The following is a 72,089-nucleotide window of genomic DNA, read 5'->3' on the forward strand; positions in this document are numbered from 1 at the left end:
CGAACAGAAGAAAAATACAGAGGATGGGACTCCTGCAACAGAGCTAATGGCTATTGACATAGACAATATGTCAGAAAGGGAATTCAGGCTAATAATTATCCAGGTAATAGCTAGGTTGGAGAAAGCCATGAAGGACCAAATGGAATTGATTAGGGCAGAACTGAAAGCCACCAAGGATGATGTTCACAATGTTAGGGCAGAACTGAAAGCCACCAGGGATGATGTTCACAATGCTCTCAATGAGTTCCAATCTAATCTAAATTCTCTCAAAGCTAGGGTAGCTGAGATAGAAGATAAAATTAGTGATCTGAAGGACAACAGATAGAGAGAAAGGATCAGGAGGAAGCCTGGAACACACAGCTTAGAAGCCACGAAAACAGGGAAATAAATAATGCCATGAAACGTACCAGCATCAAAATTATTGGAATCCCTGAGGGGAGGAGAAAGAAAGAAGTCTAGAAGATAGAGTGGAACAAGTTGTCCATGAAAATTTACCCAATCTCGTGAAAGGAACCAGTGTTCATGTACTAGAGGCAGAACGGTCTCCACCCAAGAATATAGATTCCAAAAAAACATCCAGGCACCTGATAGTAAAATTGAGAAATAATAATTGTAGATACAATCTCTTGAAAGCCACTAGGACAAAGAGGCTCCTTACGTACAGAGGAAAGCCCATCAGAATAATGTCAGACCTGTCCACAAACACCTGGCAAGCCATAAAGGGCAAGATATATTCAGGGCACTAAATGAGAAGAACATGCAGCCAAGAGTACTTTATCCAGCAAGACTGACATTCAAAATGGATGGAGAGATAAAGAGTTTCCAAGACCAGCAAGGCTTAAAAGACTATGTGACCACCAAGCAGACACTGCACGAAATATTAAGAGGGGTTCTATAAAAGAGGAAAAATCCTAAGAATAGCATTGAACAGAAATATAGAGACAATCTGCAGAAAGAAAGACTTCAAAGGTAACACGATGTCAATAAAAACATCTATCAATAATCACTCTCAATGTGAATGGCCTAAATGCACCCATAAAACGACACAGGGTTGCAGACTGGATAAAACGACAGGACCCATCTATATGTTGTCTATAAGAGACCCATTTTGAACCTAAAGATACACCCAGACTGCAAGTGAAGGGATGGAGAAACATCTTTCATGCCAATGGGCCTCAAAAGAAGGCTGGGGTAGCGATTCTCATATCAGATAAATCAGATTTTAAACTAAAGATTGTAGTCAGAGATACAGAAGGACACTACATCATTCTTAAAGGGACTATCAACCAAGATAATATAACAATTGTAAATATTTATGCCCCCAATATGGGAGCAGCCAATTACATAAGAAAACTACTAATCAAGATAAAGAGTCATATTGATATGAATACATTAATAGTAGGAGATCTTAACATGCCTCTCGCAGAAATAGAGAGATCATGGAAGCAGAAAATCAATAAAGGAACAAGAGCATTGAATGACACATTGGACCAGATAAACCTCATAGATATATACAGAACATTCCACCCTAAAACAACAGAATACTCATTCTTCTCAAGTGCACATGGAACCTTCTCAAGGAGAGACCACATATTGGGTAACAAATCAGGACTCAACTGATACCGAAAGATAATAATAATAGAGATTATTCCCTGCATATTCTCAGATCACAATGCTTTGAAACTGGAGCTCAATCACAAGGAAAAGTCCTGAAGGAACTCAAACACCTGGAAGCTAAATACAACCTTGCTTAAGAATGCTTGGATCAGGGCGCCTGGGTGGCTCAGTGGGTTAAGCCGCTACCTTCGGCTCAGGTCATGATCTTGGGGTCCTGGGATCGAGTCCCGCATCAGGCTCTCTGCTCAGCGGGGAGCCTGCTTCCCTCTCTCTCTCTGCCTGCCTCTCTGTCTACTTGTGATCTCTCTCTGTCAAATAAATAAAATCTTAAAAAAAAAAAAAAAGAATGCTTGGATCAACCAGGAGATCAAAGAAAAACTTAAACAATTTATGGAAACCAATGAGAATGAAGACACTTTGGTCCAAAACCTATGGTATACAACAAAGGCGGCCATAAGGGGGAAATACATACCCATCCAAGCCTTCCCTCAAAAAAAAAAATTGAAAAATCCAGAACACACCAGCTTTCTGTACACCTTAAAGAACTGGAGAATCAACAACAAATCAAACCGACTCCACACATAAGAAGGGAAATAATCAAGATTAGAGCAGAGATCAATGAGGTAGAAACCAGAGAAACAGTAGAACATATCAATGGAACTAGAAGGTGGTTTTTTGAAAGAATCAATAGGCTCAATAAACCATTGGCCACACTAATCCAAAAGAAAAGAGAGAAAGCCCAAATTCATAAAATTATGAATGAAAAGTGAGAGATCACAACTAACACCAAAGAAGTAGAAACAATCATCAAAAGTTATTAATCTAAGCAACCTAGATGAAATGGATGCATTCCTGGAAAACTATAAACTCCCATAATTGAACCAGGAAGAAATGGACAACCTGAATAGACTGATATCTAGTAACAAGATTGAAGCAGTCATCAAAAACCTCCCAAAAAACAAGAGCCCAGGGCCTGACGGATTCCCTGGGGGAATTCTACCGAACTTTCAAAGAAGAAATAACACCTATTCTTCTGAAGCTGTTTCAAAAAATTGAAGCAGAAGGAATACTTCCAGACTCTTTCTATGAAGCCAGCATTACCCTGATCCCCAAACCAGGCAAAGACCCTACCAAAAAGGAGAATTTCAGACCAATATTACTGATGAATATGGATGCCAAGATTCAAAACAAGATCCTAGCAAACAGGATCCAACAGCACATTAAAAAGGTTATCCATCATGACCAAGTGGTATTCATCCCTGCGTTACAAGGATGGTTCAACATTCACAAATCAATCAATGTGATAGAACAAATCAATAAGAGAAGTGAGAAAAACCACATGGTCCTCTCAATTGATGCAGAAAAAGCATTTGACAAAATCCATCATCCGTTCCTGATTAAAACGCTTCAAAGTATAGGGATAGAGGGAACATTTCTGAACTTCAGCAAATCTATCTATGAAAGACCCACAGCAAATATCATCCTCAATGGAGAAAAGCTTGCAGCCTTCCTGTTGAGATCAGGAACATGACAAGGATGCCCACTCTCACCACTCTTGTTCAACATAGTATGAACTAGTGGATGATACCACAAGGCCACAGTAGTGCTCTTTGGTGAGTTTTCAGTCTTGCCCTAAGAGTAGGCAGGTTTGAGCCGTGGTTCTCAGAGTCAGGTCCCTGGAACATCAGTATAAGCTTCTCACCACCTCCTTAGAAATGCACATTCTTGAACCCACTCCAGACCTACTGAACCAGGAGGCTTTGGGGTAGAGCCCAGCAGTCTGTGTTTCAGAGGGCTTACTGGTGATTGTGATGCCAGTGGAAGGTTGGACCTTCAAAGTTAGAGAGTCCTTCTCAGAAGGGCCTGGAGTCAGGAGCACAGGCTGCTGAGGAGTCGCTTTTACACCATTTGTGTGTTTAAAAGTTGTAGGATAAAATTGTCCCATTAGTTGTTGACACACAGCTGAGTCCCTCAGTCAGGCCCTCCCTCCTGACAGTGTGTTTCCTTCCCTGTCCTGCATCTCTCTGGCTTTCTCACTCCTATGTCTGTGTCTACAGAGGAGTTTATGGTGATTGGCCCCTCCGAACCCATTGTGGCAGTATTAGGTGCGAACATCACACTGCCATGTCGTGTGCACCTGGCTATGTGGAGAATATGGAGCTGCAGTGGTTCCACTCCAAGTTCTCAGAAGCAGAGCTCATCTATCAAAACCAGCGGGAGCAGAGAGAAGAGCAGTTGGCTGAGTACAGAGGGCGAACCTCACTGGTGAAGGATTTCCTTACCCAGGGGGAGGCTGCTGTGCGCATCCACAATGTCCAGGCTTTCGACAATGGGCTGTATACCTGCTTCTTCTGAATGGGAATCTACTATGAAGAGGCCGGTTTGGAACTGAAGGTGGCAGGTGTGTTGCTGATGTATATTTAGATACCTGCAGTATTGGAATTTGGAGCCACCTCAGGGTCTAAGTTAATAGCCCTCAATTTATAAAGAGGTAAAATAGGTCTTTCACTCTTCATTTATTCAGTTTAAATATATAGAACTCCTGGTACATGATAGCTATTGTTCTCTACACCTGGATATCTCAGTATAACAAATAAAGGTCCCTGCCCTGTAGAGTTTATATTATACAGATAATAAATAGCAAATAGATAGGTCATAGACAATGTTATATGGTGGTGAGTAGAGATTTAGCCACATAAATATATTAGGTGTGAGAGTTCCAAGCAGCAGAACAACCCACGTGAGACACCTGAAGGAGGAGTATGGCTGGTGAGTCTGGGCAGAGAGAGAGGCCACATGCTTGGTGTGGACATGAATAGGATGGTGGTGAGCAGTGACTTTTCAGAATATAAAGGTATTCCTGGTCCAGTTGCACAGAGAAGGGATTTATCAGGAGAAGCCCATGAGTAACGCACACTTGAGCAGACATTTGAGTGAAGCAGACAGTGTTCTGAAATGGCCTTCTGGTTGATGGATCTGTGTGGGGCATACACAGCATGGTGAGTGTGGGTCTGAGTAGTCAACCCAATTGTCCTGGGAATGGAGTGTGTACTCCCTGAAGGGTGCAGATGGTGGGGTTGGGGAGGAAGTGTATAGGAGTTTTGTTTGCATGGTAGTGGGGGTGGTAATACCAGACCATCAAAGGCTTCATGTGCTCTTATGCCATTTAGATGCAGGGCTGAGGGAATTTTCAACAGAGCAGTGGAGTGAGGTGTGTGAGGGCAGGTTTGCTTTGACAGCTGCAATGGAAGATGTATGGTTGGTGAACAAGATTAGGTGTAGTTATGGGGTGGAGAGGATGGCCTCCTGCATTCATGTAGGGGCAGTGTGGTGGGAAGGGAGCATTCCAGCATCAGAGAGTTTTGGAAAGTAGACCCAGCTGAGTGAGGAGATTTGGGGAGAAGGACAGTTTGGAGGTGTGGAGAGAAGGGACTTCAGGTACTCAAAGGGTTTTTTTTTTTTTTAATTGTTTAGTGGTAGAAATATTGCCTTTATGTGGAAGCTGCAGATTGCTGCCATATGCTGTGTCACACAGACATAGAAATCTCAGTGGCCTATAACAACAAACATGTATTTAATCTGGCATTCAGGGAGTTCAGCTCATCTGGGCTGTGTTTGGCTAATCTTAACAGGTCTTACTCATAAATCTATGGTCTTGTATGGGAAATATATTAAAACTATAATCTTTCAGCTCAGAATCTTGTCCCTAAGATAGTAGGAAGAAAGGTCTTTTTTATTATTAAATTAGCATTAACTACAGTATGCTGTTCATCACAGAGTCTATCAAGAAATGCAAAGACAGAGTTAGGAGTCAAGATGGCAGAGAAGTAGCAGGCTGAGACTACCTCAGCTAGCCAGAGATCAGCTAGATAGCTTATCTAAATATTGCAAACTTCTGGAAATCCATCAGCAGATCGAAAAGAAGAAGAACAGCAATTATGGAAACAGAAAAACAACCACTTTCTGAAACGTAGGACCGGCGGAGAAGTGAATCCAAAGCCACGGGAAGATAGACCCCAGGGGGAGGGGCCGGCTTCCGGCAAGCGGCTGAGCAACAGAGCACAAAATCAGGACTTTTAAAATTCTGTTCCGCTGAGGGACATCGCTCCAGAGGCTAAACTGGAGCGAAGCCCACCCGGGGTCAGCGTGGCCTCAGGTCCCGCAGGGTCACAGAAGGATTGGGGGTGTCTGAGTGTTGCAGAGCTTGCGGGTATTGGAACGGGAAATCCGGCTACAGAGACAGAGCCGACAGTAAGCTCACAGCTCGGTGTTACCTTGGACCAGTTGCAGGCTCGGTGAGCTCGGAGTGCGGCTGGAGGCCAGGCAGACGGGAGTAACTGGGCGCTGTTCTGTGAGGGCGCACTGAGGAGTGGGGCCCTGGGCTCTCGGCTCCTCGGAGCCGGAAACCAGGAGGCCGCCATTTGTATTCCCGCCCTCGGGAACTCTACGGAAAGCACTCAGGGAACAAAAGCTCCTGAAAGCAAACCCTAGTGGATTACTTAGCCTTGCCCTTGGTAAGGGTGGTGCAATTCCGCCTGGGGCAAAGACACTTGAGAATCACTACAACAGGCCCCTCCCCCAGAAGATCAACAAGAAATCCAGCTTAGACCAAGTTCAACTACCAAGGAGTGCGGTTTCAATACCAAGGAGAGCAGCAGAATTCCAGAGGAGGAGAAAGCAAAGCACGGAACTCATGGTTTTTTCCCTGTGATTTTTTTTAGTCTTGCAGTTAATTTAATTTTCTGCTTTTTCATTTTTTGTTTTTTTTCTCGCCTTCTGGTTAAATTTTTTCTTATCTTTTACCTTTTTCTTTTTTTAACGTTTTTTAACTAGTTTATCTAATATATATATTTTTTCTTTTTTATATTTTTATTTGTTTTCTTTTTTTAAATTCTTTTGTATTCTTTTTTATTCTTTTTTTTTCTTTTTTATTTTCTTTCTTCCTTTTTGAACCTCTTTTTATCCCCTTTCTCCCCACTCACGATTTGGGATCTCTTCTAATTTGGTTAAAGCATATTTCCCTGGGGTTGTTGCCACCCTTTTAGTATTTTACTTGCTCCTTCATATACTCTTATCTGGACAAAATGACAAGACAGAAAAATTCAACACAAAAAAAAGAACAAGAGGCAGTGCCAAAGGCTAGGGACCTAATCAATACAGACATTGGTAATATGTCAGATCTAGAGTTCAGAAGGACAATTCTCAAGGTTCTAGCCGGGCTCGAAAAAGGCATGGAAGATATTAGAGAAACGCTCTCAAGAGATATAAAAGCCCTTTATGGAGAAATAAAAGAACTAAAATCTAACCAAGTTGAAATCAAAAAAGCTATTAATGAGGTGCAATAAAAAATGGAGGATCTCACTGCTAGGATAAATGAGGCAGAAGAAAGAATTAGTGATATAGTGAGCACAAGAGGGACAAACAGCTACTGGACCACGAGGGGAGAATTCGAGAGATAAGTGACACCATAAGACAAAACAACATTAGAATAATTGGGATTCCAGAAGAAGAAGAAAGAGAGGGGGGAGCAGAAGGTATACTGGAGAGAATTATTGGGGAGAATTTCCCCAATATGGCAAAGGGAACGAGCATCAAAATTCAGGAGGTTCAGAGAACGCCCCTCAAAATCAATAAGAATAGGCCCACACCCCGTCACCTAATAGTAAAATTTACAAGTATCAGTGACAAAGAGAAAATCCTGAAAGCAGCTCGGGAAAAGAAGTCTGTAACATACAATGGTAAAAATATTAGATTGGCAGCTGACTTATCCACAGAGACCTGGCAGGCCAGAAAGAGCTGGCATGATATTTTCAGAGCACTAAACGAGAAAAACATGCAGCCAAGAATACTATATCCAGCTAGGCTATCATTGAAAATAGAAGGAGAGATTAAAAGCTTCCAGGACAAACAAAAACTGAAAGAATTTGCAAACTCGGGCGCCTGGGTGGCTCAGTGGGTTAAGCTGCTGCCTTCGGCTCAGGTCATGATCTCAGGGTCCTGGGATCGAGTCCCACATCGGGCTCTCTGCTCAGCAGGGAGCCTGCTTCCCTCTCTCTTCTCTCTGCCTGCCTCTCCATCTACTTGTGATTTCTCTCTGTCAAATAAATGAATAAAATCTTTAAAAAAAAAAAAAAAGAATTTGCAAACTCATTTGCAAATTGAGTTCCAAACTCAATTTATGAGGCTCAATTGTTCCAAACTCATTTTATGAGGCCAGCATCACCTTGATCCCAAAACCAGACAAGGATCCCATCAAAAAAGAGAGCTATAGACCAATATCCTTGATGAATACAGATGCGAAAATACTCAGCGAAATACTAGCCAATAGGATTCAACAGTACATTAAAAAGATTATTCACCACGACCAAGTGGGATTTATTCCAGGGCTGCAAGGTTGGTTGAACATCCGCAAATCAGTCAATGTGATACAACACATCAATAAAAGAAAGAACAAGAACCATATGATACTCTCAATACATGCTTTTTCAGCCTTTGACAAAGTACAGCATCCGTTCCTGATCAGAACTCTCCAAAGTGTAGGGATAGAGGGCACATACCTCAATATCATCAAAGCCATCTATGAAAAACCCACTGCAAATATCATTCTCAATGGAGAAAAACTAAAAGCTTTTCCGCTAAGGTCTGGAACACAGCAGGGATGTCCATTATCACCACTGCTATTCAACATAGTACTAGAGGTCCTAGCCTCAGCAATCAGACAACAAAAGGAAATTAAAGGCATCCATATTGGCAAAGAAGAAGTCAAATTATCACTCTTCACAGATGATATGATACTATATGTGGAAAACCCAAAAGACTCCACTCCAAAACTGCTAGAACTTTTATAGGAATTCAGTAAAGTGTCAGGATATAAAATCAATGCACAGAAATCAGTTGCATTTCTCTACACCAACAGCAAGACAGAAGAAAGAGAAATTAAGGAGTCCATCCCATTTACAATTGCACCCAAAACCATAAGATACCTAGGAATAAACCTAACCAAAGTGGCACAGAATCTATACTCAGAAAACTATAAAGTACTCATGAAAGAAATTGAGGACGACACAGAGAAATGGAAAAATGTTCCATGCTCCTGGATTGGAAGAATAAATATTGTGAAACTGTCTATGCTACCTAAAGCAATCTACACATTTAATGCAATTCCTATCAAAGTACCATCCATCTTTTTCAAAGAAATGGAACAAATAATTCCAAAATTTATATGGAACCAGAAAAGACCTCGAATAGCCAAAGGAATATTGAAAAAGAAAGCCAACGTTGGTGGCATCACAATTCCGGACTTCAAGCTCTATTACAAAGCTGTCATCATCAAGACAGCATGGTACTGGCACAAAAACAGACACATAGATCAATGGAACAGAATAGAGAGCCCAGAAATAGACCCTCAACTCTATGGCCAGCTAATCTTCGACAAAGCAGGAAAGAATGTCCAATGGAAAAAAGACAGCCTCTTCAATAAATGGTGCTGGGAAAATTGGACAGCCACATGCAGAAAAATGAAATTGGACCATTTCCTTCACCGCACACAAAAATAGACTCAAAATGGATGAAGGACCTCAATGTGAGAAAGGAATCCATCAAAATCCTTGAAGAGAACACAGGCAGCAACCTCTTCGACCTCTGCCGCAGCAACATCTTCCTAGGAACAACGCCAAAGCCAAGGGAAGCAAGGGCAAAAATGAACTATTGAGATTTCATCAAGATCAAAAGCTTTTGCACAGCAAAGGAAACAGTTAACAAAATCAAAAGACAACTGACAGAATGGGAGAAGATATTTGCAAACGACATATCAGATAAAGGACTAGTGTCCAGAATCTATAAAGAACTTAGCAAACTCAACAGCCAAAGAACAAATAATCCAATCAAGAATTGGGCAGAGGACATGAACAGACATTTCTGCAAAGAAGACATCCAGACGGCCAACAGACACATGAAAAAGTGCTCCATATCACTCGGCATCAGGGAAATACAAATCAAAACCACAATGAGATATCACCTCACACCAGTCAGAATGGCTAAAATCAACAAGTCAGGAAATGACAGATGCTGGCGAGGATGCGGAGAAAGGGGAATCCTCCTACACTGTTGGTGGGAATGCAAGCTGGAGCAGCCACTCTGGAAAACAGCATGGAGGTTCCTCAAAATGTTGAAAATAGAACTGCCCTATGACCCAGCAATTGCACTATTGGGTATTTACCCTAAAGATACAAACGTAGTGATCCAAAGGGGCACGTGCACCCGAATGTTTATAGCAGCAATGTCCACAATAGCCAAACTATGGAAAGAACCTAGATGTCCATCAACAGATGAATGGATCAAGAAGATGTGGTATATATACACAATGGAATACTATGCAGCCATCAAAAGAAATGAAATCTTGCCATTTGCGACAACATGGATGGAACTAGAGCGTATCATGCTTAGCGAAATAAGTCAAGCAGAGAAAGACAACTATCATATGATCTCCCTGATATGAGGAAGTGGTGATGCAACATGGGGGCTTAAGTCGGTAGGAGAAGAATAAATGAAACAAGATGGGATTGGGAGGGAGACAAACCATAAGTGACTCTTAATCTCACAAAACAAACTGAGGGTTGCTGGGGAGAGGGGATTTGGGAGAAGGGGGTGGGATTATGGACATTGGGGAGGGTATGTGCCTTTGGTGAGTGCTGTAAAGTGTGTAAACCTGGTGATTTACAGACCTGTACCCCTGGGGACAAAAATATATGTTTATAAAAAATAAAAAATTAAAAAAAAATAAATGCAAAGACAGAAGAAGCCTCATCTCTTCCATATGCAGACAGAACTCATCCCATACTTGTTCTCAGGATACAGTTATGAGCTCTCAAGTAGGTGGACTTGCCAGCACCATTTGTCCTAGATGGGCATCTTATATTTGCTTGGAAATTGGGTGAGCATATAAGTTAGCTCATTGGCTTTATTCTGAGGAAAACCAAATTCTCCTACCTTAAATATAATAATTAAAAAATTCCTTTGTAATTAACATAGAGTGTTATATTCATTTCAGGTGTTCAATATAGTGATTCAACACTTTCATATATACTCAGTAGAAATTTCAGTAGAAACTCTGCAGGCCAGAATGGAGTGGTGTGTTATATTCAATGTGCTAAAAGGAAAAAAAAAATGTGTGGCCAAGAATTCAGCAAGGGTATCATTTGGAAGATAAGGAGAGTTGGAATTTCCCAGACAAATAAAAGTTACAGTAGTGTATTTTTTTTTTTTTTTTTTTTTACCAATTCTCCCATCATGATGACAGGTAGTGATTTTTACACGTGAATCGTGTTGCCCACAGAGTTTAGGCTCCTACCCTGGCAGAGAATGGGAAGAGAGGGCTGCTGTCTTCCTTGGTGTGAGCAGTTCAAAAAGAGGGCATCCAGGTCCTTGCAAAACACATTCTTGGATCACAGAGCTGGCAAAAGGCCTATTTTTTTTTAAGTACTTATATACATTTCAAAGAGGAGAGAAAACACCCAAAACACAAGTTTCCTCAAGAAGAGGAAGGGGGGGTGCCTGGGTGTCTCAGTGGTTTGGGCTGCTGCCTTCGGCTCAGGTCATGATCTCAGGGTCCTGGGTTCGAGCCCCGCATCGGGCTCTCTGTTCCGCAGGAAGCATGCTTCTCTCTCTCTTTCTCTCTCTCTCTCTGCCTGCCTCTCTGCCTAATTGTGATCTCTGTCTGTCACATAAATAAATAAAATCTTTAAAAAAAAAAAAGAAGAGGATGGGAAGGGGCTCTTTTACGCTATTTTCAACAGGGACAATAAGCTTCTTACTTTTAATGTATTGTATCCTGCCAGTGAACCTAGGCTGGGTTTGCTCAGCTGGTGTTGCCCAGGTGGCTATTGATTGATCTGGGACAGCTTCAGCTGGAAAGCCTGCAATATCCTAAAGATGTCTGTCCTGTGGCAGAGGACAAGGCAATGGCGGAAGCAATTTCCAACCTCTGCTAGAGTCACATTCCCTGAACTCTCAGGGGCTGAATCAAGTTACAGGATGGAGCCCAGAAGCAGAGTGTGAAGGCATTAACAGTAGGTGGCAGAGGGCTGGCTGGAATGAAAAGAAGAATGAAAGATTGGGTGTATTTTCAACATTATCCTATCACAGATGGGGCCAAAATGAATTAGTTCAGGATTTGAGTCTGAAGCATCTGTGAGGAATTCTGGCACACCTAATCAGAGATGTGGATATTAGGGAGGAAGCTCAGGAGGTTTGTAGGTTGGTGAAAGTGATGACCGAGTGGCAGTGGGTGTGCCCGCAGATGCCCTGGGGAGTGTGTGAGTTGAGAAGAGCAGAGAAGGTTAGATCCTGGAACCAGATTCCTCCTTTTGTCCCTCTGGGTGATGAAATTCCCACCCTCATTGTTGGGGAGAAGAGCCTGCTCTCTGGGCCTGCCACAGGACCCCATGTTCCTTCCTTCTGTTCATGGCAGGACCCCTTACATTAATCCTTGTAGGACCACTCCCCCCCAAAGATACCCCAAAGTGCAATGCTGTGCATGAGTTGTGTACAGGAAGTTTCTGCTGGAATCCCTAGGCTTTGGGTGGCCTCCTTGTGCTCTCTAGCTTCTCTCTTCAGGTGTGGGCTCTGCCCCTCAAGTGCACATCACAGGGCCAGAGGAGGATGGGGTCTGAGTTGTGTGCATGGCCTTGGGGTGGTTCCCAAAGCCCCAAGTACAGTGGAGAGCTCTAAGTGGAGAGAAGTTCCTGATGTTCTCTGAGATCCAAGCCCAAGATGCTGAAGGGCTGTTCACCATAGAGGCCACTCTTGTGGTGAGGGACAGTTCTTCATGGAATGTGACCTGCTCAGTCCTCAACCTCATCCTGGGCCAGGAGAAGGCAATGGCCTTTTTCATCCCAGGTCAGTATTACTTCCCACTCCTAGAAGGGTGGGATGGTCTGGTTGGGGGTTCCTATGTGTGCTGGCCTGGGCCATCCTGAGCAGTGCCCTGATGGGGTGTCTGGCTGGGCACAGAACCCTTCTTCCCTCGGAGTTCTCCCTGGAGGCTGGGTTTCATGGTGATCCTGACTGTGCTGATGCTCCTACTCTTTGGGGTTGTCTTCTACATCATGAGAGAACATACTACAAAGCTCTAGGAGATTCAGGAATGGGGGAAACTGCACAGAGACAAGGAGGAGGACCAGCAGATAAAGGAAGAGGCACTGAAGGCCAGAGGTAAGTCAGGGCAGGGTCAAGGCAGACAAGTGTGGAAGCTGGTGCAGAGGAGAAGCAGACAGTAGGCCCTTTGCCAGGAGCAGGGGGCTGAGGAGGACCAGAGAGGACAGGTGCGGCTGTGGAGGCTCGAGGGGTCTGGAGTTAGATCTTCATGGAGACATATAGATGCTCTTGTGGGTTTTCCAGGTGCAGTCTTTGCTGCTCTTAGTGATGGGAATTTATGTGTATTTTTCACTTTTTTTTTTTTTTTTCAGATGAACTCCAGGCAGATCTTGGTACATCGTGTATTTTTCCCAGAAGTTTCTGTGTCACATTGTAGGACACATTCTGGTTCTCAGTTCACCTGTTTTCCTGTGTTGCCTTTCAGACAGGAGGAAATCTATTTACCTGGCCGGTAAGTGACTGTCCGTATATCCTTGGGTCTCTTGTCCCCTAAGCCATAGTGTCCCCTCTCTGTTTCATGCAGAGACATGAGGACCCATCCCTGGTGTATAAGTGGAAACTGGCGGGAGGCAGAACTTGCTCCATGGGCTTTTCCCATCTGGGCTATTGTTTCACACATGGTGTTTTGAAACCTGGAATGATGGTGGTCACTGGAGTCTGTCATGCATCTTGGGTTATCTACCTATCTCCTTTGTAGCTTTTCAGGCTTCAATGCAACTAGTTCTCAGTTATCCTGAATACTCTGGAATATTTTAGAGAAACTATATAAAGAAATGGGTCATTAAATTTAGGAGTGTGATCTCTCCACATAATACCATCGTGGGAGAGTCTTTTCTCCACAGTTCCTGGAGGTACTGATCACAAAGTGTTGGGTAGAGGACTGGGCAGAGCTTTGGTAGGAATGTCGTGGGATAAGTTGTCAGTGGTCCAGTGATGAGTTTTCTGAGAATGTTTGGCCACTTTTACACTAGAGCTTACCTAACAACCCGGTCTGTATTTCATCTCTCCTTTTGTGTTATTTCCCATATCTCTCTTTTCTGGAAATCATTGGATGTAATAATAACTTCTTACATTCATGGAATAATGTATACTTTATTCCATAAAACATTTTCATACATTGTATGGTTTTTGACCTTTAAAGCAAATTGAAAGCAGATGGAATAAAAATTTTGTGTTTTTTTTTTTTTTTTCAAGTGAAAATTTCTTTATTTGCTCCATGGACTTTCAATTTTCATGTGAAAATTTCTTTATGCAGTTGATATTGGGATTCATTTTAGAAAAATTGTGTGGATTAAATTTGTTAGTATTATTCACTTTCTTTTGGTAATCAAGAATGCTTGGACATAGTGTACTGTTCTTTGAAGGAATACTATTTTTAACTTTTTATTTATTATATAGATGGATGGTCCCATGTTAGGGGCATAGATACTTAAAACTGTTAGATCTTCTTCTTCTTTTTTTTTTTTTTAAGATTTTATGCATTTATTTGACAGAGAGAAATCACAAGTAGACGGAGAGGCAGGCAGAGAGAGAGAGAGAGAGGGAAGCAGGCTCCCCGCTGAGCAGAGAGCCCGATGCGGGACTCGATCCCAGGACCCTGAGATCATGACCTGAGCCAAAGGCAGCGGCTTAACCCACTGAGCCACCCAGGCGCCCCAAAACTGTTAGATCTTCTTGTTGGACAGATTCTTTGCGTATGATATAGTCTCCTTCCTCATCTCTTTTTATAGTCTTTGGCTTAAAATCTAATTGATCTGATGTAAGGATTGCCATGCCAGCTTTCTTCTGATGTCCATTAGCATGGTAAATTGTTTTCCACCCCCTTACTTTAAATCTGGAGCTGTCTTTGGGTCTAAAATGAGTTTCTTGTAGGCAACATATAGATGGGTTTTGTTTTTTTATCCATTCTGATACCCTGTGTCTTTTGATTGGGGCATTTAGCCCATTAACATTCAGGGTAACTATTGAGAGATATGAATTTAGTGCCATTGTATTGCCTGTAAAGTGACTGTTACTGTATATTGTCTCTGCTCCTTTCTGATCTACTACTTTTAGGCTCTCTCTTTGCTTAGAGGACCCCTTTCAATATTTTCTGTAGAGCTGGTTTGGTGTTTGCAAATTCTTTCAGTTTTTGTTTGTCTTGGAAGATTTTTATCTTTCCTTCTATTTTCAATGATAGCCTAGCTGGATATAGTATTCTTGGCTGCATGTTTTTCTTGTTTAGTGCTCTGAATATATCATGCCAGTTCTGTCTGGCCTGCAAGGCCTCTGTGGATAAGTCTGCTGGCAATCTAATATTTTAATCATTGTATGTTACAGACTTCTTTTCCTGGGCTGCTTTCAGGATTTTCTCTTTGTCGCTAAGACTTGTTAATTTTACTATTAGATGACGGGGTGTGGACCTATTCTTGTTGATTTTGAGGGGGGTTCTCTGCACCTCCTGGATTTGATGCTTGTTCCCTTTGTCATATTAGGGAAATTCTCTCCAATAATTCTCTTCAATATCTTCTAATCCCCTCTCTCTTCTTCTTCTGGAATCCCAATTATTTTAATGTTGTTTCATCTTATGGTGTCATTTATCTCTCGAATTCTCCCCTTGCAGTCCAGTAGCTGTTTGTCTCTCTTTTGCTCAGCTTCTTTATTCTCTGTCATTTGGTCTTCTATATTACTAATTCTTTCTTCTGCCTCATTTATCCTAGCAGTAAGTGCCTCCATTTTTTACTTTATTTCTTGTATTTTTTTTTAGTTTATTTATTTTCAGCATAACAGTATTCATTGTTTTTGCACCACACCCAGTGCTCCATGCAATCTGTGCCCTCTCTAATACCCACCACCTGGTTCCCCCAACCTCCTACCCCCTGCCCCTTCAAAACCCTCATATTGTTTTACAGAGTCCATAGTCTCTCATGATTCACCTCCCCTTCCAATTTCCTTCAGCTCTCTTCTCTTCTGCATCTCCCCATGGCCTCCATGTTATTTGTTATGCTCCACAAATAAGTGAAACCATATGATAATTGACTCTTTCTTCTTGACTTATTTCACTCAGCATAATCTCTTCCAGTCCCGTCCATGTTGCTACAAAAGTTGTGTATTCATCCTTTCTGATAGCAGCATAATACTCCATAGTGTGTATGGACCACATCTTTCTTATCCATTCATCCCTTGAAGGGCATCTTGGTCTTTCCACAGTTTGGTGACCGTGGCCATTGCTGCTATAAACACTGGGGTACAGATAGCCCTTCTTTTCATTCCATCTGTATCTTTGCGGTAAATACCCAGTATTGCAATGGCAGGGTCATAGGGAAGTTCTATTTTTAATTTCTTGAGGAATCCCCACACTGTTCTCCAAAGTGGCTGCACCAACTTGCATTCCCACCAATGGTGTAAGAGGGTTCCCCTTTTTCCACATCCCCTCCAACACATTTTGTGTCCTGTCTTGCTAATTTTGGCCATTCTAACTGGTGTAAGGTGCTATCTCAATATGGTTTTAATTTGAATCTCCCTAATGGCTAGTGATGATGAACATGAGCGGGACCAATTCAAGAGCCCCCATTTTTGACTGCAACTTATTAATAGCTTTTTTGATTTCAATTTGGTTAGATTTAGTTCTTTTATTTCTCCGGATAGGTATTTTATATCTCCAGAGAGGGTTTCTCTATTATCTTCCATGCCTTTTTTGAGCCCAGCTAGAACCTTGAGAATCGTCATTCTGAACTCTAGATCTGACGTATTACTAATGTCTGTACTGATTAGTCCCTAGCCTTTGGTACTGTCTCCTGTTTTTTTTTTTTTTTTTTTTTTTTTTTTTTTGTGGTATTTCCACCTTGTCATTTTTTCCAGATAAGAGTATATGAAGGAGCAAATAAAATACTAGAAGTCTGGCAAAGACCCAAGGAAAATGCACTTTAAGCAAATCAGAAGAGACTCTAAATCATGGGTGGGGGAGTGGGAGAAAGGGGATAAAAAGAAGTTCAGAAAAAAAAAATTGAAAAAAAGAAAACAAATAAAGAAAAAATACAAAAAAGAAAAAAAGATATATATATTAGACTGGGGACTAGAACAGGGTCACCCACTTAATTTTGGGAGTATTTTGGTCTCTTAGAAGAAACTACCTCCCAAAATTTTAAAGAATGAAAAACGTATATAAGGGTAAACATAGTGAAGGGATGGAATATGCCTATAAAGATGAAAAATAATTTTTTTTAAAATTTCTAAAAAAGGAGTTGATAAAGCAAGTTGTTTTGGGAGAATAAAGAAAAAGAAAGTGGAGAGAATTTGCTCAGGCTGGGGACTAGAACAAGCCCAGAGCTAGATTTAGGGTATATTTTGATCTACTAGAAGAAGTTGTACCACAAATTTCTTAGAAGAAAAAACCCTAGGTGTATACAAAAAATAAAGTTAAATACAATGAAGAATAAAATATGAGTATAATAATGAATGTTCAAAAAATATTATTTTCATTATTTTTTATGAAAGGTATTGTTAAGATAAACTATTTAAAAAACATTAAAAAAGAAAAGGGTAAAAGTTAAAAAAAAATAGTAGAAAAAAAAAATTAACTGCAAGCCTAAAGAATCATGGGTAGAAAGCCGTGAGTTCCGTGCTTTGCTTTCTCTTCCTCTGGAATTCTGTTGTTCTCCTTGGTAAGTGAACTTTGTCTTGGCTGGATTTCTTGTTTATATTCTGGGTGAGGGGCCTGTTGTAGTGATTCTCAAGTGTCTTTGCCCCAGGCAGAATTGCACCGCCCTTACCAAGGGCCAGGCTAAGTAAACCACTAGGGTTTGCTTTCAGGAGCTTTTGTTCCCTGAGCACTTTCTGTAGAGTTCTGGAGGACGGGAATCAAAATGGCGGCCTTGCAGTCTCTGGCCAGAGGAACCGAGGGCCCCACTCCTCAGTGTGCCCTCAGAGAAAAGCCCTCAATCACTCCCGTCTCCCTGGCCTCTGGCTGCACTCCGAGCTCACCCAGCCTGCGACTGGTTCAAGGTAACCCCGACCTGAGAGCTCACTCCTCAGCTCTGTCTCTGTAGCAGTCTTCCCTGCTCTAATACCTGCGAGCTCTGTGACACTCAGACACTCCTGATCCTTCTGTGACCTTGTGGGACCTGGGGCCACGCTGACCCCACAAGGGCTTCACCCCAGTTTAGCCTCTGGAGTGATGTCCTCTGTGGAGCAGACTTTTTAAAGTCCTAATTTAGTGCTCTGTTGTTCCACCCCTTGCTGGGAGCCGGCCCCTCCCACTGTGGTCTATCTTCCCATAGCTTTGGATTCACTTCTCCGCCTGTCCTACCTTTCAGACAGTGGTCAATTTTCTGATTCTAGAATTGCTGTTCTTCTTCTCTTCAATCTCCCATTGGATTTGTAGGTGTTCAGAATGGTTTGATAAGCTATCTAGCTGATCTCCAGCTACCTGATATAGTCTCAGCCTGCTATTTCTCTGCCATCTTGACTCCTCTCAACAGTTCTTTTGATTTTTAATTTAACTGTCATTTTAATGGTTTTGCTATTCAACTACATTTTCTTTTCTTTTTTTTTTTTTTAATTTCTTTCCAGTGTTCCAACATTCATTGTTTATGCACCACACCCAGTTCCATGCAATATGTGCCCTCCATAATACCCACCACAGGCTCACCCAACCTCCCACCCTCTCTCCTCCAAAACCCTCAGTTTGTTTCTCAGTGTTTTTATTTTTAATGTTGTGGTTTTTAAGACTCAGGACAATAACTTGGCAAAGGTCATACAGCAGCAACAGGCAGGCATGGAACTCAGCCTGCAATCTGGCTCTCTGACCTGCGGTCCAGGGAATTTCCCAAAACATCCTATTGTTTGCCTGTGTCAGGAGGGTATCTCCTCTCTAGCCTCTTTCCTTACTCTGTTGGTAGTGTCACCTGTAGCATAGAAAGGAGGCAAGTGCCAGTAGATCAATACTATGCAGACTTGTTCTGGCTCATGTCTCAGCAGCGTGTCTTCCCTTTCAGCCCTGAAGGTGGCAAAACTGTATGCAGGTAAGTGACTCAGTTTCCTGTGGGTTTACCTCCCCAGCCTCCACTATGCCACCTTCTCTGTCATTGGACTGCACACCAGGATGGGGTTTAGGTCCCTGATCTTCTTGTTATGTTAGTAGTGTCGTTCTAATTTTGTTCTGGAGTGTCTGTCCTATTGGAGGTAACAGCTTTACTATGCTGACTTTTTAGGGTCTTATGACAGATATACATTTGCTGTGATTAGTTAGCTTCCTTTCTTCTTCCCAAAGGGAAGTATGAAGGTTGGAGGAGTTTATACTTTGCATCACTGAGAGACAGGGTCCCTGTATTCTTCTCTTGCTCATTTCAGGACCTCACTTTATAGAGGGTAGCTTGATATGGTCCTTAGGCTAATTGGGTTTGAGGTTCCATCTAGGTTTTTGGAGAAATTGTTATTCCACTGCTGCCCCATTCGCATCTCCAGTTCCTTAATCTTACTCACATCTGTAAAGTCTCTCTGCCAAAACATATTCACATTTTCTGGGGCATAGGACACGGCCATACTTGGGGGCTGATCATGTGTGGTGTATCCTTGCTTTTGATCTCTCTAGGTGATTATAAAGAGAAGAGGATGACTAGACCCAATGTTTTTGGGTTTCCCCTTACACACAGGGATGTTTTTCCTTGCAATACTCCATGATAAAGGGAAGCAAATTCATTACTTTCTTGCTTTGAACTTCTCTCTCCCCTTCCTTGAATCTTCTCCATTATCTCTTGATGGGGCAAGATTTCTCTGGTGCCATGTCCTGAGCTCTCCTCACCCATAGCTGAGAGTCATTCTCCCAGTGCAGCTCCACCAAGTTGTATTGCTCTACCATGATTTTGAATCAGTTTGCAAGTTCAGTTCTGCCAGTTCGTTATAAGTAAATGGAGGCCTCAGAAATTTTGATCTCCTCAGTTCTTTCTCAAGAAAACTTAGTTTTCAGGATGGATGTGTGGCTAGGGATTGAGAAAGAATATTTTGATAATGAAGTCTGTGCAAAAAGTCTACTTTTTAGGACAGCATCCAGTCTCTCAATGGTGTTAAGCTTTATGGCTTGGGATTCATAGGAATACTGTAGCATGATGGCTGTGGGTGTATGAGAGAGAGTGTGTTAGCAGGTTTGTGTGTGAGAGAGAGAGAGAGAGAGAGAGAGAGAGAGAGAGACTGTGAGTGAAAAATAAATTCATCATGTGAATGCTTCCAAAACATTTTTTCCTATAACTCTTGGTTCAGTGTATTTCAGAGATAGGTACCAACACTGGTATGTACAGTCTCCTCAAGTCTCTGATTTGTTGTTCACATTTGTGCAATGTGGTTTTCTTGTAGATTGGCAGAAGGAGAAGTTCCAGGCCTGTGAGTTATTTCTGTTCTTTGGGTGCTCCTACTGCTATCCTATGGCTGCTGGCATCTCCTTCAGCTTGCTGTGGTGATACAGATGCTGGCATCATCAATGGTGGTGGGGTGGGATGGGGCATTGAAAGTCATGTAGCTGGGATTACTGGGTGTGACTGATATTGGATATAAGTGGGTATTCATTAGTGTTGGAGTCCAGTCTGGCACTCAAGTACCCTGTGACATGTCTACCACCCAGATCAGTCTCATGCTTATGTCTTCTGATTGGAGGGCTGTGTTCTTGAGTCAGAAGCCTCTCTTCTCAGGAGCTTTGGTCCTCCCTGCATGCAGCTGGGTGTCTGGGGGTGGGGTGGTCGTTGTGTGCCTTGTTATGTGGTAGGGTAAGTCTTTGAATGATTGGCAACTGTCTCTGCAGTGTCAGTCTGGATCCAGAGTCTGCCCATGAATGTCTTGCTGTCTCTGATGACAAGACTAGTGTGACCTTCAAGGACTCATCCAAGGAGACAGCAAATGGAAATGGAGTCTATAGCATCTTGGGTCATGAAGGCATCATATCAGGGTGCTCCTACTGGGAGTTGGAGATCAGGAATGCAGAAAGAAGTGAGTGGGCCCTGGGGGTCTGTAGGAGAGATGTGGAAAGGAAAGGCTGGCACCAGGAAGGGCCAGAAAAGGAGTTCTGGGTTGTGGGGATGTATGAAAAACATTCTGTTCCCTCCCTGCTAATGGAGAACACATTGTGCCAATTCCCCAGAGGGTAGGGGATTTCCTGGACCTGAAGGAAGGGGATGTCTCATTCTACAACATGACTGATGGTTCCCACATTTTCTCCTTCTCTCTTGCTTCCCCCTCTGGGACTCTTTTTTCATACTTCAGATTGAGGTCAGGAGAGGTGTCCCTGACCATCTGCTCTGGGGTGGGTGGGCCTGTGCAGACCCCTGTACCCATTAACAACCCTCCTTGTTCTTCAGAGGAGCCTGGGAGCCTCCCAGGGCAGGGGTTCAGTTCAGTCTGTGGTGTTGATGGTGATTTCCCAGGGGCTGAATCTCCATTACTCCCCTGTGGTCCTGAAGCTATGTCCCCATAATGCTCCAACACTGTCCCAGATTCCTCATGGTGGCTCCTCCTGGAGCTGCAGATTCCCAGGGGTACTAGCCTCTGAAGTTAGTCCTGAATGATTGGGTGTCTTGACCTTCTTTTCTGCGTATAGACTGCTGGGGTGAGGTTATGAGAATAGTTGGTTTATGCCTTAGGCTCAGGTAGTAGAAGATAAATGTTGACTTTTTCAGCTGTAATGGGGTTGGCTGAATTTTGCTATTGGAAGTCATGTTTCTTTTGATCATGAACATTATTTCATGGAGTCTTTGTATTGTTTTGATATGAAATGAGATGAGATATGAATTATTCTGAAGAATTAAATGGTGTTTATTTTATATAGTTTGAGTTGTGCAGATGAAACCAGAGGCTACAGGTAGGTTACCTGCTCTATTTAGGAAATGTGCACTCTGACTAAAAGACATTGTCCATCTGAACATTTCTGAAGAAATGTATGGCTAATGGACTTAAAGAAGAGTGGAGTGTAATATTCTATTATATGTGCTTCCTATTCTGGAATGGATGAGACATACTTATCTTAACGAACCTTAGTAAATATTTGTTTTTTTCTGAAATACTAGTGCTGTATTAATTCAGGGAATGGAAAATGAGAGTTTGTTTTTCCTTGTGAGTCAACAGCAGTTGGAAAGAACAGAACTGCTACCAGAATAAAGAGGTAAATGAAGATGAATGTTTTCAGACCCTGGGTGAATTGCAGAAAGCTTTGTCCATGAGCACAGTTCCAGGATCTATGTAGGGCTTCTCAGTACTTCTAGTCCAACTGAAAAGGTGGATGGAACCCACAGGAAACAGAAGGAAACCAGACTGTTGAGGACTCAGACCTTAATGAGTAAAGGTTTGTTGGCTCCTGAAGTAGAGAACACTGACCTGTTGTGGTTCTGGGAGAGATGAGGAAGACACAAAATTGGAAGTAGAAGAAGGCGGTCACAGATCTCAGTTCCTGTCTGTGACCAAAAACAGGAAAAGGATGGCGTCCCTTTGGATATTTTTCTATCTTGGCATGTAGATGTGTCCTTTGTATTAATTATCTATTTTCCTTCTCCCTTCTTACCAGTGTGATTTTAAGCAAGTTGTCCCTGGTAATATTTCAAATATAATGTCTGGGTAACAGAGGAGTCAAATGAGTGTGGCTGGACTTAAGGAATCAATATAACTGATACAATGCCTGAGACTGCCTGTTTGTTTCATTTTGGGGAAAGACTGAGAACTTTTTCACTTTTAAGTGTAGCCCTGTAAATGGGTAAATGTGGCATTGTTGTGTTGTTATATGGAAGTTCCAATGTGAGTAAATGGTGTATGTGGAAGCTGAGGAACTAATAGTGTGAAATCTGCCCCTTATTAATTGTCTTTTGATTCAGATCTACCATGTATGTGCCCTACTTGTTGATATTGGAGGTAATAAACGTTTCATTTTTGCCATGTGGCACATTTGGCACCGCCTTTGTCAGTTAGTGCACTGTTTGGGTTTGGCCAGCAAACTCTGAGATGGTGAACGAAAACATTACTCTAGACCTCTTCATAGGAGAAAGGAGTGGCCTGGGGATCAGACACTTTAGTGGCAAAAGACCTCGAGCCAAGCTTTATCTCCAGTTTCATTGGGGGTCATATCAATACACCAAGCACAAGCACAAAGCAAGGAGGAAAGTATAGTCTTAATGGTCAGGACAATAATATATGGGGCAGTGTGTGAGAAGGGCAAGGAGGCTAGGAGTTCATGAAGTACATGAGCACCACATGTGCCTGTTTCGTCTTGAAATTTATACATATACTCCCTAGATGAGAACCTTGAGCTGCACTAAGAATGTGGCTGCTTTCAGCTGAGAAATTTCAATGGAGGCATAATGTTCTCCTTTGTTTTTCAATTAGTCTTAACCAGGGAGGTGTATACAAGTCAGATTTTGTCTATGTAGACACTGAATTCCTACAGGGCACCAGAGGGAACACAGCAAGACGTAGCAGGAGTAAAACCTTTTTTTTTTTTTCTTTAAAGATTTTATTTATGTATTTGTCAGAGAGAGATTGAGTGAGCACAAGCAGGGAGAGTGGCAGGCAGAGAGAAGCGGACTCCCTGCTGAGCAGAGAACTCATTGCAGGACTCCATCCCAGGACTCTGGGATCATGACCTGAGCTGAAGAAAGACATTTAACTGAGTGAGCCACCAATGTGTTCCACTTTTGGTGTTGTTTACCCCTTAATGTTACGATGCTACTGACAATGACCTGGAGAAGACTTAGCTTCCCTTGCCTTTGGGTGAATGAATATAGCATTGTAGCAGGTTGTGTTCTAGAGAATCTTGCCAGTTCTCTAGTGAGAGTTTTCCTGCCCAACAGGCTTCATCTGCAGCTTATTGGTGAATTTCTTTCCCTGGACAAGGTGGGACAGCCTTGTCCAATAAACAGGGACAAGGACCCTTGGACAAGGCTGTCCCACCTTGTCCAATAAACAGAATGTCAGTCTTTTTCTTTCAAAGGTATTCCGTCTTTTGGATGCTCTACCTCAGCCCTAGATGTAATGTCTGCTTCCTATATCTTCTACTTCTGGTTTCCATAGAGCTTTGTTTTATTTCTTTCAAAATTAAATACCTCTTTCTTAATAATTCTTTATATCAGATTTTCCCTGTTAACCTGAGTGATGTGGTTTCTGCCTCCTGACTGGACACTGAGTGATACAAACATCTAAACTAATCTCTGTCTTGGAGGAGGACATTGTACTGCTCACAGTACATGGGAAAGGGTAGTGGAGGAATTTTTATATTTATCAAAATGTTTACCCCAACAATAAAGTCATAAATATACTCTTTGGGATCTTTGTATATATTTTAAATACTCTATGTGTTAATATATTATCTGACTTCATCTCCTCCTACAGTATACTTTGTGCCTTATGACACTGGATTACTTTTAGATGGGTTATGGGTATATTTCCTTTGAAATGGAGAGTAAAGGAAGATATGGATGTGATATGAATTATCCACATAAAAAAGAGAAATCTTTTGAAACTAGTGGACCAGCTGCCCATGTAATTCCAGAAAGAATGGTTAAAACCATCATTCCTGGGAGAAGTGAGGTTAGCATCTTCGCAGAAGGAGTCCTTCCATTTGTCTCCACCTTTCCGTTTACAACTAGTAGGATTCCAAAACCCAACAAAGGTTCCTCTGCACACAGCACACCAGATGCCAAAGAGATCCATCCACGTTTACATCTGAAGCAGTGTGGATTGTGCGTCATGGAGACCAGAGCCCAGGCAGCATGGTAGGGCCTGTTACCCTGGCTTTTACAGTAGTGGTAACACTCACTTGTGACTCCTGAGGCCAAGAAGGTGGGGGTGAAAAGGGGTGAATGAAAGGCCTACTTGGCCCTGTGGGCTATGGCAGGGTCCTCTGAGGTAGGACATCTGTGACCAGGAGGGAACAGTGCGGGGAAGGAAAAAGCAAGGCAGGGAGGCAGAGAAGAAGAAACGCTTTGTGTACTGTCTGCCCTGAGAGTTCAGCAAGAGAACTCTGAGCTTCGTGGGCCTCCCAAACTTGAAGGTCCTCCTCCTGGAGTGTGGGGCATGCCCCAAACCCAAGGGACTTAGTACATACTGGTCCCTCCAGAGTTGCCAGCCTCCTCTTTTTTTTTATTTTTATTTTTGTTTTGAGCATGGTCTATACAGCCTGTAGGGTTACTCTGGAAAGATAAACCAAAAACTTGTGCTCTTCTGCCACCTGCTGTAATACTAAGGAAGGGCCTCTAACCTCCCACCCATGAACTGGTAGAATCAAAGTTAATAAATTTCTACCTACATACAAAATGTGTCAGCTACTTTAAACTACTTGGCAGAGGAAAATCTCCTTAAAGAGCATGACAAATCATGGTAATATGGTTTTGCTAAAAGAAAATGACAGTTCTCCAGCCACCAAGCCTACATTTACAGAAGATTGTGATCTCCAAATTAAGTTATTCAAAATAACTGTCAGAACAGAATTCAACAGGATACAAGAGAATCAGGCAATTCAATGAACTCAGTAATAAAATGAATGGCTAGAAGGAATACTTTACCCAAGAGACTGAATTTTTAAAATAGCACCAAACAAAAAATTCTGGAGCCGAACTCAGTAAATGAGATGAATGCATTAGAAAGATTGGAAATAGAGCAGATGATGTGGAAGGGAGAATCCATGATTTGCAAGGTAGAATCTAGAAATGATTCAGATGGAAGTGAAGAGAACTAAGGTTTGTTTTTTTTTTTTTTTTTTTTTTTTTTTTTTTTTTTTTTTTTTTTTTAAAGTGAAGAAACCCTGGGGTGCCTGGTTGCTTTAGTTAGTGGAGCATCGGACTCTTGATCTTTGGGTTGTGACCTGGAGCCCTACGTTGCATGTAGAGATTACTTAAAAGGAAAACAAGCTTAGAAAATGAAGAAATATTGCAAGAACTACCAGTCTCTATTAGGAAAGCCAGTTAAGAATAGTGGGTATACCAAAAGGAGAAGAGGGGCAGAGTTGTTACGACAAAAGTATTGACTGAGAACTTCCCGATCCTGGAGAAAGAAGTGGACATAGAAGTCTGTGAAGTTAGTAGATAACCTTATTATCTCAATACAAAAATATCATCTCCAAGACACTTTCCGATGACTGTCTAATGTCAATAATAAGGAAGGAACTTGAAAAGACAGAAGAAAATAACCTAAAAAGGAACCCCCATAAGAGAGAACATCAGCAGATTTCTCAGCAGAAACTCTGTGGGCCGGGAGAGTGGAATAACATATTCATAGCATTGACAAATAAATATTGCCAGACAAGAAATCTGTATCCAGGATTTACCTTCCAGACATGAAGGAGAAATAAAGACTTTCCCAGAAAAACAAAATGTGAGGGAATTCCCCACCACTAGTCCTGCCTCCAAGACATATCGAGCAGAACTTTAATACTGTAATGAAAAGAAGAAGGTACAGAGACTCTGAGTAAGCTGGCAGACAGAGTCAGAAACTGTAACCTTATTCTAGAATAGGGCATTAAACACTTAATGATAACAGCAATGGCTAAAGTTATTAAAAATAACTAAAGCTAAGAAAAAAAAGCTAAAGTAAAATGAACAAGAGGCAACTGAGTAGACCTAAAAATATGTGGGAAAGAGATGACAAAATTTCAAACAACTGAGTCGAGACACCTGGTTCTTGGACTATTCTTGAAAGCTTATGCAGAACTATATTGTATTAGTTGCATTATTGCCTTAGCTGCAAGTCTTGTTTTATTCCCTACTAAGGACGTTTTTGCATCTCTTAATCTCATAATCTCATGCATGATCAATCATTTACTTTTCTTTTTACCCACTGATTATAGGAACCTAAGGGGAGTGGAAAGAAACATTTGTCTCAAAATTATCTGACATACCTCATCATTCCAGGTCCTGAATGGGGTGCCTTATTTTCCAGAAGAATATAGAGCTCCAGATTCTTTCAAGGACCACCCTCTCAAGGTTTCCAGAAACACCTCATCCTCCTCTCATACATTCACCTCCTTCCCCAAACAAGTAGTGGCTGTCCCTTCTCCTCCAGAGGGCAATGCAGCTTTGGGAATGATAGCCAGCCTTCTCACTGGGCTTTCCTTGTGTTAATGAAGATTTCTTTGCCTCAAAACCCAAGTCTCAGACATTAGCTTACTGGGCATTGGGTGCTCAGCTTGTCTGAGTTTGTAACACAATATATAGGTTAAAGAGGAAATCAAAAAAGAAATAAAAAAATGGCCTCAAACCATTGTTGAAAATGAAAATACAATATATCAAATTTTGTGGGTTGCAGTAAAAGCAGTTCAGAGAGGAAGTTGAGAGCAACAGAAAATGAGAACTATCTCAAATAAACAATCTACCTTTACCCTTCAATGACTAGAAAAAGAGGACCAAATTAAGCCCAAACTTAACAAAAGGAAAGAAATAATAAAAATCAGAGCAGAAGTAAATGAAATAGAGACTAGAAAAATGATAGAAGGATCAATGAAACTAAAAGCTGGTTCTATGGGGCGCCTGGGTGGCTCAGTGGGTTAAAGCCTTGGCCTTTGGCTCAGGTCATGATCCCAGGGTCCTGCAATTGAGCCCCACATCGGGCTCTCTGCTCAGCAGGGAGCCTGCTTCCTCCTCTATGCCTGCTTCTCTGCCTACTTGTTATCTCTGTCTGTCAAATAAATAAATAAAATCTTTTAAAAAAAAAAGCTGGTTCTAGAAGATGATGAACACAAACGGGCAAAAGTTAGCTAGTCTAAGAAAAAAAAAGGAGACATGGGACTCTATGGTGACTAATATAACATAATATAATAAAAAAAGAAGAAATAAAAGAGGGTTTTTACAATGGATAGGACAGGAATAGGTAGAATCATGAGAGACTATGAATAATTGCATACCAACAAATTATATATTTAAAGGAAATGGGTCAATTTCTAGAAGCACACAACTGACCAATACTGACTTAAGAAGATGTAGACAACCTGAACAGACCAGTATAGTCATCTGAGAGGCACAGGTGGAGGCTGAAGGACAGGAAGACAGGCGTGTAGGGGAGGCACAGATACCAGAGAGCCTGGGGTTGAGGGTCACATGGGGCCTACAGGCCCCCAAATTGCAAATGGCATACAAAGGAGCTCTCCTTATGGCCGTTCTCTGCCCACTGATAACCAGATTAGCTCTGACCTGGCTGAGTTCCAAGAGCCCCCTCAACTTGCCTCTGTATTCATTGTGGAGAACTGGGCTGCAGGAGCTTTGGAACAGTTACAGTGAGATTCCAGAAAAATGGTATCCCCACTCCACCACTATCTCTGACAGAAAGACAGCTCTCCCTGTGGTCCTGCCTATTTGTTTCGTCCCCCAGAGCCCAGCTGGTGGAGGATGTGCCCTGGGACAATGTCCCTGCAGAGAAGGGGCAGGTCTTTCTACTACCATCTGACTGAATAGGACAAGTACTACTAACTCTGCCTTCACATCAGTGTGAGGGAACCCCAGCCCTCAGGACACTTATCCAGGCCCCACCCCTTCTAGCATCCTGAATGGCAAAGTGCACTCCAAAGTCCCTGTTATAGAAGCAAACTTGTTAGCGGACAAAGATTTGCCATGGTATGCTTGGAAGCTGTCTTTATGTTCTTCCTGAGTCCTGTGAACTCCCTGCAATGACCACCTTTTTGATGTTAATCAGAGCACCATGTGCTCCCTGATCAGCCTGCCAATGTGCCTGTCCTTCCACCAGCCTTGAACACAGGAAGCTCCCTACTTGATCTCACCAACCTGCACTTTCCCCTGGCACTTCCCATTTCCCAGGGCCCTGAAGAGACAGCCTACCCCAGCCTGAGTGAGGGCATCAGTACCTCCAAATAAAGAGACACAGCATGATCTACCTCAGGATCAGTGGGAGCCAGTGCCTGGACCAAGGGTTGGACTTTACTCTCTGCTCAGCTACCCATCCTGTGGTCTTCCCTGAGCAATCCAAAACCCTAGGCTTCCTGAAGCAGTCCCCACCCCCACATTCAAGGCTCTGATAGCCAACCCTCACAGTTAGCTTTCTCCCTGGGCCACCCCTCACTCAGCGCTCTGGCTCTCTCATCCTCCAATCCTTCCACCTCTGCTTCCTCTCCTGTGCTGGGTAACCTGCTTACCCACCTGCTTCCACTGGAATCCCTTCCTGCCACCACCATGCGCCCCTCAGCCTCCTGAGTTTGTCCAAGGGCCCAGCTGACACCCAAGAGCAGCTGCCCAAATAGTTTGTGACAACAATGGCATTGCCTTGTCCTGCATCACTCCAGGTGTCCCCCTGGATACCAGCAAACTGTCCACTGACCAGAGGCTGCCTCCATACCCATACAGCCCCCCAATTTGGTTCTGCCCACTCAGCCACCTACCCCAAAGCCTCTACAGCATCCAGCAATGTCCTCTCAGGCCTGCTCAAAACAACCTTCAGGTGGGCAGCCCCTGGGAAGCCCACCACACTGTGGGACACTATACCTACCCAGCTCAATGGGCATGAGCAAGCATTTTACCATCAGCCAGTGAGGGACTTCAGCCTGGGAAACCTGTTTCCTCACAGCATGCTCTTTGATGACTGCTGCTCTGACTTGTTTGTCCCCTGGCATGCACACACTTTGTCACAGCAGCAGGAATGGTTTAGTATGGAAGCCCATCAACCAGCCTGATGTTGGACCCCCCCCCAGCTTTTCTGAGGGGCCTTTATTTTTAGGGGACAAGGGGCCAATTAGTGACCTATAGGACCCCCATGCCCTCAACCACCAGAACTTGATTCTCTGTTCCTGCCATGGCTCAGGGCCCAACATCATCCTCCCAGGAGAATCCTCCCCAGGTTATTGTAAGGAGATTGTGGCAGCCCTGGCTGGAGTGACTGCAGACACTGGCAAAGATGTGGAGAAAGGGGAACCCTCCTACACTGTTGTTGGGAATGCAAGCTGGTGCAACCACTCTGGAAAACAGCATGGAGATTCCTTAAAATGTTGAAAATAGGGCTACCTTATGACCCAGCAATTGCACTAATGGATATTTACCCTAAAGATACAAACATAGTGATCCAAAGGGGCATGTGCACCCGAATGTTTATAGCAGTAATGTCCCCAATAGCCAAACTATGGAAAGAACCTAGCTGGCCATCAACAGATGATGGATAAAGAATTATCCATTCTTTATTCTATGTGTGGTATATATACACAATGGAATACTATGCAGCCATCAAAAGAAATGAAATCTTGCCATTTTCGACAACGTGGATGGAACTAGAGGGTATCATGCTTAGCGAAATAAGTTAATCAGAGAAAGACAGCTATCATATGATCTACCTGATATGAGGAAGTGGAGATGCAACGTGGAGGGTTTGGGGAGTAGGAAAAGAATAAATGAAACAAGATGGGATCAGGAGGGAGACAAACCATAAGAGACTCTTACTGTCACAAAACAAATTGAGGGTGACCGGGGGAGGGGGATAGGAAGAGGGTGGTGTGGTTATGGACATTGGGGATGGTTTATGCTATGGTGAGTGCTGCGAAGTGTGTAAACCTGGTGATTCACAGACCTGTGCCCCTGGGGCTAATAATATATTTTATGTTTATAAAAAAAAATTAAAAAATTAAAAACAAAACAAAACAAAAAAATCCTAAAAACTCCCAAAAGAAAACCTTGTGGTCAAATGGCTTCACTAGTGAATTCTATGAACATGCAGTGGAAAATTAATACCAATACTCCTCAAAGTCTTCCATAATGTTAAGAAAGAGACAACAATTTCAAATTCATTCTACAAAGGCAGTATTACTTGGATAGCAAAAACCAATAAGGATAACACCAGATCAAAAAAGCAATAAACCAGTATCCTTGATGAATACAGATGGAAAAATTCTCAGTAAAATGTTATCAAACTGAGTTCACACATTAAACAAATTAGGCACCATGGCTAAATGAGATTTATTTGTGGGATGCAAGGGTAGTTAAACCTACAAAGATCAATAAATGTAATTCAGTACACCAAGAAAACGAAAGATAAAAATCACATGATCATCTCAAAAGTTGCCCAAAGAAATTAGACTAAATATACCATCTTTTATGATAAAAACTCTTAGCAGATTGGCTATAGAAGGAACATACCTCTACATAATAAAGGCCACCTACAGGAATACCACAGCAAATATTCTACTCAATGAAGAAAAATTGAAAGCATTTTCTCTAAGAACAGGAACATAACAAAGAAGGATACTCCCCCACCTCTATTCAATATAGTAGCGGAAGTCCTAGCTAGCAATTAGGCAAGAGAAAGAAATAAAAGCCTTCCACATCAGGAAAGAAGAAGTGAAAATGTCACTCTTTGCAAATATCATCTTACATACAGAAAAATCTTAAGAGTCAATAAAAAAACCTGTTGAAAGTAATCAATGATTCAATAAAGTGACATAATACAAATTGACTTACAAAAATTAGTGGCATCCTTTGGCACGAAAGAAAAGGATTTCAAAGATAGCATTGCATTAGATGAAGGTACATACAGGTGCTCTTTCTATTTCAAGGTGGCCTGGAGAGTGGGACACCACTGACCGAGCTCAAAAAATGGACTAGAGCTCTGAGCTTAACTGCTGGATGACAGTGTAAGAGAGGCTGGCTTTTTGTGTCTTAGAATTAGTGTTTATGTCTGAAGGTGATTGTTCTAAGCCTCTTCCTGGAGGTCCTAAAAAACTGCAATTAAAACAGGTTGTTCGTTTTGCTTTAAAAAAAAAAAAAAAAAAAAAAAAAAAAAAAAAAATTAGTGGCATCCTTGTATGCTAACGGTGAAGCATCAGAAAATGAAAACAGCATCAAAAGCAACAAAATAGGGATAGAAGAAACCAGGGAAGTGAAGAACTGGTACAATGAAAACTACAAGACTTTTCTGAAAGAAGTTGAAGACACAAACAAATGGAAACACAGTCCATGTTTATGATTCGAAGAATTAATACTGTTGAAATGACCATATTACACAAAGCCATTACAGAGTCAATGTGATCTCAATCAAAATACCAAAGGAGTTTCTTATAGAAATAGAAGAAATCATTCTGAAATTTGTGTGGAAACATAGGAGACTCCAAGTAGCCAAAGGAATCCTGCAAAAAGAGAGCAAAGCTGGAGGTAGCACATTTCCTCTTTTCAAACCATACCCCAAAGGCATAGTAACAGAATACAACATGGTAATGGCACAAAAAGCAACATGTGCACCAATAGAACAGAATAGAGAGCCCAGAATTAAATACCAACACATGTGGTCAATCAACCAATAATAGGTAAGGAAGCCAAGAAGACTGAATGAAAAGGAGAGTCCCTTCAAGAAATAGTGCTGGGAACACTGGAGGAACAGAAGCAGAACATTGAACTCTTTGGATCATCTACTCCTTTCAGAATGTATTTTCAATGTGCAGCTAATAAATGTGTACAGACATTATACAGATTATAAAAAGAAATTCAAGCAACATGTTAAGAGAGTTAAGTTCAAAGCTTTCTAATAGAAGTTCCCTTTTTTATAGTAGAAGTTTGAATATGATTTCTGTCTCCCCTCCTGTCTGCCTGATCTCTGGAGCACTCCTATTGCTGGTGCTCCCAATCTGATGCCCTCTGTTTAGAGCTCATCTGAGCCAGGTGGATCTGACTCCTGTAGGATTTGGCCACACAACCAAATGACCCTTGACACCTGCTCTCCTATTGTTGAACTTCTGTCTCTGAAATTTAAAATGAGGAAAGACTCTTCTCTGAGGATTAGAGTAAATTATTTATTAAAATAAAGTACATAACGTTCAGAGTGAAATGACACCTGGTGAATGGTAGGCCTGATTATTTGGTGAAGGTCAGCAGGAATAGGATCCTGGCCTCATGGTTTCAGCATACAGACCAGCCTCTGCAGATAAATTTCTCAGACAGACTCTGACAGAGGCTGATTCCAATCAGGCTCTCAGGGTTGGTCAGGGTCTCCCTTGCTTTTTCTGCCCCAGGCCTCTCTCCCTTGATGCTTTCAAGGTGAACGCCAAAGTGCTAATTCTCCAGGCCTTTTCCCACAACTTGGCACTCACATCCCTCCCCACAGGATTTGCCCATTTCAGCCTTGACCTTGGATGGGCCTGACCTACATGGGACTGAGAGAGTGAGTAAATTGTTTCAGGTCACATGTAATCTCTGCAAATGATTCACTGACTTCGCAGGGACTGAGGAATGTGATTGAGACACTCTGGACATTTCTGTGAATATGTACTGAGTGAAGTCATTCAATGACGGAGCAAAATGCATAGTGTCCTTTATTTTCATACCTTACTCTCAATGTGCTTTGAAGAATTAAACCGTGACACATAAATGGATGTGCAACAGGTTCAAATATCTCAAATATATTTCCCACTGCCTGTTGATTGCTTTTAAAAATTAGTCTCTGAATCACCAGGTTTACACACTTCACAGACCTGTAGACCTGGGGATAAAAATATACGTTTATAAAAAATAAAAAATTAATAAAAAAAATAATAAAAAAATTAGTCTCAAAAAAAAATTACAGTTATATTAACTGGAGGTAGGTTAATCATAGATGGAATTACTACTAATTGCTCAATAATATTTGAAACCGGGGTGTCTGGGTGGCTCAGCGCGTTAAAGCCTCTGCCTTGGCCCAGGTCATAATCCCAGGACCCTGGGATCGAGCCCCGCATCGGGCTCTCTGCTCAGTGCAGAACCTGCTTCTCTCTCTCTCTCTCTGCCTGCCTCTCTGCTACTTGTGTTCTCTGTCACATAAATAAATAAAATCTTAAAAAAAATAATATTTGAAACCATCTTTAAAACAGTATCGTCAGGCAGAATAATAGTGAGTTCTTCAACAGAAGGTAGCTTAAGGAGTAACTCATCCTTTGTTTTAAGAGGAAAATTTTTATTTTCCTTCTCAGTTTGTCAATCATCTTCACCTGACAGCAGCAGAGGAAGTGATATACAAGAGAAAGTGATGAGAATGAGGAGGTGCTTGAACTATCTGAATCTGTTGCACTGTCCAAGTCCGAATCTGAGTCCTTAGTCTCTAGAGAGAGTCAGGGGTCCCTGCCAGCTCTGCGGGTGGAGTTCCCTCCGGATGGAGTTCCCTCCGAGTGGAGTTCCTGGCCTTGACTGTGGCATGAATTCAGTTGGCTGCTTCTTGGCAGGCTTAACCTTCACGTCCTGTCTGCTGTCCTGGGACACCTCATCTGACTGCAGTGCGGCCCTGACCCTGGGACAGGTGTACAGCTCCAAGACTGCACAGCCTCACCTTGGCCATCCCTGGAACCGGTGCCATTAAATTTCAGAGTTTCCTGCTGAGCTGCGGTGGCCTGAACTACTACCATGGTGTTGCACCAGAGGGCCCTCAGACAGGCTCACAGCTCGCTAGGAAAAAGGTAGAACTGTGCAGTTTGTAACCGCATCTGTGCCAGATTTCCTGTGTTTCTAGGGTAATTGGGGGGGACCTGCCTGGAGACATGTCCCCGCTGCTTACACAGGGGCACTTCCAGAGGAGTGCACTTGCTTTTCGTTTAATTTCTTATTTACTCATTGTTAATTAATGAGTGTAATAAAATTTCTCCAAGTGTCTATAAGAATATCTTTTTCCTTGTGTGTGAGTCCTTTGCCTTTATATAGCTCAGGGCTTTGGTGGGAGTGATGCCTCCTCACTTAACTTGGAATCTCAGACATTAGAGTGGATCGCCTACTCAGAGGGTGCTGGGACAGGGCCCACTGTCACATGCACTGTGCAGCTGACCTCTGGGTGGACATCAGCATGCTCCAAACCTTGCGAGTTCCTTAAGGAATTCTCAGAGGCACCTTTGTTTTGAAACTTTGGTTATGGGATGACAATCTATTGGGAGGGGCTGTGCTCACCAGAGCAGCAGATGTGTGGGCTCAGAGAATGGCGAACATTCCCGCTGTACCCTTTGACGTCTCATAGCAGGCTGCCAGGGCAAAACTCAGCCCATCAGCTAGAGTAATGCTGGTTAGAGGAGGAAGGAAAATTTTGAAAGGCCAAAGGAATACTATCACTGTGTGTGTGTGTGTGTGTGTGTGTGTGTGTGTGTGTGTATGTATGTGCTGTCATATTCCACATCTTTCCAGGTAGCAGACAAGCAAAAAACTTTACCCTGCAGTAGAAGATAACCCAGTGAACCCTTCATATTAACAGTGTCAAAATAAATGAAGCTCTCTTCAAGCCAGAATGAGTGGCAGATATATACAAAGTGCTGAAAGGAAAAAGAACTACAACCAAGAAAAATGTACTTGACAAGACTGTTGTTCATATTTGAAAGAGAGATCAACATCTTCCTAGAGAAACCAAAGCTAAAGGAGTTTATCACCACCAAACCATCCTTAAAATAAATGTAAAACTGATTTTTTTAAAATGGAAAATGAGTGGTCAGAAATTGCATGAGTAAATTATGAGTAAAGAGATGTAAAATACAAAAAAATTATGTAAATATGATAGCATGTACATAAAATTTGGAAGAGATAAGGAAAAAGAGAATTTTTTTTTTAAAGAATGTGTTAGTTTTTTCAAAATAAACAAATAAATATGGCACAGCAGTATACCTCTGCTTATTTTACTTGACCTTGTGAAATTTGCTGTGTAGGCTTTTGTCTTCATCAATTATTTTTTGGGAAGTAAGTAGAAGAGTACAAGTAAGTAGAAGAGTAGAAGAGAAAGTAGACTTTCTAGCTGGCAGCTTGTCCAGGATTCACTCTATTCTCAGCTGCTGGAAGTTAAAGCACAGTTCTCCTTGTTTGCCTGCCTACTTAATTCACATTTGGAGACTGAAGGAGGAATGTGTTTTTCCTCTGCTGTTGAGAAAATTTTCTTCTCTTTGGAAGTAAGCAGAAGAGTACAAAAGAGTACAATTAATAAACCCTTAAAATCTAAGAAAAAAAAGAATATGTTATTTAAAAAAATTATTTATTTGACAGGGAGAGAGAAAGGGACAGAGCCCAAGAAGTGGCAGCAGCAGGCAAAGGGAGAGAGAGAAGCAGGCCACTGAGCGGGGAGCTGGATGTGGGGCTCGATCTCAGGACCCTGGGATCAGACCTGAGTTAAATACAGATGCTTAACCAACTGAGCCACCCAGGAACGTGTAGAGAATGTGTTTACACTCAAGTGACTATCCAATTAATATACACTGTTATAACTCAAGTTATTATAGAAGAACTTCAGGGTAACTGCAAACCTAAAACCTGTAGTGGATACAAAAAATTAAAAAAAGAGAAAGCCAGAAACACTACAGAAGCTCATCAATCACAAAGAAAGAGAGGAAGATAAGGAGACAGGAACAGAGACCTACAAACAACCAGAAAACAAATAACAAAATATCAGTAAGGACATATGTATCAATAATTACATTATGTAAAGGACCTAAATGTTCCAATCAAATGACAAGGTAGAGAATAGATAAATGAGCAAGACATATCTATATGGTGCCCAGAAGAGATCGTCTCAGATGTAGAGATACATGCAGAGTAAAAGCTAAGGTATGGAAAATGTAGATGCATGTGTTTAGAAGCAAAAAAAAAAACCAAAAAACAAAACAAAAAAAAAACAAAACGAGCAAAATCAAAACAAAAGAAAACAACCCAGAGAAGAAATGTTTATAAAAGAAAAAATGGATTTTAAAACAAAGACTGTAAAAAGAGATAGAGAAAGACATTACATAATGCAAAGGAGCAAATCCAACAAGACGATATAACAATTCTAAGTATCTAGACATCCAAATATTTGAAGCACCTAAATACATAAAGCAAATATTAATGGACATAAGGAGACAAGATGATATGGCACAACAGGAGTAGGGGCTTTAGCCCCAAAGTACACCAAAAGGTAGAGCATCAAGGCAGAAAATCCACAAGGAAATCATGTCTTTGAATGCAAAATGAGACCATGTGGACAACACAGATGTGTACAGACCATTCCATCCCCAAACAACAGAATACACATTCTCTTCAAGTGTATGTGGAACATCTAGAGTATATCACATGTTAGGGCATAAAACAAGACTCAATAAATTTAAAAAGCATGCCATGCAACTTTTTGAAATTTGAAAGCATGCCATGCAACTTTTTTTTTTTAAAGATTTTATTTATTTATTTGACAGACAGAAATCACAAGTAGACGGAGAAGCAGGCTCCCCGCTGAGCAGAGAGCCCAATGTGGGACTTGATCCCAGGACGCTGGGATCATGACCTGAGCAGAAGGCAGAGGCTTAACCCAGTGAGCCACCCAGGTGCCCCACCATGCAACTTTTTTTGACCCCAGTGGTATGTAACTAGAAATCAACCATAAGAAAAAAACTGGGAAACACACAAACATGTAGAGTCTGAACAACATGGTAATAAACAACTAGTGATTCAATAAAGCAGTCTAAGGGAATAAAAAGTGGAAAAAATATAAAAATATATAAATATCTATAAAAAGTGGAAACACAAAAATATTCCTCTCTATATAATAAAAAACATGAAAAAATGAAAATGATGAGACAATGGTAAAAACATCTTTGAACACAGAGAAAGCATTTTGTTAAAATTTAAATTCAATTAGCCAATGTATAGTACATCATTAGTTTCAGATGCAGTGTTCAATGATTCATCAGTTGCATATATACCCAGTGCTCATCACATCGTGTGTCCTCTTTAATGCCCATTACCCAGTTACCCCATACCCCCACCAGCCTCCCCTTCCACAACCCTCAGTTTGTGTCCCAGAGTCCAGAGTCTCTCAGGGTTTGTGTCCCTCTCTGATTTCCTCCCATAAAGTTTTCCCTCTCTTCGAGTGAATCCATATGATAATTGTCTTTCTCTGACTGACTTATATTGCCCTCTGGTTCCATCCACATTGATGTAATGGTAGGTGTTCATCCTTTATGATGGCTGAGTAATACTCCATTGTTTATATGAACCACATCTTCTTTATCCATTCAACTGTTGATGGACTTCTCAGCTCCATCCAGAGTTTAGCTATTGTGGATATGGCTGCTATGAACATGGGATTCATGCTCTCCTTCTTTTCACTATATAAGTATCACGGGGGTAAATGCCCAGTAGTGCAATTGCTGGGTTGTGGAGTAGCTCTATTTTCAAATTTTTGAGGAAGCTCCATACCGTTTTCCAGACTGGCTGTACCAGTTTGCCTTCCCATCAACAGTGTAAGAAGGTTCCCCTTTCTCCACATCCTTTCCAACATTTGTTGTTTCCTGTCTTGTTGCTTTTTGCCATTCTAATTGGTGTAAGGAGGTATCTCATTGTGGTTTTGATCTGTATTTCCCTGATGTCAAGTGATGTAGAGCATTGTTTCATGTGTATGCTGGCCATTTGTATGTCTTCCTTGGAGAAGTGTCTGTTTATGTCTTTTTCCCATTTCTTGACTGGATTACTTGTTTTTTGTTTGGTGTTGAGTTTGAGAATTTCTTTATATGTGGATACCCGCCCTTTCTCTGTTATGCCATTTGCAAATATCTTTTCCCATTCTGTGGGTTGGCTTTTAGTTTTGTTGACTGTTTCCTTTGCCGTGCAGAAACTTTTTACCTTAAGTCCAATAGTTCATTTTTGCTTTTGTTTCTCTTGACTTTAGAGACATGTCTTGCAAGACTTTGCTCTGGCCAAGGTTGAAAGTGTTTATTGCCTTTGTTCTCAGAGATTTTCATGGATTCCTGTCTCACATTTGGGTCTTTCATCCATTTTGAGTTTATCTTTGGGTATGGTGTGTGGTTCTCTTTCTTCAGTCACATTATTAATGTATAGAAATGCAACTGATTTCTGTGCTTTGATTTTGTATCCTGTCATGTTGCTGAACTGCTGTATGAGTTCTAGAAATTCTGGGGTGGAGTTTTTTGGGTTTTCCACATAAAGTACCATGCCATCTGGGAAGAGAGAAAGTTTGACTTCTTCTTTGCCAATGCGAATGCTTTTTATTTATTTTTGTTGTCTGATTGCTGAGGGTAGGACTTCTAGCCCTATGTTGAACAATAGTAGTGAGAATGGGCACCCCTGTTATGTTCCTGACCTTAAGGGAAAAGCTCTCAGTTTCCTCCCATTGAGAATGATATTTGCTGTGGTCTTTTCATAGATTACTGATACTGATGATACTGATGTATGTTAATGATACTGATGTATGTTCCCTCTATCCCTACACTTTGAAGAGTTTTAATGAAGAAAGAATGCTTTATTTTGTCAAATGCTATTTCTGAATCAATTGAAAGGATCATATGGTTCTTGTCTTTTCTTTTATTATGTGACCTACCACATTGTTTGATTTGTGAATGTTGAACCACCCTTGCATTGCAGGAATAAATCCTACTTCATCGTGGTGAATAATTCTTTTAATATACCGTTGCATCCTATTGGGTAGTACCTCAGTGAGAATTTTGGCATCCATGCTTATGAGGGATATTTGCTGTCGAGTTTGAGAATTGAGAAAAGGAATTCTTTTTGGTGGGATCTTTATTGTTTCTGGGATCAAGGTAAAACTGGCCTCATAGAATGATTGGGAAACTTCTTTCCATTTCTATTTTTTTAAAGCAGCTTCAGAAGAATAGGTATCAGTACCTCCTTAGATGTTTGGTAGAATTCCCCTGGAGTCATCTGGCCCTGTATTCTTGTTTGTCAAAAGATTTTTAAAAAAAATTTTTATTTGTTAAATTTCCTTTCAGTGTACCAGATTCATTGTGCATCACACCCAGGGCTCCATGCAATACGTGCCCTCCAAAATACCCACTGCCAGGCTCACCCAACTTCACAACCGCCGCCCCTTCAAACCCTCAGATTGTTTTTCAGAGTCCATACTCTCTCATGGTTCATCTCCCTCTCCAATTTCACTCAACTTCCTTCACCTCTCCTCTCCCCATGTCCTCCATGTTATTTGTTATGCTCCACAAATAAGTGAAACCATATGATAATTGACTCTCTCTGCTTGACTTATTTCACTCAGCATAATCTCATCCAGTCCCGTCCATGTTGCTACAAAAGTTGTGTATTCATCCTTTCTGATAGAAGCATAATACTCCATAGTGTATATGCATCACATCCTTCCTTATCCCTTCTGTTGAAGGGCATCGTGGTTCTTTCCACAGTCTGGCGACCGTGGTCATTGCTGCTATAAACATTGGGGGTACAGATGGCCCTTCTTTTCACTCCATCTGTATCTTTGGGGTAAATACCCAGTAGTGCAATTGCAGGGTCATAGGGAAGCTCTATTTTTAATTTCTTAAAGAATCTCCATACTTTTTTCCAAAGTGGCTGCACCAACTTGCATTCCCACCAACAGTGTCAGAGGGTTCCCCACTCTCCACATCCTCTCCAACACACGTTGTTTCCTGTTTTGCTAATTTTGGCCATTCTAACTGGTGTAAGGTGGTATCTCAATGTGGTTTTAATTTGAATGTCCCTGATGGCTAGTGATGAACATTTTTTCATGTGTCTGATAGCCATTTGTATGTCTTCATTGGAGAAGTGTTCATATCTTCTGCCCATTTTTTGATATGATTATCTGTTTTGTGTGTGTTGAGTTTCAGTAGTTCTTTATAGATCTTGGATATCAACCTATTGTCTGTACTGTCATTTGCAAATATCTTCTCCCATTCCATGGGTTGCCTCCTCATTTTGTTGACTGTTTTCTTTGCTGTGCAGAAGCTTTTGATGTTGATGATGAAATTCATTTTTTTTTGTTTTTTTTTCCTTTGCCTTTGGAGACATGTCTTGAAAGAAGTTGCTGTGTCTGTTATCAAAGAGGTTACTACCTATGTTCTCCTCTATGATTCTGATGGATTCCTGTCTCACATTGAGGTCTTTTATCCATTTCAAGTTTATCTTTGTGTGCAGTGTAAGAGAATGGCCGAGTTTCATTCTTCAAGCTGTCCAATTTTCTCAGCACCATTTATTGAAGAGACTGTATTTTTTCCACTGTATATTTTTTCCTGTTTTGTCGAAGATTATTTGACCATAGAGTAGAGGGTCCATATCTGGGCACTCTACTCTGTTTCACTGGTCTATGCATCTGTTTTTATGCCAGTACCATGCTGTCTTGGTGATCACAGCTTTGTAGTAAAGCTTGAAATCAGGTAATGTGATGCTGCCAGTTTATTTTTGTTTTTCAACATTTCCTTAGTAATTTGGGGTCTTTTCTGATTCCATAGAAATTTTAGGATTATTTGCTCCAGCTCTTTGAAAAATACCGGTGGCATTTTGATCGGAATTGCATTAAAAGTATAGATTGCTCTAGGCAGTATAGACATTTTAGCAATGTTTATTCTTCTGATCCAAGAGCATGGAATGGTCATCATCTCTTTGTGCCTTCTTTGATTTCTTTCATGAGTGTTCTGTAGTTCCTCAAGTGCAGATCCTTTAACCTCCTTGGTTAGGTTTATTCCAGGTATCTTATGGTTCTTGGTGCTATAGTAAATGGAATCGATTCTCTAATTTCCCTTTCTGTATTTTCATTGTTAGTGTATAAGAAAGCCACTGATTTCTGTACATTGACTTTGTATCCTGCCACATTACTTAATTGCTGTATGAGTTCTAGTAGTTTGGGGGTGGACTCTTTTGGGTTTTCCATATAGAGAATCATGTCATCTGTGAAGAGAGAGAGTTTGACTTCTTCATTGCCAATTTGGATACCTTTTATTTCTCTTTGTTGTCTGATGGCTGTTGCTAGGACTTCTAATACTATGTTGAACAAGAGTGGTGAAAGTGGGCATCCTTGTCATGTTCCTGATCTCAACGGGAAGGCTACAAGCTTTTCCCCATTGAGGAAGAAATTTGCTATGGGTCTTTCATAGATAGATTTTATGAAGTTTAGGAATGTTCCCTCTATCCCTATACTTTGAAGCGTTTTAATCAGGAATGGATGCTGGATTTTGTCAAATGTTTTTTCTGCATTAATTGAGAGGACCATGTGGTTCTTCTCTCTTCTCTTATTAATTTGTTCTATCACATTGATTGATTTGTGAATGTTGTAACCCAGGGATGAATCCCCCCCTGGTCATGGTGGATAGTCTTTTTAAAGTGCTGTTGGATCCTGTTTGCTAGGATCTTGTTGAGAATCTTAGCATCCATATTCATCAGCAATATTAGTCTGAAATTCTTTTTGGTAGGGTCTTTGCCTGGTTTGGGGATCAGGGTAATGCTGGCTTCATAAAAAGAGTCAGGAAGTTTTCCTTCTGCTTCAGTTTTTTTGAAACAGCTTCAGGAGAATAGGTCTTATTTTTTCTTTGAAAGTTTTGTAGAATTCCCTAGGTAATCCGTCAGTTCCTGGGCTCTTGTTTTTTGGGAGGTTTTTGATCACTGCTCCAATCTCGTTACTAGATATCAGTCTATTCAGGTTGTCTCTTTCTTCCTGGTTCAATTATAGGAGTTTATAGTTTTCCCAGAATGCATGCATTTCATCTAGGTTGCTTAGCTTATTGGCATATAACTGTTGATAATAACTTCTAATGGTTGTTTCTACTTCTTTGGTGTTAGTTGTGATCTCTCCCTTTTCATTCATAATTTTATGAATTTGGATTAGTGTCGCCAATGGTTTAGCGATCTTATTGATTCTTTCAAAAAACCATCTTCTAGTTTCATTGATACGTTCTACTGTATCTCTGGTTTCTACCTCATCCATCTCAGCTCTAATCTTGATTTTTTCCTTTCTTATGTGTGGAGTTGGTTTGATTTGTTGTTGATTCTCCAGTTCTTTAAGGTGTAGAGACAGCTGTTGTGTTCTGGATTTTTCAATTTTTTTTGAGGGAGGCTTGGATGGCTATGGATTTCCCCCCTTAGGACTGCCTTTGCTGTATCCGATAGGTTTTGGACTGAAGTGTCTTCATTCTCATTGGCTTCCATGAATTGTTTCAGTTCTTCTTTGACCTCCTGGTTGATCCAAGCATTCTTAAGCAAGATGGTCTTTAGCTTCCAGGTGTTTGAGTTCCTTCTGAACTTTTCCTTGTGATTGAGCTCCAGTTTCAAAGCACTGTGATCTGAGAATGTGCAGGGAATAATCTCAGTCTTTTGGTATTGGTTGAGTCCTGATTTGTGACCCAGTATGTGGTCTATTCTGGAGAAGGTTCCATGTGCACTTGAGAAGAATGAGTTTTCTGTTGTTTTATGGTGAAATGTTCTGTATATATCTATGAGGTCCATCTGGTCCAATGTGTCATTCAATGCTTTTCTTTATTAATTTTCTACTTTGATGATCTGTCTATTAGTGAGAGAGGCATGTTAAGATCTCCTACTATTAATGTATTCATATAAATATGACTCTTTATCTTTATTAATAGTTTTCTTATGTAATTGGCTGCTCCCATATTGGGAGCATAGATATTTACAATTGTTACAATTGTCATATTGGTGGATAGTACCTTTAAGAATGATGTAGTTTCCTTCTGTATCTCTGACTACAGTCTTTAGTTTAAAATCTAATTTATCTGATATGAGAATCGGTACACCAGCCTTCTTTTGAGGCCCATTGGCATGAACGATGCTTCTCCATCTCTTCACTTTCAGACTGGGTGTATCCTTAGGTTCAAAATGGATCTCTTATAGACAACATATGGATGAGTCCTGTCATTTTATCCAGTCTGAAACCCTGTGTCACTTTATGGGCACATTTAGGTTCCATAGATACGTTTGAGAGTGATTATTGATAGATACGTTTTTATTGACTTTGAGAGTGATTATTGATAGATACGTTTTTATTGACTTTGAGAGTGATTATTGATAGATACGTTTTTATTGACTTTGTGTTATTTTTGAAGTCTTTCTTTCTGTAGATTGTCTCCATATTTCTGTTCAATGATATTCTTAGAAGTTTTTCTCTTTTATAGAACCCCCCTTAATATTTTGTGCATTGTCGGCTTGGTGGTCACATACTCTTTTAATCCTTGCTGGTCATGGAAACTCTTTATCTCTCCATCCATTTTAAATGTCAGTCTTGTTGGATAAAGTATTCTTGGCTGCATGTTCTTCTCATTTAGTGTCCTGAATATATCTTGCCAGCCCTTTCTGGCTTGCCAGGTGTCTATGGACAGGTCTGACGTTATTCTGATGGGCTTTCATCTGTATGTAAGGAGCTTTGTCCTAGCTGCCTTCAAGAGGGCCTGCCTACAATTATAATTCTTCATTCTTGCTATTAGGTGTGTCGAGGACTTTCAAGACTCTAAAATCATGGGGGGAGACCATTCTGCCTCTAGTACATGAAGGCTGGTTCCATTTGCAAGATTGGGAAAATTTTCATGAAGAACTTGTTCCACTATATCTTCTAGATTTCTTTCTTTCTCCTCCCCTTTAGGGATTCCAATAATTGTAATGTTGGAATGTTTCATGGCATCATTTATTTCCCTGAGTCTGTTTTCATGGTTTCTAAGCTGTTTGTTAGACTTTCCTCCTGATCCTTTTTCTCTATCTGTTTGTCCTCCAGATCACTAGTTCTATTTTCTCTCTCAGTTACCCTAGCTTTGAGAGAATTTAGATTAGATTGCAGCTCATTGAGAGCACTGTGAACATCATCCCTGGTGGTTTTCAGTTCTGCCCTAACATTGTGAACATCATCCTTGGTGGCTTTCAGTTCTGCCCTAATCAATTCCATTTGGTCATCCATGGCTTTCTCCAGTCTCCCTATTGCCTGGAAAATTGTTAGTCTGAATTCCCTTTTCGACATATTGTCTATGTTGGTAGCCATTAGCTCTGTTGCAGAAGGCCCATCCTCTGAATTTTTCTTCTGTTGGGCAACATTCCTCAATTTTATAAAAACCATTTATGAAAATCCCACAAAGGATATCATTCTCAGTGGTGAAAGGCTGAGATCCTTTCCCTTAAGATCAGAAAGACAGGAAGGATGCTCCCTATCCCCACTGTTGTTCAACGTAGAACTAGAAGTCCTAGCCTCAGCAATCAGACAGCAAAAAGAAATAAAAGGTATTGAAATTGGTAAAAAAGAAGTCAAACTTTCTCTCTTTACAGATGACACGATACTTTATTTGGAAAACCCAAAGACTCCACCCCCAAATTAGTAAAACTCATACAGCAATTCAGTAATATGACAGAATACAAAATCAGTGCAGGGAAATTAGTTGCTTTGCTATGCACTAATAATGTCACTGTAGAAAGAGAATTTAAGAAATCAATTCCATTTACAATAGTATCAAAAACCTTAAGATACTTTGCAAAAAATGTAACCGAGGAGATGAAGGAACTACAAAGAAGACATCTAAATGGACAACAAACACATGAAGAAATGCTGAACATCCACTGGCATCAGGGAAATACAAATCTAAACCATAATGAGATACAACTTCATACCAGTCAAAATGACTAAAATAAAGACTTCAGGAATCGACAGACATTGGCAAGGACATAGAGAAAGGGGAACCCTCCTACACTGTTGGTGGGAATGCAAGCTGGTGCAGCCACTCTGGCAAACAGTATGGAGGTTCCTCAAAAAGTGGAAAATAGAGTTACCCTACAACCCAGCAATCGCACTACTGTGTATTTACCCCAAAGATACCAATGTAGTTAGCCAAAGGGGCACATGCACCCTAAGGTTTATAGCAGTAATGTCCATAATACCAAACTATGGAAAGGGCCTAGATGTCCATCAGCAGATGAATGGATAAAGATGATGTGATTGATATATCTATATTATCTATATCTATATCTATATCTGTCATCTATCTGTATCTATATCAATATCTATATCTGTATTTATGCACTTACACACATGCACACACACACATATTATGCAGCCATTAAAGAACGAAATCTTGCATTTTCAATGACATGGCTTAAACTAAGGGGTATTATGCTAAGAGATATAAGTCAACCAGAGAAAGACAACTATCATTTTATCTCGCTGATGTGTGGAATTTGAGAAACAAGACAGAGGATTATGGGAGATGAGAGGAAAAATGAAATGGGATGAAACCTGAGAAGGAGACAAACCATAAGAGACTTTTAATCTCAGGAAAAACCTGAGGGTTGCTGGAGTGGTGGGGGGATGGGAGGGATAAGATGACTGGATGATGGACATTGGGGAGGGTATGTGCTAAGATGAGTGATGTGAATTGTGTAAGACTGATGAATCACAGGCCTGTACCCCTGAAACAAATAATGCATTATATGTTCATAAAAAAAGACTTAAAGGATGTGAGGGCAATATGGCTACAACGTCTGTCACCCCACTGATCGCCAAGGTTAATTCGGTCGATCTGGCTGGCTAGGCGGGTGTCCCCTTCCTCCTTTACCACTCCATGTACATCCCTCCCAAAGCCGCACACTCCATCGAAGAGGATGACCTTCCCTGATAGAGGAGAGGACCATTCTTTGGTCAAGGGTGTAGGAGTAGCTGTGCTCCCCTGCTAGAACCTCCAAACAAGCTCTCAAGGTCCATTTGCAGGAGAATGTAGGGTAGTCAAGCTTCAAAGACCCCAGACACACCCAAATGAGGCTGTGCAAGTGCAGTCTGCCTTAAAAAAAAAAAAAAAAGACAAAAACAAAGAGTCAATAAAGTAAGAAACTAATTGAAAAGAAAATAAAAGAAAAAAGAAAAGGAAAAATTTTAAATGAAAGATAAACAAATCATGAGAAAAAACCCTTAAATTCTCTATATTATTTTCCTCTAGTCCTAGAGTTTTGTAGTCCTGTGCACTCTGTAAACTTGCTGTTCCCTGTTGTTTCATCTGGTGTTCTGGGGAAGGGGCCTGCTGCCCTGAATCTCAGGTGCCTTTGCCTGGGTGGAATTGCACATTCCCTTGTCAGGGGGCCAGACTGAGCTGCTACTGATTGCTCTATGTGGCTTTTGTTCCCCATAGGTGTTCTGTGTCTCTCTAGAGGATGAAAACAAATAAGGCCTTGCCCGATCTTGAGTCCCAGTGACAAGAGATGGCAGTCCCCTCTCTTCACTAAACCCTCAGGGACAAGTGGTCTTCACTTTTGTGTGTGCCAAAATCTAAAGTCTCCTGTAGTGTGTGCTTGCATGGATCATCCCAGCAGAAGGCAAAAGCTCCCTGAATTTCTGTCCTTTGTAGGGTCCCCACACAGAGAGTGGTCACCCGGTCATGCACTCCTCCATGCTGTCCTTCCTGGGGAAGGCATATGGCTACAAGTTTTCTGTCCTTTGCAGTACCCCTACACTCTGAGGGGGTTGCCCAATTGTGCACATTCCCGTGCCATCCCTGCTGGAGGAAGTCACGGGGCTGCCACTTTTCTGTCCTTTGCAGGACGCCTGCATGAGTGCTGTCACCAGATCATGCTGCAGTTCATGGTTTATGGCAAACCGAGTTGAGGGTCCTCTCCCAGGTTTTCTGACCCTCACTGCTTTCTTCATTCCAATGCTTAGGAACTCTGTCTGCTCATGCAACCCTGTTCTTTCTGTGACCCTGGAGATTCTAGACCATACTGTCACAGCTAGGATTCTGCCCTGCTTCCAACCTGAGCACCTTTCAGGCATGGATGTCTCTCATTGGAGCCGATTTATAAAGGTTCTAATATTGGGCTCTGGGGCTATATCACTTTCTAGTAGCTAGTTTATAGAGGCTCCCTTCCTCAACTGATTATCTTCTGAGATAACCCCTCTGATTATCCAGACCTTTTACTTTGCAAAAAGTGGTCACTTTTTGGTTTGTAGAATTCCAGCAATTTTTTTTCCCTTACATCTCAGTTTGAATTCATAGGTGTTCAGAATGATTTAATAATTATCTACCTAAATTCAGGGGACCAGATAAAACGAGGTCCCCTATTCTCTGCCATCTTGCTTCCCTCCCCAAAATGCAAATTCTATAATCCATGCAAGAAGAGGAGGTGACTTATATCATACATAATGAATTTAACAGATTTTGCTCAATATGTTTGGTGTCAACAATGGAAGGACTCCATAAAGCCTTGGGTCTAAAGCCTTGGGTCACACATTGTGGAACACAGCTTTGGGTCACATATTGTGGAACACAGCTTTCCCTTCCCTATATTTCTGTAAACTAAGTCACCATCCACCACACACAATCACTATCTTAGTGTTCATAAACACAAGTTTCCAATTTCACATCAGGTATTAGCAATCCAACCAACCCAAACCTCCTTCAGCAAAAAATAATGATTGATCAGAACTATCAAGATCTTACGGCACCTGGGTTGCTCAGTTGCATCTGACTCTTGATTTCAACCCAGGTCACGATCCCTGGGTTGTAAGATTGAGTCCTGTGGTGGCTCCATGGTGGGTGTGGAGCCAGCGTAGGATGCTCTCTCTCTCTCTGTCTCTCACTGACTCCGTGTTCCTTCTGTCTCAAAACACCAAACCAAAACAAAACAAGAAAAAAAAATTACTGTTCTCAGCAGCAACTAATATGGGCACCCAAAGCACCTTCACACCACTGTATAAGTGGATCCTCCAGCACAGGGAATTTCTTCAGCTCTAACAATAAAGAAAAGCTCTAAAGATGCAGAGCATCACTATTAGGAGAAAAGGTAGTTGCTGGAACTGACACTTCTATAGAGTCAGGGACTGCATGAGATGTGGAGGGAGCAGCTTCCTAGTGAGTCTGAATTCACTTTTGCACCTGGGAAACCCAGGTACTGAGAAGAGATGAGGGGGATACCTTAAAAGGAATGCAGGTCAAAGGACTGTAAGTCTGTATTATTGCCATAACGTTGCTATAGACTTACTGATAAACATCATTCTTTTTTCTTATTTATTTTTATTTATTTTCAGCATAACAGTATTCATTGCTTTTGCACCACACCCAGTGCTCCATGCAATACGTGCCCTCTCCAATACCCACCACCTGGTTCCCCCAACCTCCCACCCCCCGCCCCTTCAAGCCCCTCAGATTGTTTTTCAGAGTCCATAGTCTCTCATGGTTCACCTCCGCTTCCAATTTCCCTCAACTCCCTTCTCCTCTCTAACTCCCCTTGTCCTCCATGCTATTTGTTATAGCAAATATCATTCTTTTGACTCTCTGTATGTATTTATGTGTAAAGCCACTGTTATGCCCAAATTCTGAGACCCCCAAAGACGACCACCAGAGTCCTGAGTCAAAGCCAAACAGCAAGGGTCATTTATTACGAGTTCAAACCTGGACCTCTGCGCACTCATTGCTGGTGACACTAAGAGGTCCCAAGCTCGGGAACACAACACCTTTTATACACTATTTTTGGGGAGGCAGGGACTTAGCATACATCATAGTATCTTGTAAAAAATCGCCACATACCACGGGAAAATCAAAAGGCAACTCTATAATATGACTGGCGCGCTATAGAGCGGGAAAAGGCTGGGAACAGATGATTGGTTGGGTCAAAGGGCTGTCGTTCTTCAAACTGCTTGGTTGGCACTGCTAGGGTATGTGTCACCTCAGGATTGGCTGGGGTCTCCCTGTCAAGCTGCGGGGTGCCAGATGTTTATTATCTCTTGCACCCAGAGCTGGGGGTCCGGGAGCAGTCATTCTGTCATGTCCCATTCTGGGTGGGGGTTTCTCTGGCGCCAGATGGCTGTTATCTCTGGACCCAGAGCCGGGTGGGGGTCTGGGAGCAGCCATTCTGCCAGGTTCAGTTCTGGGCGGGGGAAGTGTGGTTACAGAGTGTCTATAGAAAGTCTGCTGGTATTTCTCCATCTCCTCATGGGTTAGCAAGTGAAGGTACAGAAGCAGAAATAGCGCTTAGGTGTATAATGGTTATAATTTTATTCCCTACGCATCTCACCACAACATTATTTTCCATACATATCCACTCCCTCACTGCATACTACAACAAAGGATGCTTCTGTTCAGAGACCCAATGGAGTAGTGTGTAAGCATTTTTGAGGCATAATTTGAAAACACCATAGAGGCTTACTCATCTCAACAAAGTATTCCGTACCCCTGAAAATATAGGGACTATTTTCAGCCCCTTGCAGATCTGACATCACAGATAATAAATCTTGGAGTGGGCCTAGGGTGTGTGGACACTGTATCACAGAAGAGTGGCAGCTCTTTTCCTATCCATTCAACACCTCCAAGTACATGCTTGGAAAGGAGGAAGACATATATTTCCTTTGTCTCTCACCCACAGAAGGTGTCAAAGGTAACAATTCTCCAGGATGGTTAGCATCCTCTTATAGCATCCAATAACTCATGATTTTCTGTTAAAACTTGGATGTAATAATACCTTGCTTTACTAACTACTTCTTGTTACTTGAAAAAAGATGCAAAATTCAAATAAAACAAAAACACTTATTTGGGGTCTTAGAATTGCAATTCAGGAACATAGATTCAGGTAGTAACCCAAATTGTGCCCCTCTAGGGAATAAAAAAAATTAAGGGTTTTTAAAACAACAGAGGATGCTTATATATGTTGTTAAAAATGATTGGTTTTGGTGGTAGAAAACTAATCTCACCTGAACAGAATTGGTTCTCCGATGGCTAGAGCCATCATTGAGCAAATGTCCGTTACTGCTGCAACTTGCAGATGTTTCTGCAGAGCCCCTGGAATATTCCTGGTTTGATCCTGTTCAAAAGTTCATTTTTCCAACCAGTGAGGACATGTGTAAGGCCGACCTCCTTAATGACCTTTGGCTCCATTTTAAAACCTCTTAACATAAGTGACCCCATTTCTTTTTACCTCAAATACATTTCAACAGACGAGAAATCATATTTTCAGCATAATTTTATTTTAAATATAAAAAAGACCCAGGACACTTTAAGCTACTAAAATTATATCCTACAGCTATCAAGTCATAAGCAATACTTATTTGTTTCTTCCCTAATGATTCCTTAATTCTAAATTTTATTAACATCAGGTTATTGTTTATAATGCAAAAACAGGAATGAACAGAATAGTAAAAATTTCTAATTCCTGTACCTCTTTCAGTAAAATGTGTATTTAGAAGCTGAGGGTTACTGTATTATCATTGCTATTTTGAAATCAGCTGGACAAAAATAGGAACCAATGTTCTACTAACACAAGTTCTATAAAAAGATCATCCTAGCTTCACAACTGATACAGTCACATTTTAATTAAAATAACTAATTTGGCCTAACCAAAAATGTTAGTAATTTTCTAGCTTAAATTCAATTAGTTTTAGTTAATAGTAGAAAGCCTAGATACCAAACTTGGCTGTTTAAAAGTATAGCAAGTATGCCTAGAGGTCAGTGTGCTCAGTGCCTGTCATGCTTACTGCACACAACAGGCACAAGTTGATGTGTGTGGATGGGATGATGGAAGAGTAGATGAGGAGTGGACAGAACCAATTGAGCCAGCAAGAAGGAAGGAAAAGCAGGAGGTGAGAAGGAAGACCCAGAGAGTCCCTAAATCCAAGCTCTACCCATAATATGATACAGAGAATAAGTATGGAGACATGCAGATGATGGCCATTTAGGTCCATCTGGTAAAGATAGGAGAGGATTATGTTACGTGAAGTAAGACAAACAGAGAAAGTCAATTATCATATGATTTCACTTATTTATGAAACATACAAAGAATAGCATGGAGGACATTAGGAGAAGGGAAAAATGAAGGGGGAGAAATTGGAGTGGGAGACGAGCCATGAGAGACTATGGATTCTGGGAAACACACTGAGGATTTTAGAAGGGAGGGGGTGAGGGGGATGGGTGAGCCTGATGATGGGTATTAAGGAGGGCAAGGATTGCATGGAACACTGGGTGTAGCATGCAAACAATGAATCTTGGAACACTACATCAAAAACTAATGGTGCACTGAATGGTGACTAACAAACATAACACAGTGGCAGCGGAAATGGGAGTTCAGTCAGTCAGCCCTTTAGATGCTAAAGCAGGAAAGACAAGTAAGTAGTGTGTTCTAAGAGGGTCTGTACTGTGTCAGCCAGCATCATTGGCCTGCTAGGACCTCCATGCCTGCTGGGATCAGGCTGGTTTCCCAAATCTGCAGAGTCACCATGGTGGAAAAGGCTGACTCCCAGAAAATCTTTCTGCGGTGGCAGCTTTAAGACATCGCAGTTACTCCCCACTTGGACTGGCTCCCTGATGAAGTTCTGAGCATTGGATAATCAAGACCCATAGATGTCTCCTACTGGAGAATATCTCAAATCATCCTGCAAAGCCCTGCTCTGACAAGGCAGTCCAGAGCCCTCCAGGTGTGTCTTCAGGAGCAAGAATATCCACATTTGTGCAGATTAGCTCTTGGAATGAGGCAGTGGCCAGGAACACCCCAATAGTCAACTACTGGAATCCAGCCTTTCCCTTCAGATACCCTGGTTCAAATTACAGATTCTTCTGAACTGTGTCACCCATGGATGTGTGGTCTTGTACTCTGTCAGTTGGTCTTTGGCTCTTGGGCCCCCCAGGCATTTTGGGCTCAGGCTCGACCCCAAAACTGCATAGCATCCAGGGTAGTCAGAGCCTACTCCCCCAACATCTTCCTGAGGTGCTGATAATTTTAAATTGAGGACTGTCAGTCCCCATTGGGACTGGCTGCCTGATAGTGTCCTGGGATCACCAGTAATCAAGTTTCTTGTGAAGGATACTCTAGCCAGTTGACTGGGCTGATGCTGGGAAGACAGGACAACTTCCTCCATCTCTTCCTTCAGGGGGACTATGCACATTTGTGCAGAGTACAGCTTGCAGTTAGGCATACACTGGGTCCTGAAAGAACTGAATCCTGTGACTGGGCTTTGCAGACCCTTGTCTTTATGGATTCCTGACAGCACTAATATACACAGCAGCATATGCCCAACACACATACCTTCAGCAGATCATGGGTGTCAGGGCCCTCCATGCCTGGGGAATTAGTGCCTGTCCCCAAATGATGGTAGAGTCTAGAAGATAGTGGGAGCCCACCCCCATAAATCATTCTGAAGCAGCAGTTGCAAACTGGTGAGTCAGTCCTCATTTGAAGCTGTTGCCTGTTTAGGATCCAGGGCTTCCAGGTCTCTATTACTGGAGGAGTAACTGGCCAGTGGTCCTGCCCCTTGTTGACTAGGATGTCCACTGTCCTCCAGATTTCCCTTCAGGGGAATGGGCACACTCTTTATTATGTTAAAACTTGGTGCTTGCAAATAGGCATAGCAGCTAGCCACCCAGTCCTGAGCTGGCTAGTCAGAGCTGAAGTGGGAGATCCTGACCTTCCAGGTTATAAAAGTGTTTCACGAGTTCACACAGGCCCATATTTGTGCCTCAGTCACATGGGAAGGGTGAGCCCTACCTCAATAAAATAAAAGTGATCTCTCAGTTCCTGTGATGTCCATGGATACCTTCACCTTCTCCTAGGCCATGGGAAAGGGACAGAGACCTTGGTTCTAATCCTGGGCTTGCCACTAACCAGCCACATGACTCTGGCTGGATCCTGTAAAGACCTATTTTAGCCAGAACACTTTCCATCCAGGTTAAAAAATAACCATGCTGTTTAACCCTTAAACTGTCCCTGCCCCTTGCCCCGGTGGGACTTACCCAAAACAAGTCCTGGAAACAAGCCACAGGTAACAAAACCCAAATACAAGGGTGAGTATGCCAGGTGGAGACATCTGATCAGTGTGGGGTGGGGGGCTGCATACTGTCTCCCTAGTTACCAAGGAGTATGGGCCCTGCCCTTTGGGAGCCTTTTGGGCACCAATTCTGACCAAGGTGATAGGCTAATTCAAATATCTACTAGGGTAAATTGTAATTCAATTGGTCACTTATGTATGACCTAGCATGACTATGCAGCTTTATCTGTGTGTTACAATTTCATTGGCCATCTGTGCGTGGCCAGGCCCAACCACATGGCCTTTGCCCTTAAAAGCTAGTCTTTGAAACAGAGAGAGGTCGCCCTCTCTGGTTGGTCAGTTTGATTCTTGATGCTTGGCACAAAATAAAGCTTTGCTTGACCTATCCTTTGTATCAGTCTTGCTCCTTAAATCATGGACCCATTATTGGGAGAACTAACAGATCCCAGGCTCTGCAAGCCCCTGCCCCTCATCTGTAAGAGGTGGTACTAGACTTAGGGGGTATCCAAGCTCCATGATGATGTGGCCCCTCCCTCTCCTCACTAAGTAAATGGGACATGGCTGAACAGGGGACTTTCCTGCGTGATGTTCCCTCCTTCCTACAACAAGCTGTTTCTACATGTGCATGTTTCATATTAAGTTTTCGGTTCCTGGGAGGTCATAGAAGTCATCATTTTGCTCTGAAGTGAGCTGGGGAGCGCACTGGTCCCTGAACAGAGAGTGGTGGGATCTGGCCACCTCTTGTGCAACAGCTCTGAGCAGGGCCATCACCAGCCCTGCTGGTGGGGAACATTTGCCTCTAACCTGGTGGCACCAGTGACTCCTCAGGACAGCAGCACCTCCCCTCAGCTCATCCTCCTGACAGGCTCTCCCTGCGCCCATGGCTCTGCCATAGCCCAGTGCTCAGTGCAGCTCAGAGAGGCCCCGGCAAGGCCAGATAATGGACTCTCACCTTGTAGTTTTGTCTTCCAGTGAAGTCAGTGAGGGTTCTGCTGTGCACCCTAGGCTTGTGACCCTTGGCTACCAAGAGCCACATGAAAAGTGGAGTCACCAGAGCTGCTTGAAGCAGCAGGAAGAATGGGCTTTCCCCCATTTGTGTAGCTCCCAATCTGTTGCAGAGATGTGAGACCATTCCTCCACAGTTGCTACAGGGTCAAGGGACACCAGAGACATTGCCCCATGAGGGGTGTTAAAATCAGAAAGCCTTTCCTGCAGTTAAGAGACATCATCAGCCAAGGACAGGTTGGCTTGGCACTGAGCAAAACATGCATGTTTGTAGAGGACCTCCTGACGCTGCTTCCACATGGCCAGTGGCCTGGGAACTAACACCAGCATTTTCTTGCCTCAGCATCTATCCTCAGCTGGTCAACCCAGGTTGAAAAAGCACACTGCTTCCCTCAAATAGGGCACATGGTCCCAACACGGGAGTTCCTTGGCAGGTCTAAATCACATGATGATGGACAGTGGTGCTCTGAGGGACAGTGGGGCTCAGCCAGCCCTACTGTCAGATCACCACCTACCCTGGGCCAGCTCAGCTAAGCCTCTGTCATGCTGGGTGTCAGTCTACACTGCAGCATCTGAGTGCTCTGAAGTCACATAGCTTCCCAGATGTCATCTCATGCTTAGTCTACCACCTCCCATTTTGATTCCATTATGATCTCCAAAGTGTGCTGACCTCACTCTAAATATGCTATCTCATTTTATCATCCTCACTCTTCTCTGGAAAACTGGAACAAGTGGCCAAACCAAGACATTGAAAGTCTTGTGAAACCAAACCAAGGATCACTTTCAAGTGGCACCTGAGAGGCTTAGCCTATGTCTTATGGCACTGTAGGAAGTGTGTGTATATAAATGCATGACATTTATTCATTGTGTTGCTCTAGTGATGTATTGAAGCCAGCATGAGGTGGACATGGTCAGTGAGAGGAAGTGAAAAATCTTGATAGTGGCTATTGAAGCAAATGTGAATAAAGAGAGGCTCTTAGATGTGGGACCTTAGGGCCAGCAGTGAGGATTATAGAAGCTGCTTCCTGGGCCCCACTCCCAAGTGATTTAGTTGACTTGGGGCCCTGGACTCTGTGCTTTTTAAAGAAACACCCCAAGTGATTGTAATATAGGTGGGCTATGGACCACAGTTTCTAAAATATGCTTATATAACTTTGAATTAAACATATAAATAATGTTTTTTTAAAGAATTTATTTATCTATTTAACAGACAGAGATCACAAGTAGGCAGAGAGGCAGGCAGAGAGAGGAGGAAGCAGGCTTCCTGTGGAGCAGAGAGCATGATGCAGGCGTCGATCCCAGGAACCTGGGATCATGACCTGACCTGAAGGCAAAGTTTTTAACCTACTGAGTCACCCAGGCACCCCATAAAGTTGTTATAAAGGAGAAAATTTATCAGCAAAATATATGTCATTTCATAAATGTTGACATGGTGATTTAAAATATTCCTTAGGGGAGGGAGGAGTCAAGATGGCGGAGAAGTAGCAGGCTGAGACTACTTCAGCTAGCAGGAGATCAGCTAGATAGCTTATCTAAAGATTGCAAACACCTGCAAATCCATCGGTAGATCAAAGAGAAGAACAGCAATTCTAGAAACAGAAAAACAACCACTTTCTGAAAGGTCGGACTGGCGGAGAAGTGAATCTAAAGCAACGGGAAGATAGACCCCGGGAGGAGGGTCCGGCTCCCGGCAAGCGGCTGAGCAACAGAGCACAAAATCAGGACTTTTAAAAGTCTGTTACGCTGAGGGACATGGCTCCAGAGGCTAAAATGGGGTGAAGCCCACGCAGGGGCAGCATGGCCTCAGGTCCCGCAGGGTCACAGAAGGATTGGAGGTGTCTGAGTGTTGCAGAGCTTGCGGGAATTAGAACGGGAAAGCCGGCTACAGAGACAGAGCCGACAGTAAGATCACAACTCAGGGTTACCTTGAACCAGCCACAGGCTCAGTGAGCTCGGAGCGCGGCCGGAGGTCAGGCAGACGGGAGTTACTGGGCGCTGTTCTCTGAGGGCGCACTGAGGAGTGGGGCCCTGGGCTCTCAGCTCCTTCAGGCCGGAGACCAGGAGGCCACCATTTGTATTCCCGTCCTCCAGAACTCTACGGAAAGCGCGCAGGGAACAAAAGCTCCTGAAAGCATAGCCTAGCGGATTACTCAGCCCCTGGTAAGGGCGGTGCAATTCCGCCTGGGGCAAAGACACTTGAGAATCACTACTCTAGGCCCCTCCCCCAGAAGATCAATGAGAAATCCAGCCAAGACCAAGTTCACCTACCAAGGAGTGCGGTTTCAAGACCAAGCAGAATTCCAGAGGAGGAGAAAGCAAAGCACAGAACTCATCACTTTCTCCCTGTGATTTTTTAGTCTTGCAGTTAATTTAATTTTTTTCTTTTTCATTTTTTTCTCTTCTTCTGGTAATTTTTTTTTAACTTTTACCCTTTTCTTTTTTAACGTTTTTAACTAGTTTATCAAATATATATATTTTTTCTATTTTATACTTTTCTTTATTCGTTTTCTTTTATTAATTCTTTTCTTTTTTTTTTTTTTTTTCTTTCTTTCTTTTTGAACCTCTTTTTATCCCCTTTCTCCCCCCTCACGATTTGGGATCTCTTCTGATTTGGTTATCAGCACCACGCTCTAACCAACTGAGCTAATCAGCCAGCTGTATTCTGATTTGGTTAAAGCATATTTTCCTGGGGTTGTTGCCACCCTTTTAGTATTTTACTTGCTCCTTCATATACTCTTACCTGGACAAAATAACAAGACGGAAAAATTCACCACAAAAAAAAAAAAAAAAGAAAAAGAGGCAGTACCAAAGGCTAGGGACCTAATCAATACAGACATTGCTAATATGTCAGATCTAGAGTTCAGAATGACAATTCTCAAGGTTCTAGCCGGGCTCAAAAAAGGCATGGAAGATATTAGAGAAACACTCTCGGGTGACATAAAAGCCCTTTCTGGAGAAATAAAAGAACTAAAATCTAACCAAGTTGAAATCAAAAAAGCTATTAATGAGGTGCAATAAAAAATGGAGGCTCTCACTGCTAGGATAAATGAGGCAGAAGAAAGAATTAGTGATATGGAAGACCAAATGACAGAGAATAAAGAAGCTGAGCACAAGAGGGACAAACACCTACTGGACCATGAGGGGAGAATTCGAGAGATAAGTGACACCATAAGATGAAACATTAGAATAATTGGGATTCCAGAAGAAGAAGAAAGAGAGAAGGGAGCAGAAGATATACTGGAGAGAATTATTGGGGACAATTTCCCCAATATGGCAAAGGGAACAAGCATCAAAATTCAGGAGGTTCAGAGAACGCCCCTCAAAATCAATAAGAATAGGCCCACACCCCGTCACCTAATAGTAAAATTTACAAGTCTCAGTGACAAAGAGAAAATCCTGAAAGCAGCCTGGGAATAGAAATCTGTCACATAAAATGGTAAAAATATTAGATTGGCAGCTGACTTATCCACAGAGACCTGGCAGGCCAGATAGAGCTGGCATGATATTTTCAGAGCACTAAACGAGAAAAACATGCAGCCAAGAATACTATATCCAGCTAGGCTATCATTGAAAATAGAAGGAGAGATTAAAAGCTTCCAGGACAAACAACAACTGAAAGAATTTGCAAACACCAAACCAGCTCTACAGGAAATATTGAAAGGGGTCCTCTAAGCAAAGAGAGAGCCTACAAGTGGTAGATCAGAAAGGAGCAGAGACCATATACAGTAACAGTCACCTTACAGGCAATACAATGGCACTAAATTCATATCTCTCAATAGTTACCCTGAATGTTAATGGGCTAAATGCCCCTGTCAAAAGACACAGGGTATCAGATGGATACAAAAAACAAAACCCATCTATATGTTGCCTCCAAGAAACTCATTTTAAGCCCGAAGACACCTCCAGATTTAAAGTGAGGGGGTGGAAAAGAATTTACCATGCTAATGGACATCAGAAGAAAGCATGAGTGGCGATCCTTATATCAGAACAATTAGATTTTAAGCCAAAGACTATAATAAGAGATGAGGAAGGACACTATATCATACTCAAAGGGTCTGTCCAACAAGAAGATCTAACAATTTTAAATATCTATGCCCCCAACGTGGGAGCAGCCAAGTATATAAACCAATTAATAACAAAATCAAAGAAACACATCAACAACAATACAATAATAGTAGGGCACTTTAACACTTCCCTCACCGAAATGGACAGATCATCCAAGCAAAAGATCAACAAGGAAATAAAGGCCTTAAACGACACACTGAACCAGATGGACATCACAGATATATTCAGAACATTTCATCCCGAGGCAACAGAATACACATTCTTCTCTAGTGCACATGGAACATTCTCCAGAATAGATCACATCCTCGGTCCTAAATCAGGACTCAACCGATATCAAAAGATTGGGATCATTCCCTGCATATTTTCAGACCACAATGCTCTGAAGCTAGAACTCAACCACAAGAGGAAGTTTGGAAAGAACCCAAATACATGGAGACTAAACAGCATCCTTCTAAAGAATGAATGGGTCAACCGGGAAATTAAAGAAGAATTGAAAAAAATCATGGAAACATACAACGGTTTAAAATCTGTGGGACACAACAAACGCAGTCCTGAGAGGAAAATATATAGCGGTACAAGCCTTTCTCAAGAAACAAGAAAGGTCTCAGGTACATAACCTAACCCTACACCTAAAGGAGCTAGTGAAAGAACAAGAAAGAAACCCTAAGCCCAGCAGGAGAAGAGAAATCATAAAGATCAGAGCAGAAATCAATGAAATAGAAACCAAAATAACAATAGAACAAATCAAAGAAACTAGGAGATGGTTCTTTGAAAGAATTAATAAAATTGATAAACCCCTGGCCAGACTTATGAAAAAGAAAAGAGAAAGGACCCAAATAAATAAAATCATGAAGGAAAGAGGAGAGATCACAACTAACACCAAAGAAATACTAACTATTATAAGAACATACTATGAGCAACTCTACGCCAACAAATTTGACAATCTGGAAGAAATGGATGCATTCCTAGAAACATATAAACTACCATAACTGAACCAGGAAGAAATAGAAAGCCTGAAAAGACCCATAACCAGTAAGGAGATTGAAACAGTCATTAAAAGTCTCCAAACAGACAAAAGCCCAGGGCCAGACGGCTTCCCGGGGGAATTCTACCAAACATTTAAAGAAGAACTAATTCCTATTCTCCTGAAACTGTTCCAAAAAATAGAAATGGAAGGAAAACTTCCAAACTCATTTTATGAGGCCAGCATCACCTTGATCCCCAAACTAGACAGGGATCCCTTCCAAAAAGAGAGCTATAGACAAATACCCTTGATGAATACAGATGCGAAAATTCTCACCGAAATATTAGCCAATAGGATTCAACAGTACATTAAAAGGATTATTCACCATGACCAAATGGGATTTATTCCAGGGCTGTAAGTTTGGTTCAACATCCTCAAATCAGTCAATGTGATCCAACACATCAATAAAAGAAAGAACAAGAACCATATGATACTCTCAATAGATGCTTTTTCAGCCTTTGACAAAGCACAGCATCCCTTCCTGATCAAAACTCTTCAAAGTGTAGGGATAGAGGGCACATACCTCAATATCATCAAAGCCATCTATGAAAAATCCACCGCAAATATCATTCTCAATGTAGAAAAACTGAAAGCTTTTCTGCTAAGGTCAGGAACACAGCAGGGATGTCCAGTATCACCACTGCTATTCAACATAGTACTAGAAGTCCTAGCTTCAGCAATCAGACAACAAAAGGAACTTAAAGACATCCAAATAGGCAAAGAAGAAGTCAAATTTTCACTCTTCGCAGATGATATGATACTATATGTGGAAAAGCCAACAGACTCCACTCCAAAACTGCTAGAACTTTTATAGGAATTCAGTAAAGTGTCAGGATATAAAATCAATGCACAGAAATCAGTTGCATTTCTCTACACCTAAAACAAGACAGAAGAAAGAGAAATGAAGGAGTCAATCCCATTTACAATTACACCCCAAACCATAAGATACCTAGGAATAAACCTAACCAAAGAGGCACAGAATCTATACTCAGAAAACTATAAAGTACTCATGAAAGAAATTGAGGAAGACATAAAACAATGGAAAAATGTTCCATGCTCCTGGATTGGGAGAATAAATATTGTGAAAATGTCTATGCTACCTAAGGCAATCTACACATTTAATGCAATTCCTATCAACGAACCATCCATTTTTTTTTCAAAGAAATGGAACAAATAATTCTAAAATTTATATGGAACCAGAAAAGACCTCGAATAGCCAAAGGGATATTGAAAAAGAAAGCCAACATTGGTGGCATCACAATTCCGGACTTCAAGCTCTATTACAAAGCTGTCATCATCAAGACAGCATGGTACTGGCACAAAAACAGACACATAGATCAATGGAACAGAATAGAGAGCCCAGAAATAGACCTTCAACTCTATGGTCAACTAATCTTCGACAAAGCAGGAAAGAATGTCCAATGGAAAAAAGACAGCCTCTTCAATAAATGGTGCTGGGAAAATTGGACAGCCACATGCAGAAAAATGAAATTGGACCATTTCCTTACACCACACACAAAAATAGACTCAAAATGGATGTAGGACCTCAATGTGAGAAAGGAATCCATCAAAATCCTTGAGGAGAACACAGGCAGCAATCTCTTCGACCTCAGCGGCAGCAACATCTTCCTAGGAACATCGCCAAAGGCAAGTGAAGCAAGGGCAAAAATGAACTATTGGGATTTCATCAAGATCAAAAGCTTTTGCACAGCAAAGGAAACAGTTAACAAAATCAAAAGACAACTGACAGAATGGGAGAAGATATTTGCAAACGACATATCAGATAAAGGACTAGCGCCCCGACCCTTTTCATTTATAATTTTATTAATTTGAGCTTTCCCTCTTTTCTCTTGGATTAGTGTGGTCAATGGTTTATTGATCTTATTGATTCTTTCAAGAAGCCAGCTTCTAGTTTCATTGATATGTTCTACTGTATCTCTGATTTTTACCTCATTGATCTCAGCTCTAATCTTGATGATTTGTCTTCTTATATGTGGAGTTGGTTTGATTTGTTGTTGATTTTCCAGTTCTTTAAGGTATAGAGACAGCTGGTATGTTCTGGATTTTTCAATTTTTTTGAGGGGTGCTTGGATGGCTATGTATTTCCCCCTTAGGACAGCCTTTCCCGTATCCCAAAGGTTTTGGACCGAAGTGTCCTCATTCTTATTGGTTTCCATGAATTGTTTCAGTTCTTCTTTGATCTCCTGGTTGATACAAGCATTCTTAAGCAAGGTGGTCTTTAGCTTCCAGGTGTTTGAGTTCCTTCTGAACTTTTCCTTGTGATTGAGTTCCAGTTTCAAAGCACTGTGATCTGAGAATGTGCAGAGAATAATCTCAGTCTTTTGGTATCAGTTGAGTCCTGATTTGTGACCCAGTATGTGGTTTATTCTGGAGAAGGTTCTATGCGCACTTGAGAAGAATGAGTATTGTGTTATTTTAGGGTGGAGTGTTCTGTATATATCAATAAGGTCCATCTGGTCCAATGTGTCATTCAATGCTCTTGTTTATTGATTTTCTGCTTCGATGATCTATTTCTGAAAGAGGTGTGTTAAGATCTCCTACAATTAGTGTATTCATATCAATATGACTCTTTGTCTTTATTAATAGTTTTCTTATGTAATTGGCTGCTCCCATATTGGAGGCATAGATATTTACAATTGTTAGATCATCTTGGTGGATAGTCCCTTCAAGAATGATGTAGTTTCCTTCTGTATCTCTGACTACAGTCTTTAGTTTGAAATCTAATTTGTCTGATATGAGAATCACTACCCTGACCTTCTTTTGAGGCCCATTTGCATGAAAGATGCTTCTCCACCCCTTCACTTTCAGTCTGGGTGTATCTTTAGGTTCAACATGTGTCTCTTGTAGACAACATATGGATGGGTTCTATCGTTTTATCCAATCTGCAACCCTGTGCCGTTTTATGGGTGCATTTCGGCCATTCACATAGAGAGTGATTATTGATAGGTACGTTTTTATTGACATCATGTTAACTTTGAAGTCTTTCTTTCTGTTGATTGTCTCTATATACCTGTTCAATGATATTCTTAAGCTTTTTCCTCTTTTATAGAACCCCCCTTAATATTTCCTGCAGTATCGGCTTGGTCTTTGCATAGTCTTTTAAGCCTTGCCAGTCTTGGAAACTCTTTATCTCTCCATCCATTTTGAATGTCAATCTTGCTGGATAAAGTATTCTTGGCTGCATGTTCTTCTCATTTAGTGCCCTGAATATATCTTGCCAGCCCTTTCTGGCTTGCCAGGTGTCTGTGGACAGGTCTGATGTTATTCTGATGGGCTTTCCTCTGTATGTAAGGAGCTTCTTTGTCCTAGCTGCTTTCAAGAGGTTCTGCCTACAATTATAATTCTTCATTCTTACTATTACGTGTTGAGGACTTTCGAGAATCTGTAATCTTAGGGGGAAACCGTTCAGCCTCTAGTACATGAACGCTGGTTCCATTCATGAGATTCAGAAAATTTTCATGAAAAACTTGTTCCACTATATCTTCTAGACTTCTTTCTCCTCCCCTTCAGGGATTCCAATTATTCTGACGTTGGAACGTTTCCTGGCATCATTTATTTCCCTGATTCTGTTTTCATGGCTTCTAAGCTGTTTGTTCCAGGTTTCCTCATGATCCTTTCTCTCTATGTGTTTGTCCTCCAGGTCACTAATTCTATCTTCTGTCTCAGTTACTCTAGCTTTGAGAGAATTTAGATTAGAATGGAACTCATTGAGAGCATTGTGAAGCTCATCCCTGATAGCTTTCAGCTCTTCCCTAACATTGGAAACATGATCTCTGGTAGTTTTCAGTTTGGCCCTAATCAATTCCGTTTGGTCACCCATGGCTTTCTCCAACCTAGCTATTGCTTGGATAATTGTTCGCCTGAATTCTCTTTCCGACATATTGTCTATGTTGATAGCTGTTAGCTCTGTTGCAGAAGGCCCATCCTCTTATTTTTCTTCTGTTCGGCATTCCTCATTTTAGTCATTTTGGTGAGAGATGGCTGAATGGGTGTAGCTGGATGTAGCGACCGTGGTGCAGTCAAGGTGCACCCTGGAATGCTTCTGAGCAATCAGGGTTCCCCATCCAAATGAGAGAAAAAAGAAAAGGAGGAGAAAAAGAGAGAGAGAGACAGGAACAAAAGGTGAGATAAAAGCGAAGGTTCAGCCGAAATGGGTCCCAAGGTAAGATTTATGAAGTATACAAACAAAAACAGACAAACAAAAAGACTGATAAAAATATATGACAAGAGGAAAAAATATATATATTTGCATATATATATGTAAATAAAGGAAGAACCCCAAGTGTAAGATTTATATCCTATCAGGACAAACACAAAAATATAGAAATATTGGTGGAAGAAAAAGATGGGAGAGTGGTTATAAATTCTCAGTGTGGGCGAGGAAGTTTCATTCTTCCTGGATGTATCTGGATATCTTTGTTAAAGGACTCAACTTTCCTAAGATAAAAGGGGATTAAGAATTGGTTTACCTATAGGGGTAGCATTGATTGGGGAAAGGGGATGACCTTGAAGTTTAACTCTATGTGAATATTAGAAAATAAAAATTTAAAGAAGTAATAAAGTAGACTAAAGTAAAGTTAGAAAAAAATTTTTAAAAATAGAAATGCAAAAGGAAATCACAGGTGTATGTATCAAAAAGTTCAGATTAGAAGGTTATTATGGGATTTGATGTACTGGACATCTCACTGTGACGTTAAATAGGTTAAAAATTATATAATAATAAAAAATTATATATATAAAAAAATGAGCCATAATAGTAGGAATGAATTAATAAAAATTGTCCTATGAAGTACTGGTGGTTGTTCTCTTGTCATTTTTTTTTTCTTTTTCCTGAGTGATTTTCTGGGGGAGGGGCCAGCCACGTGCGTTTTCAGTCAATGATGTTCTCTAAGTCCTCCTGCCCCCCCTCAAAGGGTTGGGCTCTGAGGAAACTGATTTTTTAGGCTTTTGTTCTCTGGAGGTTTTTTTATTTGTTCACTTTTGTTTTTCTCTCTCGCCTTGACCACTTTTGATCATTTTTGTAGGTTTAGAGGAAAGCAAACTGCACCCTGACTTCCCTCTCAGAGAGAAGCCTCAGTCTGGCTGAAGAGACCAAATAAATCCCCCCTTGGCCGCTGGCAGAGCAGGTTCCCAGTCACAGTCCCTGCAGACTCAGGATTTTTTGCTTGTACCCAAAACCAGGGCAGGGGCGGCTGTCTGGGTAGCTCCAGACTGCCAGAGAGGTTCCAAGTGATGAAGTTCTAGAACCTAGGTGAGGTTCAGTGGGCTGAGGTCCAGAGCCGATGACCAAGAAAGAATTCTTGAGACATCTTTGGTGCAAAATGGTGGTTTATTAAAGCACGGGGACAGGACCCATGGGCAGGAAGAGCTGCTGCCCCAGGTTGTGAGGGATGGCAGGTTATATACCTTGAGGTTGGGGGAAGGTGAGGGGAAGGGAGGTTTCAACGGAGTTTTCATATGTTAAAGAGGGCCTACAAGGTGCAGGGAGGAGGCCTTGCCCTTGTGGCTTGATCAATGTAGTCTTTAGGCCAGCCATTAACATCAAGATAGTTGGAAGATTCTTGGTGGGGTGTTATGATCCTGCTATCATTTACATTCCCTTCTACCTCAGCCTCCTCCAGTTTTGTTTATGATGGGGAGGGAGACATTAGGGCTTGAGGAACTGAGAGTTATTTGCCTCTGGAAATTTGTGCTATTGATAAGGTAGCCTCCCTGTTTAGGTCTCTAGGACATCTGTAGAGCAAGGGAGATTCCTGTTCTGCAGGATTGCGATCCCTGCAAGTTAACTATTTATCATTTTATGGCAGTCAGAGGTGTCTGAGGAATGCTACACAAATTATGGAGGGGGGCGGATGGAGAGGGGGTGCAAGGTGCCAGCTTTTGCTTTGTCTTCAGCCAGCCTCCTGCTCCCCCATCATTCTCCCCTGAACAATTTTGACCCTTAAATCTTTAAGGTGATTGAAGGTAGCCTTCTCATTGAAGGTTGATTGAAGGTCTCATCTTCATAACTTCTTCCTGCTGAATAGGGGTGTAGAGCAGTCCCTACCTACTCTGGTCAACATTGATCAGTTGAGGAATGTATAGGGGAGTTATGAAAGGTGGAGGCAGCTGAATCCAGTGCTGACAGAGAAGAAGTGTCTTTGCCCATGGTAAGGATCATCTGTCGTCGTGAAGTCATTGCAGCAATGGAGTCTCTGCACCAAGTAGAGAAACATTGAACAAAGCAGCATATTAAGATTAATAACGCTATGTAAGAATGAGAAGCCCAAGAAAGAGATTTTTAATTGTTGGCCATAGTCCTCCTCCAAACCAGGAAGCTAACTAATCACTGAGAGAGAGAAGGATCTTGTAGAGCCTTAATCTGGGCATTCATATCTTTTATTAGTCCTGTGACATTTTTGTGATAGTCTGGGATGTACACACAACATTCTGCTTTGATAATTGCGCATGTGCCACGCTGTGCTGCTGTCAGGACATCTAAGGCCATCCTATTTTCTGGACTACTTTGGTATCTGTGAGACTTTGGTATTAAGTAGGGAGATGCTATTTAGTGAATCACTGAGTGCCTTTGTAGTATATTTACTAAGTTGTTCTACATGCCACATGACATCCTCTAGTCCCCCAGATGGAACAAAAATGGATGCTAAGTGATCATACCATTTAAAAACAGATCGTGTCCATCTTTGCTTTAAATTGGGGAGATTAACTGGAGTGGTGATGGTTTTAGTACTGTGCCCATGAATCCAGGCAAATCCTAACGTACAGCGACCTATCCACCCTGGAGGAAGCCAGGGCCACAGGTTAGTCCACATATCCAGTGGGTTCCATTTGAAGCTGACCATCTAATGTCAGGTCACTTTACCCAATCAGTAGCAAACCAGTCAGTAGCCTGGAATACTATTACTTGGAAACACATTTCTAATGATAGCCATCCTGGATGTCTTGTGTTATTTACCCCAGTATCATATGTATGATTTGTTCCCAGCAAAAAACTGCCTTTTGACTGAGTTGTCCAACCGTGGGTGTGAGCCACAAATATGTATCCCAGATTTGATATATGCAATCCTTAGTATAGCCATAAGGAGGGTCTTGAAACTTAGGCCCATATTTGATTGGGGAGTTATGGCTTGACAGCAATCCCCTTTCCTTCCAAATAGCTCCATGGGCATGTAGGACCAGGAAGGCATATTTGGAGTCAGTGTTAATGTTTATTTTTAGGCTTTGGCAATTGTAAAGTGCTAGTGAGCACTACGGCATACCTAGATTTTCTTATTCTTTTTTATGAAAACTACTGTCATCACTAAACCAATTGTCATTTGTATTTAACAGGGGCATCTTAAATCTGGCCAGATAGAGTAAGCAAGATCAATAACCTCTGAACAGTTTTTGCTCTATAGAGAAAGAAGTACAGTGGTCAGTTCCAGGCATACAGGTAACTAAGTTTAAAGTTTGACAAGTTTTAAGTATTATTTCTGGCATATCTGTAAGTATAGCCCAGTATTTAATAAGTCGGCCTCCATCATCCACTGGTGGCCTTTGGCGTCTAAGACAAATCTGGACCTATTGTGAAGTCATTACAGTCAGGGACTGTCCCATAGTGAGCTTTGAGGCTCTTTTTATGAGGACTTGTACCTCAACAGAGATGGCTTCTAGGATAAATATGACTAAGGGATGAAACCAATAAGAAGCCCTTTGAGTGATCCAGGCTTAACAATATCCTGATTTCAAGGATCATTGGCAAGTGGGAGAAAACTTGTCAAGAGATAAGGGGAGTTCCCCATGCATCATCCGATCCAATCATAAAGAAAGTGGGGTCATCCATTATCTCCACAAGTCCATAGTTAATCCTATAGAGTGCGATAGGCTGGCTTTTAGGCAATTTCCATATCCCAGCCACACACAAGGTGTTAGTTAAGTTATACAACTGTAGGGGAATCAATCCCATTTTTCCAGTTGTATAATCATGTGCCGTGGGGTCTTGTTTGCCATGGGGTCTTGTTATTATCCCCACGAAATAAAAAAGCAAGAGGATCATCTAAATGAGCTATTGTGTAACTTCTCTGAAGTTTACCTCAAATTGTTTAGCTTAGGTAAACAAACATTTAAAGACAATCAAATCTAGAATTTAACATCCATAAAGGTGTGTTACTAAAATAGAATTTTTCTCTCTAAAATAACCCTAATTTCCAGAGATAGCCAAATCAGGACTAATTCACTTGAGAAACAAGTCCAGTTTTAACAAACTTGGCCTGATTATTTACATAAGCTCAGCAAGAACAGTTGAGTATGATCATATGGATCTTTTCTGCTTTGCTGGAACTTCTTATAAGGAATCTCTAGGTTGAACTTTTAGTAGCCTCTCTGGGCCAGAAGCCAAGCCACGTACCTGCCATCAGGCATGCCTGCAATACCTGTCGATTTGGGCAAATGCCTCTTCCTGAAGTTCCCCAAGTATCCTGCCAGGAAGTGACATTCTTTACTCACCGGTGAGGCTGCTGGGAACTCTGTAAGCAAGGTATCAGGCCAACAGTTCCAAGGGGCTTTATGGATCCAGGTTTCATAAAGTCAACCTTAGTTCCTGGTTCCTTAGTCTGGTCATATCTGAGTCTATGCATGTCTTTCTCAGACATGACATTCCAGTCAAAGCCTTGGTAAAATAACCAGTTTCCAATGGTGTCCTGTTACAAGGAGAACAGATTCTTATTGAACTTATGCAAATGACTGATTGCCATGGAAGAAAGAATACTTACTGAGACCTTTTGATTTTCAGAGGGTTCGGATAGAGAGAAAAGTTGAATGATTTGATTTGTTTGCAAATATTTTACATCTCTGTAAGTTACAGATAACGTAAGAAAAAGTATCCCTAGTCTGGAAGAGCAAACATTAGAGAACCAGCAATGTCTAAAATAAGAGAAAACATTAAGAGACACAACACTATAATCTTTTAGTTCATATAGTCCCATGTTACTAAATCTGGTGAATGCAGCTTTAGTTAGTTTTGAAAATTTTTACCCATTTTAGTTTTAGGATTTTCAAGTATATCACATATCTGTATTTATCCTGAAAGTCCTTTATATGAATCTCCTTGAAGATAAAACTCATTTTATAAGAGAATTAAAACAATTATAAATGACAAAAACTCGGAGTGGATATGGTTAGAATTGATGAGACATTTAGTTGGCAAGGAAATGAGGTTATTTCTATGACACATAACATTTCCATAATTACAGTATCATGTGAAGATCGCTCAAAACATTAAAACGTTAGGAAGTGCATAGAATCTCTAGAATAGTTATCAAATTTTCCCAAATGTAACCCAAGGTTTATCATTGGTTGAGTAGTACTTCGTGAGCAACTTCGCATACCAAGGAAAAGCCTGAGTTAAAGAGATTTACAATTTAAATCTTGTCAACATTTGCTAAAACCGTAGAAAGTTTTAAAGCACATGCCTAAATATAATTAGGGATGTTAAAAACACCCGATAAAACAAAACATAGAAACTGGGTTTTCTGGGAAGGCAAAGAGAAAACCATTTACATTTTCTTAACAGCAGATCAATTAATCTAAGAAAACTTGATCCTTTTTGAACAGAGAGAATTTCTGTCTTATACCAATGTGCCTTTAAAACCCATTCATTTCAATCCTAGTGTGTCCTGACCATAGCGAAAATTTATTTTCTGAAGATTTCCCTTCACAAACCTTCTACAATGTTCCTTTGCATTCAGGTTTTGTCCCAAGTCATTTCCTTCCAAACAACCATTTCATTTAGGACAAAATTACCTTCTCTTACCCTCAACAAAATGTACTCCCATTCCTTAAATCTTTCTTACATATCATCTACTTTTTCACAGAGAGATGTTTCCCTTATTTCCATCAGTCTTAGTTACACTAAAAGCAGAATTTGTATTCTTGGAAACACCTTTAGTTATTAACCAATTGTGAACTGTTACAACAGAATTCTTTAGATGGCCAATTTATGAGTCAGTTAAGTGCAAAACACGTTTACCAACAGATTTAAATACTTTTAGTTTCTTTGCAGTAAGAAGTCAAAAGCACAAACCTACATCCAGTAATTAACGACTTAGCATTTTATCCTGTTAAGACCTAAATGTCCACAATTTATAATTCCATTTGTCATCCAACCAAAACTTTTAAACTTTCAGGTTACCAAAGACTTTGTTACTTCAGAAATTACCCATTAGAACTTTGAGACAATTAACCATCAGTTTAGTCATTTCTTTGCTAACATATTTTAATAACACAAGCTTATTTGGCCTTCAGTAAACTTTGACAGAATAAAAGCTTCACATTAACTGCTGATAACTTAAGTCATACCTTAATTAAACCAACAAACTTAACTTAGTTCCAATACTGATTTACGTTCCACCTGGGCCCACTCCACTTTTAATGTTTACCTGAGACACAAGTGGGAAGATCTGGAGTGGGGGTGTTAGGTTCAGGGGGTGCTCTTCTTGCTCCTGGGCAGCGAAGAGAGAAGGAGCTGTGGTGCATGATCTAGAGGCTAGTCATGCAGGCTGCACGCACGTTGGTGCAGAAACAGGAGAAGGGGGAAACAGAAGAAACAAAGTGCTGCCAGGAGGCAGAGAAAGGATTCCCGGTTTTAGAGCTCATAAGCCCCAACAGAGGAGTAGACACCATGCTTTCCCTCCAGCAAGCGGGGGAGGAGTTAAGCAGTCCAAGTCGGGCCAGAGAAGACAGGGAAACTTCCCCGAAACAAAGAGAGTTTCGGCAGCTGCTTGGGAATATTCCTTATGGTCTCTGTCTTGAGTTAGACCAACCCCAGTTGGCTCCAGTTACAGCCATTAACACGGGAAGTGAGTGAGGGAGAAGCCCCCACAACTATTAGGAGAAACAGAGGGAAATAAAGCCAGAGTCCCCTTTGCTAGGGATGGCCCAGCAACCTTGGTTTACTAGAAGAAGGCTTATTTACATAATTATCATCCAATATGTCAGGAGGACCTTTACTAGCTGACCCATTTGGGCAAACACATTCCGCAAAAGCCCCTTAGTTCGGGGTCCTGGTGCAGAGCAATGAAGGCCTAGGTATGAGCAATGAAAGTATCCTAGGTCCATTTGCCCTGTTGCCTGCAGAGGAGATCTAACTAATAGATCCCACTGAGGCCATGCAGTGTTACAGGAGCTCAGTCCTTTCCTAAGTTTTGCAATCCAAATTATTTCCAGTGGGTTAAAAGGCACCCCAAAGTAGAGTCCTTAGGAACTGAAGAAGCCTACTTGATGAAGTTCTAGAACCTAGGTGAGGTTTGGTGGGCTGAGGTCCGGAGCTGATGACCAAGTAAGAATTCTTGAGACATCTTTGGTGCAAAATGGTGGTTTACTAAAGCACGGGGACAGGACCCATGGGCAGGAAGAGCTGCTGCTCCGGGTTTTGAAGGATGGCAGATTATATACCTTGCCATTTGGGGGGGGGTGTGAAGGAAAGGGAGATTCTTGGTGGGGTGTTGTGATCCTGCTATCATTTACATTCCCTTCTACCTAGCCTCCTCCAGTTGATGGTGGGGAGAGAGACATTAGGGCTTTAGGAACTGAGAGTTATTTCCCTCTGGAAATTTGTGCTATTGATAAGGTAACCTCCCTGTTTGTAGATCTCTAGGACATCTGTAGAGCAAGGGAGATTCCTGTTCTGCAGGATTGTGGTCTCTGCAAGTTAATTATTTATCATTTTATGGCAGTCAGGGGTGCCTGAGGAATGCTACACATATTACGGAGGGGAGCGGGAGGAGCGGGGGGTGCAAGGCGCCAGCTTTTGCTTTGTCTTCAGCCAGCCTCCTGCTCCCTTATCATACTGAGGCCATGCTTCCAGAAAAGTAAAGAAGGTCCATTACCAAATACCTCCTGACTCCTGGGTGGCGTCCCATGCAGGATATGTCAGAGGTTACCGCGTGTCAAAAGAGAATAGAGGCATCCCTCAATATATCGCTATTGATCACTGATGAGGGAGCAAAAGGCTGGCTGAGGACAGAGCAAAAGCTTGTGCCTTGCACCCCCTCTTCACCCGCTCCCCTCCATATGTGTGGCATTCCTCAGGCACCCCTGACTGCCATAAAACGATAAATAGTTAACTTGCAGGGATCGCAATCCTGCAGAACAGGAATCTCCCTTGCTCTACAGATGTCCTAGAGACCTAAACAGGGAGGTTACCTTATCAATAGCACAAATTTCCAGAGGCAAATAACTCTTGGTTCCTGAAGCCCTAATGTCTCCCTCCTCACCATAAACTGGAGGAGGCTGAGGTAGAAGGGAATGTAAATGGCAGGATCATAATACCCCACCAAGAATCCCCCAATTATCTTGATGTTAGTGCCTGACCTAAAGACGACATTGATCAAGCCATAAGGGCAAGGCCTCCCCCCGGAACCTTGTAGGCCCTCCCTAACATGTGAGAACTCTGTTGAAACCTCACATCCCTTCACCAGCTCCCCCCCCAACCATGGGGTATATAACATGCCTACCCGCACAACCCGGGGCAGCAGCTCTTCCTGCCCACGGGTCCTGTCCCCGTGCTTTAATAAACCACCATTTTGCACAAACGACATCTTAAGAATTCTTTCCTTAGTCGTCGGCTCCGAACCTCCTCACTCCACCGAACCTGACTTAGGTTCTGGGACTTCATCATTTTTGGCAAGCCAGCCAGGAGGATTGTGAGTCTTTACATTTGGACTCTGAGCTTCGGTACAAAATTGGTGAGTACTTTCCTTTTCCTGTACTCTCATTCCAGGGCTTTTTCAAAAAGTATGGTCTTATTGGATCACGTGCATGTCAATTGCTCAGGCTGTAATCCTCTAGC

General features: G+C 41.7%; 1 protein-coding gene and 2 pseudogenes across 3 annotated transcripts; 2 read left to right on the forward strand and 1 right to left on the reverse strand.

The window, feature by feature from the left end:
- Nucleotides 1–17,571: 17,571 nt before the first annotated feature.
- LOC101688782 (butyrophilin subfamily 3 member A1-like) lies at nucleotides 17,572–22,692 on the forward strand. Of its 3 annotated transcripts, XR_001177704.2 has the most exons (4): nucleotides 17,731–17,754; nucleotides 18,747–18,773; nucleotides 20,101–20,127; nucleotides 20,543–22,692. XR_001177704.2 is itself a non-coding variant. In XM_013050888.2 (3 exons), exons 1-3 carry the CDS (start codon nucleotides 17,616–17,618, stop codon nucleotides 20,202–20,204), a joined length of 270 nt encoding a protein of 89 aa, XP_012906342.2. In that variant the 5' UTR covers nucleotides 17,572–17,615; the 3' UTR covers nucleotides 20,205–22,692. The 3 variants fall into 3 exon arrangements, 2 of the variants coding, with proteins under 2 accessions (XP_012906342.2, XP_012906340.2); XM_013050888.2 differs by having other exon boundaries at nucleotides 17,572–17,754; nucleotides 20,101–22,692; XM_013050886.2 differs by lacking the exon at nucleotides 17,731–17,754 and having other exon boundaries at nucleotides 18,404–18,773.
- Nucleotides 22,693–25,424: 2,732 nt separating this feature from the next.
- Nucleotides 25,425–29,389, forward strand: LOC123388951 (annotated as a pseudogene).
- A 165-nt stretch (nucleotides 29,390–29,554) lies between these two features.
- LOC123388952 lies at nucleotides 29,555–34,066 on the reverse strand (annotated as a pseudogene).
- Between the last annotated feature and the right edge of the window lie 38,023 nt (nucleotides 34,067–72,089).

Source organism: Mustela putorius, unplaced genomic scaffold, assembly GCF_011764305.1.
Source record: "Mustela putorius furo isolate JIRA1106 unplaced genomic scaffold, ASM1176430v1.1 tig00003929_pilon_pilon_pilon, whole genome shotgun sequence".
NCBI lineage: Eukaryota > Metazoa > Chordata > Mammalia > Carnivora > Mustelidae > Mustela > Mustela putorius.

Bases quoted from the DNA above. Each gene is read 5' to 3' on its own strand.
- LOC101688782 (XM_013050886.2), top strand. From the start codon at position 18,718: ATGTCTCAGCAGCGTGTCTTCCCTTTCAGCCCTGAAGGTGGCAAAACT. The intron at 18,774-20,100 runs GTAAGTGACTCA...GTTTTCTTGTAG, and splicing joins GGTGGCAAAACTGTATGCAG to ATTGGCAGAAGGAGAAGTTC. The intron at 20,128-20,542 runs GTGAGTTATTTC...CTGTCTCTGCAG, and splicing joins GAAGGAGAAGTTCCAGGCCT to TGTCAGTCTGGATCCAGAGT.